Source organism: Schistocerca serialis, chromosome 6 (genome assembly GCF_023864345.2).
Source record: "Schistocerca serialis cubense isolate TAMUIC-IGC-003099 chromosome 6, iqSchSeri2.2, whole genome shotgun sequence".
NCBI classification, from domain to species: domain Eukaryota; kingdom Metazoa; phylum Arthropoda; class Insecta; order Orthoptera; family Acrididae; genus Schistocerca; species Schistocerca serialis.
In genome coordinates, this window is record NC_064643.1 from 426,449,931 (window position 1) to 426,522,019 (window position 72,089).

The 72,089-nt window shown below is 42.1% G+C and overlaps 1 protein-coding gene across 1 annotated transcript; it reads left to right on the forward strand.

The window, feature by feature from the left end:
- Positions 1–11,899: 11,899 nt before the first annotated feature.
- LOC126484902 (zinc finger X-linked protein ZXDB-like) lies at positions 11,900–52,331 on the forward strand. Its single transcript, XM_050108502.1, has 7 exons — positions 11,900–11,962; positions 28,189–28,362; positions 32,366–32,698; positions 35,785–36,525; positions 38,913–39,515; positions 43,496–43,882; positions 50,313–52,331. The coding sequence occupies exons 2-7, from the start codon at positions 28,189–28,191 to the stop codon at positions 50,721–50,723; spliced, it is 2,649 nt and encodes an 882-aa protein (XP_049964459.1). The 5' UTR covers positions 11,900–11,962; the 3' UTR covers positions 50,724–52,331.
- The last annotated feature ends 19,758 nt before the right edge of the window (positions 52,332–72,089 follow it).

Here is a 72,089-nt window from a genome sequence, read left to right on the forward strand (position 1 = left end):
GAAGTGTCTCATTTCCTAATCTAATTCCCACAGCATCACCCGACCTAAATCGACTACATTCCATTATCCTTGTTTTGCTTTTGTTGATGTTCATCTTATATGCAACCTTCAAGACACTGTCCATTCCGTTTAACTGCTCATCCAAGTTCTTTGCTGTCTCTGACAGAATTAAAATGTCATCGGCGAACCTCAAAGATTTTATTTCATCTCCATGGATTTTAATACATACTCCGAATTTTTCTTTTGTTTCCTTCACTGCTTGCTCAATATAGAGACTGGATAACGTCGGGGAGAGGCTACAACCCTGTCTCACTCCCTTCCCAACCACTGCTTCCCTTTGATGTCCCTCGAGTCTTATAACTGCCATCTGGTTTCTGTACAAATTGTAAATACCATTTCGCTCTCTGTATTTTACCCCTGCCACCTTCACAATTTGAAAGAGAGTATTCCAGTCAACATTGTCAAAAGCTTTCTCTGTCTAAAAATGCTAGAAAAGTAGGTTTGCCTTTCCTTAATCTTTTTTCTAAGATAAGTCGTAGGCTCCGTATTGCCTCACGTGTTCCTATATTTCTACGGAATCCAAACTGATCTTCCCTGAGGTCGGCCTCTACTAGTTTTTCCATTCGCCTGTAAAGAATTCGCGTTAGCATTTTGCAGCCGTGACTTACTAAACTGATAGTTCGGTAATTTTCACATCTGTCAACACCTGCTTTCTTTGGGATTCGAATTATTATATTCTTCTTGAAGTCTGAGGGTATTTCGCTTGTCTCATAAATCTTGCTTACCAGATGGTAGAGTTTTGCCAGGACTGGCTCTCCCAAGGCTGTCAGTAGTTCTAATGGAATGTTGTCTACTCCTGGGGCTTTGTTTCGACTCAGGTTTTTCAGTGCTCTGTCAGACTCTTCACGCAGTATCATATCTCCCGTTTCATCTTCATCTACATCCTCTTCCATTTCCATAATATTGTCCTCAAGTACATCGCCCTTGTATAGACCCTCTATTTACTCCTTCCACCTTTCTGCTTTCCCTTCTTTGCTTAGAACTGGGTTTCCATCTCAGCTCTTGATATTCGTACAAGTGGCTCTCTTTCTCCAAAGGTCTCTTTAATTATCCTGTAGGCAGTATCTATCTTACCCCTAGTGAGATAAGCCTCTACATCCTTACATTTGTCCTCTAGCCATCCCTGCTTAGCCATTTTGCACTTCCTGTCGATCGCATTTTTGAGACATTTGTATTCCTTTTTGCCCGCTTCATTTACTGCATTTTTATATTTCCTCCTTTCATCGATTAAATTCAATGTTTCTTCTGTTACCCATGGATTTCTACTAGCCCTCGTCTTTTTACCTACTTGATCCTCTGCTGCCTTCACTACTTCATCCCTCAAAGCTACCCATTCTTCTTCTACTGTATTTCTTTCCCCCGTTCTTGTCAATTGTTTCCTTATACTATCCCTGAAAATCTGTACAACCTCTGGTTTAGTCAGTTTATCCACGTCCCATCTCCTTAAATTCCCACTTTTTCGCTGTTTCTTCAGTTTTACTCTACAGTACATAACTAAAAGATTGTGGTCAGAGTCCACATATGCCCCTGGAAATGTCTTATAATTTAAAACCTGGTTCCTAAATCTCTGTCTTACCATTATATAATCTATCTGAAACCTGTCAGTATCCCCGGGCCACTTCCATGTATACAATCTTTTTTATGATTCTTGAACCAAGTGTTAGCTATGATTAAGTTGTGCTCTGTGCAAAATTCTACCAGGCAGCTTCTTCTTTCGTTTCTTACTCCCAATCCATAGTCACCTACTACGTTTCCTTCTCTCCCTTTTCCTACTGACGAATCCCAGTCACCCATGACTATTAAATTTTCGTCTCCCTTCACTATCTGAATAATTTCTTTTATTTCATCACACATTTCTTCAATTTCTTCGTCATCTGCAGAGCTAGTAGGCATATAAATTTGTACTACTGTGGTAGGCGTGGGCATCGTATCTATCTTGGCCACAATAATGCGTTCACTATGCTGTTTGTAGTAGCTTACCCGTATTCCTATTTTCCTATTTATTATTAAAGCTACTCCTCCATTACCCCTATTTGATTTTGCGTTTATAACCCTGTAGTCACCTGACCAGAAGTCTTGTTCCTCCTTCCACCGAACTTCACTGATTCCCACTATATCTAACCTTATCCTATCCATTTCCCTTTTTAAATTTTCTAACCTACATGCCCGATTGAGGGATCTGACATTCCACGCTCCGATCTGTAGAACGCCAGTTTTCCTTCTCCTGATGACGACATCCTCTTGAGTAGTCCCCGCCAGGATATCAGAATGTTTTACCCAAGATGACGCCATCATCATTTAACCATACAGTAAAGCTGCATCCCCTCGGGAAAAATTACGTCCTTAGTTTCCCCTTGCTTTCAGCCGTTTGCAGTACCAGCACAGCAAGGCCGTTTTGGTTAGTGTTACAAGTCCAGATCAGTCAATCATCCAGACTGTTGCCCCTGCAACTACTTAAAAGGCTGCTGCCCCCCTTCAGGAACCACACGTTTGTCTGGCCTCTCAACAGATACCCCTCCGTTGTGGTTGCACCTACTGTACGGCTATCTGTATCGCTGAGGCACGCAAGCCTCCCCACCAACGGCAAGGTCAATGGTTCATGGGGGGGTACTCATGTACCATCCCATTTCACTCACACCGTTATGGAAGGTGTTGTGACAGTAAGCGATTGATGAATGCTCTCTGGAAACGTTCACTCTCCTCGGTGCCTCCGCACACGTGTACCTCCGCCTTGATGATGTATGTAGAATCTGGACTCGTCCGAAACAGGATGTGGTGCTACCGCTGTATCCAGTGATATTGAGCGAAATACTGTCGGCATGCTTCTATATCTATTGTCGCGTCGATGGAGGAAATGCCGGTATAAGGTCCAAGCGACGCATGCAGTCATTTGGGGTGTCAAGCCTTTGGGGCTCCAAGGAAAGAGGGGGCCAGAAGCATCATAACTAATATATCTAACAGGACGTCTCACGATGGGTAGCTGCCGCTTCGGACACCAAAGTGACACGCGCGCTCTAGTTCCAAATCTGTATACAGTACGTATCTCAATCGGTAGAGAAAACTGACACGGATGTAAGTGCACGAGACGAGTGACCAGGGGGGGAGGGGGGGGGGGCGGTTAGGAGTACGCCAAATGAAAAGTTGCTTGCGTGGAAAAACGTTCTCGAATCGGTCCTGAAAGAAAGCCGTAACAGAGGTCACCCTGCTGACCATCCATACTGCTCCAGACGCCGTCACATCCTTCGAGTAAGTGTCTTGCTGCAAACAAGCCCATTGCGTCTAGGCATTTCACGCTGCTGTACGTTATTACATGGAAGTGTGAACAATGAGTATGGGACACTTCATATCCTGTGGCACTTTGAGTATAACCAGTCTAGGTATCTTTTTCACTTCATTATTTCATCCAACGCGCCCTAAATGTGGTTTGGGGGGGGGGGGAGGCTGTCAGCGGGCTAGTATTCATCTCTCCTGTCAAGCGAATTAAAAATACAGAACAATATTTGTGGGGCCGTTATGTTATTTTAAATTTAAAGGAAGGACGGAGAATTAAGAAACGAAAATATATACGTTTTAAAAGCACATTGCGAATTGTGAAATTATTCTAATAAACACTGATGCACTGTACTTCCACTTAAAATCTGATTGACGTGGAATAGGTGAGAAGCAGTGTCAGAAGGGAGTACATGCTCGGTATGGTAATGAGATTGGTAGGGAAACAATGAAGGCAATAGGTGGGAGGTGAAGTGAATAGTGGGAATATAGGGAGTGGGAAAGACAGGGAGTGAGGAGCAGTATGGTGTGTTGGGGAGGGTAGTTTTTGCAAGAGGAAAGGGATAGGGAAGAATGGAGAGGGAGAAGAAGATTGGTGGTGGGGGGGGGGGGGGGGCGGCTTGTGTGGAGTGGGATATGTGGGGAAGAGTGAAAGTTGGTAGAAGTGGTAAATATCAGGGCGGATCCCATTTTCTACGAGAGGTAGTTAGCTAAAGTTATTTTGAGGCAGGATATGGAGCGTGTATAGGTGTAGGGAAGGAGGGGCATGTTTCTTGAATGCACGGTAGGATAACATAGTTTGTGAGGGGAACCGTGGGGTTATCGGAATCTAGTTCACAGAGAGTGTAGGAGGTGTGGAGGTATTCGATGTGGGAGAGAGTAAGATGGTAGAGGATCTATGTGGACAAAGGTAAGCGGATGCGGAAAGCAAGACAGGGTGCATGGCGTTCTATAATTTGGAGGGGCTTGTAGAACTTTGGCGGGGTGGAGATCCATGAGAAATTTGCATAGTAGAGAATGGGTTGATCAGGGTTTTAAAAGTGTGAGAAATAGTGGAGGAGTGTAATCCCCAACTCAGGCCTGTTACTAGTTTTAGTTTCTTTGTTGTGGGCTTTCTGTTGGATGGTTAACGGGTGATGTTTCCTCGTTAGTTGCTGGTCGAGGATTATTGGACAGGATGGTTGCAAAAGGTAAGGTAGAAGTCCCGGAGGCGCCAGGTGCTTGTGCTTCGGCCTATACTTGTTGACCGAGTTATAAATGGTTTGATCTGGAGGGGCCATTGGTTACACCAAGAGCTAAACTGAGGAGGATCTGGAAGGATCGTTAGGATTTTTGGTGTCTAGGGTAGAGGGGAGGAAATCGTTGTAATAAGCATACTGCAAGGGGTGGACTGGTGGATATGTTTCTGCATATCAGCAGGGTAGAACAGATAAAGGAGAGGGGAGAGAGGACGGAACCATGGACCTACATATATCGACTCCGTATTCTCATAACTTTCTTGAGGCTCCTACCAGCGGGAGCACCAACATTTTGGATGACAAGCAGCAGTGTCTGTAGGTCATGATCTTTTAGCCGTATGATTTCCCATTTGTGCTGGTAGACGTTTCTCACCCTTATAGAAGACGTAACATTGTCTTCTCACAAATAACCAACAATCTAATGCGATTTGTGAATGATCAACCCGCTGCATAGACTTAAGTCATATACAAAATGTAAACGGCGTATCCGCTACATACTATGTGCGGTTGCGCTGAAATAGTATTCATTTGGTTATCCATGTATGCCAATTTGACGTTTGTTGCGTGCGACTTCACGATGTTGCAGTTTTAATTGCCAGCATTGTACTTAGACGTTTCTGAAAGACGAAGTGACAGCTGCGTTCGTGTCAGCTGTTGTCGAATAAAAAAAAGCAGCATGAATTAGTATCTGTAATGCAGTAAACGACGTAGTAATTATGGAAGGAAAAGAATCAGCTACACATTTGGATCGTTTTTAGCATTCAGCCGCAGAGAGATAAGTGATTTTCGCGTTCGATACACTATCATTATTGCACTGTTGGTATATCCGGTACAAAATTATGTTATGATAATTTCTTTTGAAGTTTCCTAGGTAGATTAAGTCAGGGTCATTTGCTAAGGTTTCTAGCAGTACTGTTATTGTACTACTCTCTAATTTCTTTCTTGACAGATGCACATATTTTTAAAGAGATCTCTACAGTAAGTCAGATTATTGTTTCTGGTTATTATTATTATTATTATTACACGTTGAAGACCTGTTCTTCTAGTACTTCTTCATTCGTTCACTAAATACTCTCTTTCTTTCTTCGGTTCACTTTGGCATTTGGGCATTAGATACTGTTTTCTCTGATATCACTTCCCACTTGTACACATTGTGTATATAGACGCCTTAGTCCATGACGTCCGCTGAATCTATCTGAGCTTTTTCCAGATCAGTTTTGACTTGTGTCATCCAGGGTGTAGTGGTCTTGAGTCTCTGGATGTACCTGAGGATTCTCTTGGTGAGTCTGGTCTTTGGAAATTAGCTTATGTGTCCACAAAACTATAGTCGTCTGTTTCTAATGTCCGCTGTGATGTCGAACAACTCTGTGGTGTCCCTGGCATGAAGCCTCTATCCACGGTCAGTGAATTTTGGCGCAATAACTTTCCTAATGATTTTTTTCCTGTGTGAGAATGTTCTTAAAGTCGACCTTTGTGTGTAACGTCTGTGTCTCACTAGCGTATTTTACCTCAGGTTTAATTACTGTGTTGTGGTGACGAATTTTGGTGCCTTTGCACAGACATTTCTTGTTATAAATACCCTGTGATTTGTGTAAGGCTCTCTTCATTTTCAGTAACCTAGTGTTCTGGGCAATTTCCTATTTTCCTGTCGGTTCAAGCACTTCACCTAGGTACTTAAGGTGTGTGACCCTGTTGATCTTGTCATACTTTGTCTTCAAATTTGGAATGTTTAATTTCGTGCAGAGAACTCAGTTTTCTGAAAGGAAATCTGTAGCCCTACTTTTTCTCCGCACTCTTTGAGTACTATCTGCCTGATTGCTGTAGTTTCGTTATCTGTGAGTAGTGCCAGATCGTATTCGAAGGCTATACAGCTGACCTCCAGCTTGTCTTTGGGTCGTCCAAGTTGCACTACTTTACAATGGCTTTGTATTTGCAGCTCTCTCTCCCATTCCTTGATGACGTTATGCAGCACTAGTCTGAAGAGGAATGGTGAGAGTCCGTCACCTTGGCGAACGCCCGTCTTGATCTCAAAGGGTTCGGAGATTTTCCCATTGAACTTCACCTTAGATGACGTGTCTGTCAGTGTCTGATCAGTGTCTTGCCTTCCAAACCTTGCTCATATAGAATGCTGAACAATGATTGGCGTTCGATGGCGTCATATGCCTTCTTGAAGTCAACGAAGGTGCATATAACTGGACTGTTCCTGAGGGCTTTGATTTTCAGGGTAGTCTTCAGATTGAAGATTTGTTCTGCACATGAGTGACCAGGGCGGAAGCCCGCCTGGTAGTCGCCGATCTTATGTTCCAGTTGACTCCGTGTTCTTTGGAGTAGGCACGCTGAGAGTACCCTTAGTGAGATGCCCCTGTAATTGTTCTCATCTGTGGGGTCACCCTTTTTGTGCGGGGGTGGATCAGTGCGCATTTCCAGTCGTCTGGCAACTTTTCTGAAGTCCATATGTCTGTGATGAACTGTGTGAGTTCTCTGTGTGAGTTTGGTCCGAGGTTTTTCAGTAGTTGGGCCACTATGATGTCTTCACCAGATGTCCTGTTTTTTTGAGGCTCAGGATGTGCCTGTGGACTTCCTCTTGCGTCTGGGGTAGTGAGTCTGTGTGTCTTCTGTAGGTTGTTCGTCTGAGAATCTCTCTGTGGGTTTTGGGCAATTGAGAAGTTCTGAGAAGTACTGTGCCAGCACTTTGCAGTTCTTATCCGTCAGTGCCAATTTTCCGTCACTATTTCTAAAGCAGAGGTTCGGCGATGTGTATCCTCGGAAGTGCCCTGCAAACGTCCTGTAGTAGTCCCTTAAGTTGTAGTTGCGGAAGTTGTCCTCTATAGAGTCTACCTGGTCCTTCAGGTATTTCCTCTTGGATTGTCTAATAATTTTTGCTGTTGTCTTTCGTGTATCGTTGAACACCTGGAAATTTTCTGGGGGCTTGTTAGTGTTGTATTTCTGGTATCCCAATTTCCTGGTGACGAGTGCATTCTCACAATCAGTGTCCCACCAAGGGTGCTTGGTATTCTTCTTCAGAGGAATGAGGGCTTGTTCTTTATCTGTGATTTTTTTCGGAGGTTTTGCCAGTCATTTCTACCTGGTGATCAAAAAGTCGGTATAAATTTTAAAACTTAATAAACCACGGAATAATGTAAATAGAGAGGTAAAAATTGACACACATGCTTGGAATGACATGGGGTTTTATTAGAACAGAAAAAAATCAAAGGTCACAAAATGTTCGACAGATGGCGCTGCTACGTGACGGGTAAGAGGTACGCCGATATGTTACAGAATCTCATCATCCCCAGCCTGGCTGATAAACACCTGCTGGAATGTACGATGTTTATGCAGCATATCGCGCCACCCCATATTGTTAGACGCGTGAAAGAGCTTTTGCGCGCGTCGTTTGGTGATGATCGTGTGCTCATCCGCCACTTTCGTCATGCTTGGCCTCCAAGGTCCCCAGACCTCAGTCAGTGCAATTATTCGCTTTGGGGTTACCTGAAGTCGCAAGTGTATCGTGATCGACCGACATCTCTAGGAATGGTTCAAAATTGGTTCAAATGGCTCTGAGCACTATGGTCCTCAGTCCCCTATAACTTAGAACTACTTAAACCTAACTAAGCTAACGATATCACGCACATCCATGCCCGAAGCAGGATTCCAAACTGCGACCGTAGCGGTCGCGCGGTTCCGGACTGTAGCACCTAGAACCGCTTGGCCACTTTGGTCGGCCTCTAGGGATGCTGAAAGACAATATACGACTCCAATGCGTCACCATAACTCCGGACATGCTTTACAGTGCTGTTCACAACATTATTCCTCGACTACAGCTATTGTTGAGGAATGATGGTGGACATATTGAATATTTCCTGTAAAGAACATCATCTTTGCTTTGTCTTACTATGTTATGCTAATTATTGCTATTCTGATCAGATAAGCGCCACCTGTCGGACATTTTTTGAACTTTTATATTGTTTTGGTTCTAATAAAACCCCACGTCATTCCAAGCATGTGTGTCTATTTGTACCTCACTATCTACGTTATTCCGTGTTTTATTCAGTTTAAAATTTATACAGACTTTTTGATCACCCGGTATGTTCTTTTTCTCAAGTCTCTTTCACTCCAGAGTCAGTGATATTTATTGTGTCATATTTCAGTAGGGGAGTTTTCTTACAAAAATTCTCTTGGGGGTGAACTTGAGTTAGATGCGTGTTACGTAATAGTCAGTATCAATGTTGGCTCCTCTGCGTACCGGGAGTATGTCATAGATCTCTTTCTGTACTGGCTACGAGATTGCCACGTGGTCAGTTTGGAACTCGCCTAACTGCTGGAGTGGTGAACGCCAGGTTTTCTGTTTTCTGGGGTATTTTCTGAGGGATGTCAACATGAGCTTGAGGTTGTGCTGCTGGCAAAGTTCTATGAGCCGTGTGCCATTTTTGTTGGTGAATTTATGTGCGGGATAATTTCCAATTGTTTTCCTGTGCATTTTTTCTCTGCCGATCTGTGCATGGAAATCGCCTACGTCGTCCTTGAGAACTTTGGATAATATTTTCCCAAGGGTTGACCAGAATTTATCTGCGGACTGTGTGTCTCTCTTGTTGTTCTGGTTATTAGGGAAGTGTGCATTGATCAGTGTGTATTTTTTGTTGGCGCATTGAACGCGCATGATCATCAGTCGGTTGTTTACTGGTGTGACTTCTCTGATGGATTCGAGTATGGTATTATGAACCACGAAGGCTATCCCCAATTTTTGTTATTACTATTATTATCACTGTTATTTTTATTATGGCCTTTTCCTGTAACTGTATCGATGTGGTAATATTTTGTGCACTTGTTCCCTGAAAGGCAATACTATAAGTATGGGATGAGTACTAAGAGGTAGAGAATTTGTATTTGTATGGCTTTCAATTAACAATCAATATTCGTTCTTAGATAATTTTTTTGACATAATCCATAAAATTATAATTTGGGACCTACGTATAATGTGACAGTATTATTTTATTTCATAGAGTTTTCTTGTCAGTATTGGTCTGGGTGCAGATCCAAGGTTGGATTGGACTATGAGTGCCACGCCCGAAATTCTTTTTTTAGTAAAAGCGTTTATGTTTTTACATGTATGACTTTTTCTAACTGCTCAGTTTATTTTCGGAGAATCTGCTAACAAGGAAACCAAGTTCTTGTGGTAGGACCATCAGCGTGGTTGGCTAATGCTGGATGGTCGTTGGTGAATCCGGACATGTTGCAGTACTTCTCCCCAACCCATCTCACACCTCTTCGATAGGATTTTAGTCTACGGCAAGGGCAGGACAGTGCATTCGCCAAATCTCCTCTCATTTCCGGGAGATTAACCTGTACCATTAGATGCGATTGTTATCCATACAAATGAAGTCAGGACTGAATGCACCTCCGAAAAGACGCAGTTTGAGAAGGAGTACATTGATACAATAACGGTGACCAGAGGGTGTCCCGTGTTCAAAGACTTGGAAGTCAGTACGCCCATGTAACATCACGAGTCCTTACACCTTAACACCTGGACAACTAAGACGGTCATGCTCGATAATGGAACAAGTATTCTCATACAGTGAGAAGTTGGAATACGGAACGTCCCGTGGAACATTGTAAGACATGATTGTTTTGGTGATCCAGATGTTAAGTAGTGGAGAGGCATAATGTTACGTGGGTGGTCGTACTGACATTCAGATCTCTGAATACGACCCACTCACAAGTCAACATTATTGTGACTTTGTACTCCTTCCCAAGTACGTCTTCTCAGGAGTCCATTTGCCCTTCACTTCATTTTTACGTCTTTTCATGGTCCCATTGGACCCTGACTGCGTTTCTATGGATGAAAATGCGCGTCCTCATCGAACAGTACAGGTGGAGGAGCTCTTGGAACCAGAAGACTTTTCGTGAATGGGCGGCCTGCCCGTTGCCCCAACTTAAGTCCCATCTAGCATGTGTGTGATGCTGTAGCACATGCACCACCGTTCGTCCAGCAGTTGTCAACCGTGCTATTGGAGGAGTGGAACGCCCTACCACAAGAAAGCCTTACCAATCTCGTGGCCAGCATGGCAGCACGTACAAAGCATGCACGGCAACCTTGATGATCACACATAATATTGAGAACCATGTTCTGCCTTCTGTAACGTCCAGTGGACCATCATGAATCGTGGTGTCTTTGAATGAGTGTCATTTTTATTCGTCTCATTGCGTATTTCTTTGGGTTATCTTCTGTAATGTACAGTAGAAGTTCTTTCTATGTATGATCCTAGTTTCATCGAGCTGTGTTACTTGGTAGTGACACGTGATGCGAACGTTAGTAGTATGAGTACATATTATGTTAACCGCACGTGCATATACGTTAAATATTTATTCAACAATACTCTCGTACTGGTATTCTGTAGCTCTACGTAAACTATAAAATGAAAATGAAGACATCTAAGTAACTGAATAATTGTTAAGATATCATGTTATGATTTTCGATTTACGGTTTAATCGTGGCAGTGACGTAGAAGAAGAGTGCTACTCGTGCATGTGTGTTCCCAGTTAAAAGAGTCAGTTTGAAAAAATTCAAAGAAAATAACCTAGAACAGCGTTGTTAATAATCAAACAGCACTAAGCTATTTCTTTAAAGTCATAATAATTTGTTTCATTCATTCACATGGCATTTGTCAATCATCACATAAAAACGTTCGAAGTAATGGCATTTCTGGCTCCAGTTGCACGTTAGAAACCGCGCAATTTGGCACCCTGGAGAAAGCTTGTTAACATTGTCAAAACAATAACGTATTCTAGCAACCTCTTAGTGAGTACGCTGTTCAGTACTCCGGGCTCGGGTACTGGGTGACTGCAGGGGGCCCAGAGCGAACGACAAACACTCTAACGTTCAAAAGCTGCTCTTTCAGAAGGCCGTGGCTGCTTACTATCAGAATTTTGTCCCTAATTTTCGTATGGGATCGGTTGAGGGGGCTGATGTTTTACAAGTGCCCTTTTTTTATTCTTAAAACACGAGTCGTAGTTGAATATGTTCCCTTGTCAGGGTTTTGTTAAGTTATTCCAGAGGTGGCATGTTTGACGTGTATTACGAGCAGTAGAACTTCGTTGATTGCATAACTACTAGGTCTCACCCTATGTGTCGAGCTTTTTCCTCGTAGAATGTCACTGCTGCGCTTCTGTGCGCCACCGGACGACCCCGCCGTCGGTGCCGCCAGGATTGGGCGTCGCAGCCGAAAGCCGCTCGTGTCGGACTCGGGCGCCTTCGTTCGAGGGGCGCGGGGTGGGGGAAGGCGCGCACGCTTCCGGAGGCAGCGGCTTTCTGCCGGCTAGTAGCCGCCGCGACCACCGCGACGACCTCGACACACAGCGCCCGCAGATGCCGTGGCGGCCCGCAGCACCTCCAGCCGGTAAGACAAACTACTGCCACCGGGCGTTCTTCGCTCGTACCAGTGCTCTCTGCCGTGGTTGCGGGTAACCTCGTGGATGAGGCCCCAACACCTGCTGTTCAGCTGCCGCCTTCTTTCAAACGTGCGTTTGCGGCTATGGAAATGGAGCTATGAAACAATGAAGTTCTATACGTTAACATCCTACAATTTCGTAACGTCACAGGTGCAAGAACTATTTTTTGAGAACACTGTTTGCAGAAGGATTTCGCGATCCTCGGACGCAACTACAAACAAGATTTTACTTATTAACTGATTTGTTGCATTCTGAACAGCTCGTTGGAAATTAGCTCTTTGTTAACTCGAAAACAAAATCAGTTCCTTCTAATGAACTTTTGTATCCACATCCATACTCCGCACATTTAGCAAACGGGATGTCTACCACCACGACCTCTTCCTCTATTTCCTGTTTCATTAGCACAAGGTGCATGGGAAACATGAATGTCAGCAAAAATTCCTATGAGTCATAATTTCTAGTGATCATTTAGAGAGACGTATCAGGGACGGAGTAATATGTTTCCTGAGTCTTCCTGAAACATTGTCTCTCATCATGTCAACAGTAAACCTCTCCGAGATGCACAACGCCTCTCTTGTAGCGGTGCAGCCTTGTGACATTTGTCCTTGGTACCCCTTCTACACGTAGTTTACTACAGAGGATGATTCCGTGATGATGTTACAAGGTTTATTGGATGCTAAGGCTAGATGCACCTATTTGAGGGAAGGGCCAAGGCCCTGAAGCGACCGATTCGGAAATTATAAGCGGGAATCATTTTGATACCTCTGACAAAGGACTTCTTCTACCACTACCGCTTTTCTTCAATATTTTTTAAGGGTGTAGTACGGATCCACACAAGAAAAAAATTGACTAGCGAACATGGCCTCTAAAATGCACACGTTAAGAACTCTGAGCACTTGCACACTGGATGTTTCACAGTTAACAATAGTGATCAAGTGCTCATAGTTCTTAAGATATGCACTTTAGAGCTCATATTTGTTGGAAACGTTTTTGTTGTTTTGATCTATACTACCACCTCAAAATACGGATACCAAACAACTTGCAGTAGAGGAGGTCCACTATCACACGTATCAGAAGGATTTTCACTTATAACTTTCGATTTGGTCGTTTCCGGACCACAGTTCCTTACCTCACATTTGTACATTTACCATCGATGAAAGTTTGCAACATCATCACAGAACAATCCTGTACATTTAAGATACTAGTTATCCTTTCCCTTAACATTCAGTCTGTCACCATATCTAACATGCTTTCACTCTACTACTCTGGTAACTTACCGTTGCTCCTAGCTAAATGTGCAGCAATTTTTCATCCTTCCTACCCTAGCTTTCCTCCTTACAACAATGTATGATGTTAGCTCCTTTGTGACTCCATTAGCGCAGCCCTTCATTAAGTAGTAAGTGTAGTGTTACTGCAAATTGCTTTCAAGATACTCCTGACATTCACAGTTGTGCTATGCTAAACATGAAGCAATGCCTTGGATTTCATTTACATTGAATCTATACTCAGCAGTAATAGCCGAAGAATGAAACAAAAAAATCGCTAAATTCATTAAAGAGCAACGTAGCTATTTATCAACTGGGACATGGCAAACGCTAAAAAGGCATATAGGTGCAACAGACAAATTGTCATTTTGTATGTTTGCGTGAGAGACTGTCCCTCGGCTATGAAACTGTAAATCAGTTATAGAGCAAGTAAAATTCATTTCTCCTATAACACTCGTCAGTGTTACTTTATGAGATGAAATGGAGCACAAATTAGCTGGAAGTGTACTTATAATTTGAATAGACAACTTTAATGATATAATTGTTACATGATCTCACCAGTGAGGTCATCTTAGAAAAATGTTAGTTAGGATTAATTGACATGAATATGTCAAATAGTCTTAGGCAATGGTTGCGAGATCTTCGTGACATTTATCAGTGTTTATATATCGAAAAGACTGAAATGGAAACTATATGTGGGCTAAACAAGAGTCATTATACTATCATAGAAAACAAGCTATTCATGTTTCGATACAGATCTGCTAATGTAATGTGAGATTCTTCATTCAGATTACAATAATGTGAAGTTTGGCTTGTTCTTTAATTGTTTGCAATACAGTCATAGGTTACTTTGTTTTCTGTTGGCGCTATTCGTACCTAGGGTGTGAAGCTAGTTACAAATACGTCTTGGTCACAGGTACTGTATAAGTATCTAACATCAATATGGAAAGCACGTGTCCGCTATCCGCTATTAGTTGTACAGTTAACTTGCATCTCTTCCAGCAGCACTGGTGAAAGATTGACCATTAAGAAAAACAGATGATGTTTCCTCCAAGATTTTCTGTTGATATGAAACTTACGAGTTTTGCATTAAATTTTAATCATTTAGCCATGATTCTAATTTATCTTAACTTGCTTTAAGCCAGTTTATGGAAAAGTTTCATTACACTTAGATCAAGCCCTCCTCTGAATTATACTTTCAAGATCTGTAAGGAATAGTTAGAAGAAGTATCTCGACTGTTTTACGGCGGTAGCAGTGTTGGTATATTAGATAGCACATTGCATTGCTCTACACGCTAATAACTTATCAGTGTGCCTTGTTTGAAAAATATTGTTTCTCTACTTCAATTATTGGTGAGTTAGTAAGTCTAGTGTGAGAAAGAAATTAACATTCTTGTGTGTTAAATGTAATGTAAATGTGGAATCCGTTTCATGCGATTTACCTACTTCTTCTCTACTACCTTTACTTTAGGTATTCATTTACCTTAATCATTTCCTGTTATTTCTTTGTGTCTACATTACTTTTCCACTATTTTCTCAATACCTGTATGGTTTTATTCACAAGATATTCTCTCATGTATTACAGTTACCGCCTGATCCACAAGTCGAAGAGAAACGTTTTAGTTTTGCCAATTTCATGGTAGAATATTTTTTTCTACATAATCTTTTAAAATTGATATGCATTGCCCGTTAATGTACATGGATCAGACAAGTATATTTACAGTATCCGCTTATTTCTTGAATAGTGTTCCATACTAGAAGTATATTTAATTGTTTATGCTGAATTAATATTGTAGGTTTATTCCATTCTACGTTTTTGGCAAAATGATATTACTTACGTGAATGGACTTCAACCTTGAAACAGTTATTAAAAAACTCTTTATGTGCATTACAATGTTAGAAATTATTACACGAATACTAACAAACTGCACTGTTATGATGGCAATCAGGATCAGATCAGCAGTACTTAAGTACTGTGCAAGACCGGTTTAAAGACACAAACCGCCGCTGTAACAGGAGCACCAGAAGCGCAACAACTGTAAGATTTCGCTACAGGACAATCCGCAATTACTGTAAGATTTGTATACAGTGCGTATCACAGTTAGTAGCGAAGACAGACACGGTTGAATGTGCATGGGGAAAAGGTGAGAGGACAAACGCAAATGATGAGTCCCATGTTGTCAGAAATCTTGTCCAATTGGCCCTGATAGAGTGTCAAATTGTAGCTTTTATTTAACTTTTACAGCAACTTTCAAATCAAGACTTAAAGTGATGAACATAATTTACATTCTAAACTCAAATTTATTTGATGAGGTTGCCTTCCATTAGGAATGTGGGTGCAATCAGCGACTGTGATGTTATTTAAATTATAGAGCTAAGTAATCAGTCGACCTATTTTTTTTTGCAGGTTTTATTTGGCAAATCCAGATTTCGGCTAGTGCCTAGCCATTATCAGTGCACTATTTTCTAGTCTCAATGCAAGTCAGTTCTCTGTTGTTCTGGCGTCAGTAACTGTGAAGTGTTCTTATTCTAGAGCATATGTTTGGATTCCTGTTTTGTATTTGTTGTAATCTCAAGTATTTATGGCAAATACTTTTACTAACGTCATAATATTCACTGATGTTATGTCCTTTCTTGTTTATTCTTGGAAAGGTTTCCTTATCATTACATTTTTTCCATTTACAAATACACTCAGTGAAAACAACTACTCAGAAAATTGCAAAGCCATTGTGAAATATATATATATATATATATATATATATATATATATATATATATATTCTAATGCTCTCTCTGTGACTGATGCCCGAACAACAGGTAACTGACATGTATTGAGAGTAGGAAATAGTGCATTGATAACGGCTAGGCACTAGCTGAAATCTGGATTTGCCAAATAAAACCTGCAAATAATAGACGACTGATTGCTGTGCTCTATAATTTATAAATAAAATTTATTTATTAACTATTGAGGTTTATAAACAAGTTTCAATCTCTTATTTCCAGAATATATTTACCTTTTCCCTTCATCAAACTTTGTTATTCACATTAGTGAAACTGACTAACATACACATTTCTCTCTAGTATTCACAGTGCTAAAGAGAAGTATGTTAATTATATAGAGTGTTCTTATTCTAGAGCAAATGTATTCTCCTAACATGATAGTCTATGCCATTATGCAACATCTTATGATTATTATTTTAGAAATGTCTTACATTATGCTCCAAAATGTGACTTTTTTCCATCTTCTGTTAGATGTATTCTTTTCATTTTATTACATTAAATATAAGTGCAACTGGTCAAGTCTCCATTTTTGCCTGACTTTACATTTACTATGAAAGCTATAAAAATCTATAATTCTATTTGCCACTAATGTAATTTATTACTTCTGTAAAACATCCACAAAATTCCTCAGATTTTGGTTTCTCATATATGTTACCAGTTAGTTCGTTTATTCCTGTTGAATACAAAGTTTTCTTCCCTTCATTAACGTTTATCTTCCTGTTGTCTTGCCAGCAAATTCTTTTCTGTCTCCTCATATTTCTGTACTTTCGTGTATATTTGTCTTCACTTAAAGCATATATATCTAAAGCATATATATATCTAAAGCATATATATAAAGCATATATATATCTAAAGCATATATATCTAAAGCATATGTTTGATTCCCTGTTTTGTATTTGTTCTGTTCTCAAGTGTTTAAGGTAAATACTTTTACTACTGGCATAATATTCACTGATGTTATTTCCTTTCTTGGTTATTTTTGGAAAGGTTTCCTTACCATTAAATTTTTTCCCTTTACACATATACTTAGTTAAAACAACTACTCAGAAAATTGTGAAGCCATTGTTATATATATATAATAATTCTGTCTCTTCTGATACACACATATTGATCATAATCAGTTTCCCTGTATCTGTCATAAAGTTGTTGCTGACAGAATTGATATCACTTGTCCCAATGCAAAAATCACCATATATATATATATATATATATATATATATATATATATATATATATATGTGTGTGTGTGTGTGTGTGTGTGTGTGTGTGTGTGTGTGTGTGTGTGTGTTGGTCACAGTTGGATATATTCTATTCAGTTATTCTTTGATTCTCACCCAAATAATTTAGATTTAGTACCTACAAACATTTCTGTATTAGTGACTAAAATAATGTATTCTTCCCTCTGTTAAAATAATGGTTTCCACAGCCATTATTTTGTGCATCTCATTTACAGTGTACTGACGATAGTCTTTTTTCTCAAGTAATAAGTGTTGTTGCATTTAACAATAAATTCAATATGTGAGTCTCTCAGTGAAATTTAACATTCCCTGGCAACATTCACATAACTGGAAAGCGTAATAAGACTGTCTTTGAACCAAGATCATCTGTCAATGGAAATTTATCCACTGGATGTGATTGCAGAAGTATCCTCGGTTGGCCAACAAGATCCTCTTTCCAGCTCGAGCAGTCGAAAACACTGTTAAATAAGTTTGTGATAAAAGGAGCTAACCGAGCTGAGTATATATCTGGAGAGACGATTGGAAGTGTAACTACCTAAATGAAAACTGGTTTGCCATCACCCGCATGGTGGACGTATATTGATATAGCCCAGGAAGAATTACTCTTCAAACCTGTATTTGCATCACCCAAAGAATTAATGAATTCCACGTAGTTTTGTCTGAAATCTAGGAACCAGGTCGCTCTGTAGACTCATACAGGTGCAAATACAAACCAGGGTCATAATGATATTGTCAAACGTTGGCGGAGATGAGCGTGTGGTGGTAGGTAGGTACTGATCTCGGAAACATGAAACTTTGGTTTTACAGTATATTTTTTCCAATAGCCAACCAGTTTATTTGTTTCATGTTCCTTGCACCTCACAGCTGAGTGAGGCTTCAAAGCAGTGAGTTATCATATCCATGGTTTTGACATGCTATCGTCTCCGTGGATGCCTGTGCGCTTTTCAAGCCTTGTGCACACGAATGTCTATTATCATACACAATGTAATGAAAACAGTTGGTGTCGATAATAGCTACTACATCAAGTAATTCATTTCACAACTGAGTCTGAATGTATCCCAGTTCTATGCCAACATCAGTGCCAATATAATCTACTTAATATGCTCCGAGTTATTTATTTTCCGTTCTTCACTTGTTTCTACACCAGTTCTACGTACTCAATTTGCAAGAAGTTCCTTATTCCATATTCCATCCTCCAGGGACTGCAGATTCAGTTAATAGCATACTCCTTTGTTTCGTTCTGGAAAAGAAAAACCTGTAGTGCGATTCGCACCGTTATATATGGCCGTGTATATACTACCCCTTAAACATAAGTCGTCGTTTGATGTCTCGAAAAATACTTGATCGATTTGCTTCAGACTTTTAAACTGCAGTGAACGTTCGGACGTAAGTAAGCGGAATATATATGTGATAATTAAACAGGTAACAGTTTACCAAAAGAACTCGAAAAGCTCTTGAGCTCATTTATTTTTATGCGATACTCAAATCAGCATTAATAAGCATCTTGACATATTTTGATAATGGCAATATACGGGACGTCCCACATAAAACAGGTACACTTCACGCTTTAGATACAACTAACTAAAAAGAATAGATAATAATAACCTTAAACAACAAGTAGTTGCCTGTTTACAAAAGATGTTCGAAGTATCGGTCAGTGAGACGTACAGGTTTTTATGTGAGACAACTGCGTAAATACATACGTATTATGTGAAGGGGAAACGTTTTACCAAAAATCTCAAACAATTCTTGACCGATTTTCTTCAAATTTTTATATGATAAGCTATACAAACACTTTAATCATGGCAGCAGGACATTCAAATACTTGGAAAAATTGTTTTTTCTATAAATACGATTTCTCATTATGCATATTGTTAAACAAAAGTTTTATACACGATAATGAGCTGTATTGTGTTCTTCGTGGCAGTCGGGTTTCACAGAAAACGGGAAAATTGTATTTATGGTTCAAATGGCTCTGAGCACTATGGGACTTAACTACTGAGGTCATCAGTCCCCTAGAACTTAGAACTACTTAAACCTAACTAACCTAAGGACTTCACACACATCCATGCCCGAGGCAGGATTCGTACCTGGGACCGTAGCGGTCACTCGGTTCCAGACTGTAGCGTCTAGAACCTCTCGGCCACCCCGGCTGGCTTGTATTCATGGTTTATCGATTTATAGTTAGAATACTATTATGGATTCCGAATTTGCTGCAAAGGTAGACAAATCTCAAGGTTAAGGAGAGGGGTGGAGATGGAGAGAGGGAGGGGAGAAATTGACGTAAGCAGGGGGAAGAAGGAGACGAACAGAGACAGGGGGCAGGAGCAGGAGGAGATGACTAGATAGGTGGAGGAGCCGACTGACAGAGAGAGGAGAGCAGGTTATGTATGGTGAGAGAGGAGGAGGAAGACATGGACAAAGAACAAAGAGAGGAAACGGGCTAGAACAGGGCGGATGAGAGGGGGGGGGGGGGGGGGGAGAAGGAGATTAACACTTACAACAAATTTCCATACATATCTGGCAATTTAGAAGCATTGCTGATTTCGAAAATTCAACATATTAACGAGTTCAACCACCGGCTTGCCAATAAGGATCAGAACGTATGTACTGCACTTCGCGATGACGTGATACAAATCAGTGCCCTGATGGATCGAAATATACTCTGCCAGGGCACGGAGTAAAAGATACCGGAGAAACCGTTGGAAGATAACAGCTGCAGACCAAATGAGTAAATATCCAGAGTTAAAAGTACTTGAAACTGGAACTTACATCCAGTAACTCACATACTGCCTGCTATAGTTTGTACTTTACTTTTCTAGTGACTGTAAGAGCTCTGCTACAGGGTGTGGGAAGACAGTAAAAGCTGTCAGCCAGCCAGAGAGAGAGAGATAGAGACGAAAGAGAGGGCGAGAGAGGGACAAAAGGGAGAGAGAGAGAGAGAGAGAGAGAGAGAGAGAGAGAGAGAGAGAGAGAGCACTTTTGGGAATAGCATGGTAGTTGAGTCATGGATGGGGAGTGGAAAGGAGGAGCGTATTGCCTAGTGCCCTGTAGGAGAAATTTTGTCTCTTAACGATTACACGGTAGTATTTCTTGGGTCCCTCGAACATGGAAACTCGACAGTCTAAAATTAATATTAATATTTCGGACTCTTATTTGTAAAATATTAATTCAACATTTCAGTTCTCTCAACTATGGGTGAGACGTTGTAATAGTCGCTTTGGTACATCGTTTTCCTACAGGTCATGTTACACAAAAGCGAAACATGCATTATATAAAGCTGAGTTTTAATTTAATTATTTAATGCAACGTTTATGAGATATTGTTGTTTGAGTTGTTACTGTATGAGATACAGTTATATCTTTGTATAAACGTATACTCCACATAGCGTTGTTTTGATGCGAAAGCTTTCCGAAGGTAATGGGCAAACTATTTCGCGACGCAAGAAGAGCAGTAATACCTGACAAAAACAAAAACTAGCAGAGCTAGTATCAAAAATATATTACTTTTGTCCAGCATCCACAGTGTCCCGCACACTCGTACATCTGAACCAACACCTTTACCACGCAAGCTACTTTACGGTGTACCGCAGACGGAACTTCAAGGTCCTCTACATGTTTCTCCATCCTCAGCCCCATTCGCGAATGGTATGTAGTAAGATTGAGTGTCGCTTAGGATGTATTACGTACATTAACTGTTGACGAAGTCTGTCATTAATGTTGTCAGCCGCGTGGAGTAGCCGCGAGGTCTGGGCGCATTGCCATGGTTAGCAAGGCTCCTCCATCGAATGTTCGAGTTCTCCCTCAGGCATGGGTGAGTTGTCCTTAAGGTAAGTTAGTTTACTAATTCGGCAAGTAAGGAAACGGACTGTGTTGCTTTATTTCATGTTGTGGAATCGCTCTCTTCACTACGACCGAATTCCTCACTGCCTCCACTCCCTACCCTTCTACATCTACATCTACATTTATACTCCGCAAGCCACCCAACGGTGTGTGGCGGAGGGCACTTTACGTGCCACTGTCATTACCTCCCTTTCCTGTTCCAGTCGCGTATGGTTCGCGGGAAGAACGACTGTCTGAAAGCCTCCGTGCGCGCTCGAATCTCTCTAATTTTACATTCGTGATCTCCTCGGGAGGTATAAACAGGGGGAAGCAATATATTCGATACCTCATCCAGAAACGCACCCTCTCGAAACCTGGCGAGCAAGCTACACCGCGATGCAGAGCGCCTCTCTTGCAGAGTCTGCCACTTGAGTTTGCTAAACATCTCCGTAACGCTATCACGGTTACCAAATAACCCTGTGACGAAACGCGCCGCTCTTGTTTGGATCTTCTCTATCTCCTCCGTCAACCCGATCTGGTACGGATCCCACACTGATGATCAATAGTCAGGTATAGGTCGAACGAGTGTTTTATAAGCCACCTCCTTTGTTGATGGACTACATTTTCTAAGGACACTCCCAATGAATCTCAACCTGGTACCCGCTTTACCAACAATTAATTTTATATGATCGTTCCACTTCAAATCGTTCCGCACGCATACTCCCAGATATTTTACAGAAGTAACTGCTACCAGTGTTTGTTCCGCTATCATATAATCATATAACAAAGGATCCTTCTTTCTATGTATTCGCAATATATTACATTTGTCTATGTTAAGGGTCAGTTGCCACTCCCTGCACCAAGTGCCTATCCGCTGCAGATCTTCCTGCATTTCGCTACAATTTTCTAATGCTGCAACTTCTCAGTATAATACAGCATCATCCGCGAAAAGCCGCATGGAACTTCCGACACTATCTACTAGGTCATTTATACGTATTGTGAAAAGCAATGGTCCCATAACACTCCCCTGTGGCACGCCAGAGGTTACTTTAACGTCTGTAGACGTCTCTCCATTGATAACAACATGCTGTGTTCGGTTTGCTAAAAACTCTTCAATCCAGCCACACAGCTGGTCTGATATTCCGGAGGCTCTTACTTTGTTTATCAGGCGACAGTGCGGAACTGTATCGAACGCCTTCCAGAAGTCAAGAAAAATAGCATCTACCTGGGAGCCTGTATCTAATATTTTCTGGGTCTCATGAACAAATAAAGCGAATTGGGTCTCACACGATCGCTGTTTCCGGAATCCATGTTGATTCCTACATAGTAGATTCTGGGTTTCCAAAAACGACATGATACTCGAGCAAAAAACATGTTCTAAAATTCTACAACAGATCGACGTCAGAGAGATAGGTCTATAGTTTTGCGCATCTGCTCGACGACCCTTCTTGAAGACTGGGACTACCTGTGCTCTTTTCCAATCATTTGGAACCTTCCGTTCCTCTAGAGACTTGCGGTACACGGCTGTTAGAAGGGGGGCAAGTTCTTTCGCGTACGCTGTGTAGAATCGAATTGGTATCCCGTCAGGTCCAGTGGACTTTCCTCTGTTGAGTGATTACAGTTGCTTTTCTATTCCTTGGACACTTATTTCGATGTCAGCCATTTTTTCGTTTGTGCGAGGATTTAGAGAAGGAACTGCGGTGCGGTCTTCCTCTGTGAAACAGCTTTGGAAAAAGGTGTTTAGTATTTCAGCTTTACGCGTGTCATCCTCTGTTTCAATGCCATCATCATCCCGGAGTGTCTGGATATGCTGTTTCGAGCCACTTACTGATTTAACGTAAGACCAGAACTTCCTAGGATTTTCTGTCAAGTCGGTACATAGAATTTTACTTTCGAATTCACTGAACGCTTCACGCATAGCCCTCCTTACGCTAACTTTGACAACGTTTAGCTTCTGTTTGTCTGAGAGGTTTTGGCTGCGTTTAAACTTAGAGTGAAGCTCTCTTTGCTTTCGCAGTAGTTTCCTAACTTTGCTGTTGTACCACGGTGGGTTTTTCCCGTCCCTCACAGTTTTACTCGGCACGTACCGGTCTAAAACGCATTTTACGATTGCCTTGAACTTTTTCCATAAACACTCAACATTGTCAGTGTCGGAACAGAAATTTTCGTTTTGATCTGTTAGGTAGTCTGAAATCTGCCTTCTATTACTCTTGCTAAACAGATAAACCTTCCTCCCTTTTTTTATATTCCTACTAACTTCCATATTCAGGGATGCTGCAACGGCCTTATGATCACTGATTCCCTGTTCTGTACATACAGAGTCGAAATGTTCGGGTCTGTTTGTTATCAGTAGGTCCTAGATGTTATCTCCAGGAGTCGGTTCTCTGTTTAATTCCTCGAGGTAATTTTCGGATAGTGCACTCAGTATAATGTCACTCGATGCTCTGTCCCTACCACCCGTCCTAAACATCTGAGTGTCCCAGTCTATATCTGGTAAATTGAAATCTCCACCTAAGACTATAACATGCTGAGAAAATTTATATGAAATGTATTCCAAATTTTCTCTCAGTTGTTCTGCCACTAATGCTGCTGAGTCGGGAGGTCGGTAAAAGGAGCCAATTATTAACCTAGCTCGGTTGTTGAGTGTAACCTCCACCCATAAAATTCACAGGAACTATCCACTTCTATTTCACTACAGGATAAACTACTACTAACAGCGACGAACACTCCACCACCGGTTGCATGCAATCTATCCTTTCTAAACACCGTCTATACCTTTGTAAAAATTTCGGCAGAATTTATCTCTGGCTTCAACCAGCTTTCTGTACCTATAACGATTTCGGCTTCGGTGCTTACTATCAGCGCTTGAAGTTCCGGTACTTTACCAACGCAGCTTCGACAGTTTACAATTACAATACCGATTACTGCTAGGTCCCCAAATGTCCTGACTTCGCCCTGCACCCGTTGAGGCTGTTGCCCTTTCTGTACTTGCCCAAGGCCATCTAACCTATAAAACCGCCCAGCCCACGCCACACAACCCCTGCTACCCGTGTAGCCGCTTGTTGCGTGTAGTGGACTCCTGACCTATCCAGCGGAACCCGAAACCCCACCACCCTATGGCGCAAGTCGAGGAATCTGCGGCCCACACGGTCGCAGAACCGTCTCAGCCTCTGATTCAGACCCTCCACTCGGCTCTGTACCAAAGGTCCGCAGTCAGTCCTGTCGACGATGCTGCAGATGGTGAGCTCTGCTTTCATCCTGCTAGCGAGACTGGCAGTCTTCACCAAATCAGATAGCCGCCGGAAGCCAGAGAGGATTTCCTCGGATCCATAGCGGCACACATCATTGGTGCCGACATGAGCGACCACCTGCAGATGGGTGCACCCTGTACCCGTCATGGCATCCAGAAGGACCCTTTCCACATCTGGAATGACTCCCCCCGGTATGCACACGGAGTGCACATTGGTTTTCTTCCCCTCTCTTGCTGCCATATCCCTAAGGGACCCCATTACGCACCTGACGTTGCAGCTCCCAACTACCAGTAAGCCCACCCTCGGCGACCGCCCGGATCTTGCAGACTGAGGGGCAACCTCTGGAACAGGACAAGCAGCCATGTCAGGCTGAAGATCAGTATCAGCCTGAGACAGAGCCTGAAACCGGTTCGTCAGACAAACTGGAGAGGCCTTCCGTTCAGCCCTCCGGAAATATCTTTCGCCCCCTGCCACACCTTGAGACGACCTCCCACTCTACCACATGTGAGGGATCAGCCTCAATGCGGGCAGTATCCTGGGCAACCACAGTCGTAGTCCGATCGGGGGTTGCGTGGGTACGGAACCCCACAGTGATGCCCATTGGCAACAGCCTCAAGCTGTGTGACCGAAGCCAAAACTGCCTGAAGCTGGGAGCACACCAATAGGACGAGTTACAGCCCTCAAATATATCTCCAGTCCTACTTCCGAATAAATACGCTGATCTGTTCTGAATTCAAACTTTTACAGACGTTAACTGGGTTATGTATACCGAGGCGCTCTGTTATTATACTTTGTCACACTCTTCAACATTAGAGGGTGTTTTTGTTATCATTCCCTCACTATTATTACAGTCGTGAACACTGGAGGTATATTTGGTTCACCATTACTTTTGTAATAAACAGTTCCTTCGTATGCCAGAAACGTACCATTAACCAGTCACACCGAAAAAATCTGAGAGACCACTCTTCTTCATAACGGAAATTATTTGAGATTATAATACGAAAACCATTGAATTACTCTTTTGGTTCTGTTTTATCGTCAACAACGTAAAATCATTATACCTTTTGGAAGGAGAAAGTTCTACAATCGTGCCTACGTCAATTTGTTGAAGTCGTTTTGCTTGTATTAATCCCATTATGAAATAGCGCAATAGATTGGCGCTGTACATACTAGCAGACATTAGATGTGACTCACAAAGGCTAACAACTAGTCTGTTCAAAAATTTGCCAGTGTAACCGACCCTCAGTTACAAAATTAATCCGAACTCAGCTTTAACTGTTCACATATCCCTGTTTTATTTAGCAGTTTCATCAGTACGTTACCTTTATGTTAGGTGCAAATCCGCTGATTTCATTATTTGTTTAGTTCCTTTCATTCTATAAGCTTTGAACTACCTCCCACATTCTCTTAAGTGTCTTGAAAATGTTTTGTTTTTGATTCTTTAGCTAATCATCATTACATATCCTTGCTGAGAATTGTAGATGTAATACTGCTTCATGTTTTTGCAGTTAGCTAGCTACAACTGCCCGTTAGTACAAAAAGTTTCGAGATTTGATTAATATAAGTAGAGAAAAGTTGAGATGGTTGTTTTAATGGCTTTTTCGTTCTATATAGTCTCTCCCTCACTCGAGTAGAACACGCAGTACGTTAACAGAACCACGTGAAACAGCTGGGAAAAGTCCTTCCTGGCACTGAGAAAAATTTGATAAATTTGTATTTTTGTTCGTCTCATTTTGTATGAACATATATTTTGTTGCTGCACTGGTTAACGGTTTCGAGCTGATTCGCCCATTCTCAAACCACACACCTAAAATTACAAATTAAATATCTTACATAAAATATTTACAGACAGTATGCATGACTGTTTTGCAGATGCTTCATGATTACAGACATACTTTGTTATTTACTGCAACTAGTTGCACAATATGATACCAATACGTATGAACTGCTTATCACACAAGGAAGTCAGACTGTGAGCAAACAAATACGCTCATTCATATGACAGCCTGTGTCTACTGTTTCACTTCAACGGCACAAGCTAGATGAGAAATATGATGTTTAGAAGTCACCAGACACCTTGGTAGCTGTCTCTCACATACATATGTGAATACGCATATGGGTGCCTGTTAGTTTGCTATGACGCTGCTGCACCCGCACGTGCTGCACTTTCATTGATAATGTTTATATGTCATAGGAAATTCCTGTTTTACATCAAAAGAAATGTTAGCATTTTTATATAAACGTCACCTAACATCTAAATTAAACACGTAAATTCAGGAGTGGACTATTGCCGCTCCGTCTCGTAATAAACCCTGTGTTGTCATTGCAAGGTAAAACATTGTCAACCTATCCCTTGGAATAATAATACAATGGTTATGACATGACACGCAGTAAGTCAATGCTAAACTATCAAATTTCTTTTTTTCTTATACATTATTCACATACTGTGCCAATAAATAAAATAAAATAAGGTGAATGACACAAAAAGTTTTGTCTTTTCTATTTACATTATGTACGTAACCTTCGGTAACCAATTCCAGTTATGCAACGAATAAACAATACACAACATTACATTGACCACCACCAGGCACAAACACAATCCATGGTTCGAAGGCCGCAGTCAAAGCCAAAGGCTTATTTGTACATTGATAGTACACGCGTAAAATCGTAGGCAAAAGTATTAGGTAAAATTGACATTAATACATCATATCATGCGGCTTGTATTACAGAACAAGCATTACAAATATCCTTCATAATATGAAATCTATGAAATGATGCATTAAACAAGTAAAGTCTTTCGAAGACATTAAAGAATGCTCGTTTTCAGTAATATATTTTTCCTTCTGGTGAACACCAGGTTCGACTCTGCCTTCTAACATTAAAGACCATAAATGAAAATCACTTGGGGACTAACCCATAACAACTGAATTCTGTTTCGTACATTCAAAACTTTTTGTAATTATTTTTCACATAATCTTAACGAAAGGAGTATCAATAAAATATGTACATGGGTCCTCAGCAGCTCTATATGCTAATCAATAACACTTTTATGTCGGAAATTTGTATTGATCATTATAATATCGATAGTAGAACAGTTTTTTACGGCTGATTTTATTATGTTGAGTACCAAGTTTCTGAATGGCTTATTTTGCTCTGAAGATTGTTTACGTGTGTTCTAATATGAATATTCGTGGTTAGTTTCTTGCAGAAATTTTTTGTCTCATTGGTACATCATTATATATATAGACACTGTTTTATACTTCAACTTCAATATTAAAGCATCGTTAGCATCATTTGTGATTTCTTTGTCAAATATTTTCTCTTGTTTTAACGCTCCTAAATTGTCATTTGGCGACAACGGCGCATAAATTACCAGGAAAACGTTGTCTTGTCAGTTTCCTACGTAGAAACTGCCACTGACATCCGGATGAAACCTATCTATTACTATGAGTTGTTGGCCAATTAACGTGAAAGTAGTCATGATTTCGGACTGTCTGTGTACTAAACTGGAACTTTTCAGCAAATGAAACTCAGCTGTGCTATAAGTGCGTTGGTAACTGTCAGCCTATTAGATGTTATCGCTGTGTGTATGGTGCTTAGAGTGGTGATTATACTGTTACAAGTTTGCGAAAAATTAATTGGTGCTCTGGATACGGACAGATTTTCGTACAGTGTTGTCTTGCAGGGACTACTGTGATGACCCAAACCCCTGCCTGTCTCTTGCAGTTCTTTGTAAGAAGTGTAAAGAGCTTGAATCTATCTATCACCGTATAACTGTCCATATATTGTCTCATGGAGAGCAAATGTACTTGTTTCAGATGTCCTATGGCAAGATGCTGTTGGTAAGCTGGGATAAACACGAGACCGTGGTACTGTCGCACCTGTTCCGCTACTTCTCTGGAGAGGCCTTCGTGGACGTGACGGTGTGGTGTCCTGGACGCCGCTTCAAGGCACATCGAGTCATACTGTCTGCCTGCAGTGCCTACCTAGAGGTGAGCCACCGTAACAAACTCGAAGAGGCTCCATTACGTGGACGTGTGTACAGACAGCCACAGACAGCCCTTAAAACATTCGTCTCCGTATTGGGGTGACACCTGGGGACTGTAAAACGTCATTTCGTATTTATACTTGTCAGCTCCTAATTGTTTCCAGAGAACATGAAGGCCATATTCCGTACTGTACAGTTGATGGCGTCGCCACAATATTTTATTCGGTAAAATCCAGAATTTAACAGGAAGCGGCAGTGATTCTGGGAGCGTCAAATTACCCAGGGAATTTACAAAATTCAGCTTTTGTTGAATAGGAAACTGTTCCCATGATTTGAACTTTAATAGCTTTTACACTCTGCTCATCACTGACAAATTGTTTGATACACGTAATCTACCGCTGAAATAACTCCTTAATGAACTAGCATATCTCGATCACACAAATCATCAACAGTTATTTCAGTTTCTTCAAGACCGAATTAAATGATTACTGGCTGTGGGGCACATAATATTTCTTCAAATAACTTTATCTGGTTATGTCCACATTTGTTTCATTTTGCCTTATTAGCTGCTTATAATTTTGTTTTATAAAATTGTCTGTTAGGACGTCACACTCATACAGTTGTACCATACACACAGGTTGCAATCAATCGTTCTCAAGTCCCCTACGACTGCTTGCCAGACAGAGAAAATTACGTAATTATGGTGCTCTGAGATACACAGTAGCTCGTCAGAGAACGGATCGATAGCATCATTTACTCTGTTGCTGTTCTTGAGATATGAAGATCTCCCCGTCCCCATCTGTAACATGTGTCGTGGAATCGCCAGCTACCATGAACGCAGAATTTCAAATTCGTGGAATTGCCTTTCTGCTGCTTCGCCACAATAACTCTACTAAATCACAGTATGCATCATTTTGAATAGGGGAAGTGCACATTGAGGACTAATACACCCTCCAAACGTGAGTGGAGTAGTTACAGTTACTGGTTACTAGAAATAATGTACTCACGAGTTACCACTAGCACCCATTTTGCAAATTTTAACTTCCACTAGAGTCAACACTGAATCGCACCATAATTACTCCTCTGTCTACTGATTCCCCCCCCCCCCCCCCCTCACGTTACCCCCGTCCCCCACTAATATCAAGGCTGACACGAGCTCACCATTAACTTCCTTTGAATTATGATAATGGCCACAATGGTCCGTCTGGGTGAAGTACTTTCGTAGTGGTACTAGAAGCAGCTTTCTTAATGGAAATGCTCTAGACAAACAAATAAATGACAGTGAGGAACCGACGTGTTGATGTGAGTTAACTATCACATAGACACTTCCAGACAAGAAAACTTGTCGCCCTTATACGGTAGCACTCGTCTCTGTCCTGGACAACCCTCATGTACTCGTCTCGTGGCTGCAGGCCACCTGATCCAAATGTCCCTTCTCTTCGCTGTCTTTCGCGCTTGCGTGGTGTCTCGAGAACGCTCATCTAGAAACACTGCTCTCTCGTGACGTGCCCATGGACTCAAGTCAAAGTATCGCCGCCAGGTTAGCCAAGCTATAGGGTGGTCGTAATTAAACTTTCACTGTTTGACCCAATATAGACAGAAAACTATTTGCCCTTTTGGAAATCAACAGGATAGGTCTGTGCGTTGCAGTACCTGCCGTTGGATGCCAATACTGGTACGGCGACTTAGGGCTGAAATGAGAGGATCAGTGTGCATTACAGTTGCAGACAGTGAAATTGGGTCTGGACAAGGTCAGCAGGGCTTTACTCGAAAAGCTGTTTTATCAAAACAACAGCAATATTTCACTTGATACTTCCGGCCATAAAGATCGTGGTTAATGTATAGAATTTCTCCTAACGTTTCGTCTCCGAGTGAAGGAGACATCTTCAGAGGTAGAGCAGAAACTGCAACTAGGACTCAAAGGAACGCCGAATTTATGGGTAGTGTAGAGGGCACCAAAGGAAATTACATGCGTCGGCTATGATATTACCTCTGGTAATGCCCACATTGTCGATTGAAAGTAAGAATGACGATTGATTACATTCAGTACTCGATGATGGCATTAACAGAAATAATCGCATAGCCGACGACATGTGATGGCTCGTTGTGCTCTCTACACTAGCCATATACTGGGCGCTTCCTCGAGTCCTGGTTACAGTTGCCGCTTGACTTCTGAAGATGTCTCCTACAGTCGGATAGGAAATGTTAGGAGAAAGTTATATTCATCGACCTAGGCTTATTAAGACGGAAGTTTCAAGCGAAGTTAGTACTGACCGTGAAAGCTCACGTTGCAAGAACAGCAATATTGCTACTGCTTTCCCGAGTTAAGGAATACTAAGGGGTCCTCTTTCCGCACAGGGGTTGAGGAACATGATGCGGCCCGCATCTCGTGGCCGTGCGGTAGCGTTCTCGCTTCCCACGCCCGGGTTCCCGGGTTCGATTCCCGGCGGGGTCAGGGATTTTCTCTGCCTCGTGATGGCTGGGTGTTGTGTGATGTCTTTAGGTTAGTCAGGTTTAAGAAGTTCTAAGTTCTAGGGGACTGATGACCTTAGATGTTAAGTCCCATAGTGCTCAGAGCCATTTGAACATGATGCGGAAGTTCGGGTTAACGGGCGATTTGAAAATTGTTCCTGGGATAGGCCGTAGGCGAGCTCCACCACATATTGATTTATATGTTACTGTTGCCATGGCTGACAATGAAGGACGTAAAGCGCGATTTTCAAGCAGTGAAAGAGCTGTGTCATGATACCTGAAAATTCCATGGTCCGCGTTGTTTCGTGCACCAGCATACTAATCTCCAGTGCTGTTCCAGGCTGTCGTGGATGCGCATGGTCGTCAGACTGAGAGGTGTTTGTAACCTGGAACGTAAATTTGGTACGCAATTAGTATATGTTACCCTCTTATGCGGAAATTAAAATGTTTCTCTTCGAATGGTTTACCTTTTATTTCCCTTAGAGATTGTTTCCTGAAATTTCGTTGTCCTAAAATCACTTGTTTCTCGTGAGGGCTCTCTCAAGTGCAGAAGGTTTAATTGTAACCACCGTGAACGCAAATACGAACTTATCAGATTTTCTATAAGGATAGAAGCAGAAGTATTGTATTAAAACTCGTGAAAACGCCGGGCCTTGAATGCAGGTCTCCCGTTTGCTTGGAGGCGGGCTAAGCGCTACACCACCGTTGCATTATGACTCAGATAGCTGCACGGACTTGCTTAGTCGAGTGCCCTCCATAACACTAACTTCAGTTCACACCTGCAGCCCATTTCCCCTTTTTTAAATTGTCAGCACTGCCGAGGCTCTCCGCTACTGGAATAGTACAACAGCACTGTACGTAATGGGGAAATCCTGTCCGTAGCTCAAGCGTAAGTGATATATTGACATGATAGAATTATATTTTTTTGGATACATCTGAATCTCGCTTTATCCTCGATAAGGATAGAAGCTGAAGTAATGAATCAAAATTTGTGCCAAGGCCAGGATATGAGTTTATAGGGAGAGCACTGGACAACGATATGTGTCTGAACTGGAGTGCCACTGTGGTGTAGTGGTTATCACAGCTGTCTAGTAAGCAGGGACATGGTTCAAATCTCTATATTGGCATAAAATTTAATTCATTATTTCTGCTTCTATCCTGAACGAAGATAAAGTTGAGAGTCGTATGTCTCCATGAAAATATAATTCCATTCTATCAAAGTATCAGACTTTGCTGCTTATTTACAGGAACAGCGTCTCACTGCAGATCAGTTGGCTGAGCGGAAGGCGGGTGTAGGTTCTAAATCACGTACAGTATTACGTAACAGGGTCCACAGAAAGGAGAGGCGGTGATTCGGGACACTCCTTGACCTTGTGGTCCAGCCGAAATATACAACGGTTCGACCCGTTTCGAATGATGCTGAGCGACTGCCGCGGCGAGACAAGAGGTAGCTCGGGGACGGTGCGTGGCTGTGAGATAAGGTGTACTGAGGTGAGGTGAGGTGAGGTGGGGTGAGGGCTGGCCTTGTGTTGCAGCGTGTGCTGCTGGAGCAGCCGAGCTGCGGCAGCGAGCCGGTGACGGTGGTGCTGCACGGCGTCGAGGCCGAGGACATGCGCCGGCTGCTGGAGCTCATGTACCGCGGCCGCACGCACGTGCCGACCGGCGAGCTGCCGCGCTTCCTCGACACGGCGGCGGCGCTGGGCGTGCGCCTCTTGCAGTCGGCCGCGCTGCGCGTCTGCGCTGCCGCCGCCGCCGACGACGCCGAGGCGACGCCAAAGCCACCGGCCGACGCCAGCCCCGCCGCCCTGCAGACACCCCCTATCGGCGAGGCTACGCAGTCCGCGCCTCACACCGACGACCTGCGCATGGTATGCTTTACTGGCCGCTGCCAGTCATTGTAAGTGCCATTGTTTACTCCCTCTCCTGCAGTGGAGTGCCAAATTATTAGATTGCTGCACAAGTTCGTAGCGTTTTTGTTTGGATGTTGGTATTCTGGTGGCTGTCTGTCCATTTGTCTGTAATTCAGTGTTGATATTCAAGTCTACATGTTGTCGTCATTTGGAGACACAGAGGAGCTGAGGACGTTGCGCTGGAAAATTGAGCGCCTAGTGGTAAAATAGGAACATTGCCGGAATATTCCTCTGTTTGATCTCAACAGAGGTATCACAGCAGCGGAAGCAGCCATAAACATTTCCGCCTTGTATATGGATAACGGCACTGGACAGGGCACGACTAGAAAACGGTTCCTCGTTTTAAGGAGGGTCGTTTTGACATTAATGACTCTCCACATTCAGATGGACTTTCAGGGTGTGATGAAGATCATTTAAACGCATTAATCTACAATGACACATGTCAGTGTATGAAGAACTGGTACATGTGATGAACTGTGATCATCCCACCGTTGTGCAATATTTGCATGAAATGGTGAAGATTCAAAAATCGTGTGCATGGTTACCGCGTGCAGTAAGACAAAAACACAAAAATCAGTAGGTGCCTACATGTGCATCTCTGCTTCGTCGGCATCAGTTGGCTCGGGAACAATACCCATCATCTACTGTATAGTGTGGTGTCTTTATGCTAACATGAGGAAAAGAAAGCAATGGTTGAGTCCACGCAAAGTAGCAACTACCCGCACACGACCTGCGTGGATTCGCAACAGATAATGTTATGCGTCTGGTGGGAGAGCTACGGTTTGGTGTACTACGAATTACTTGCCCAAGGTGTAAACATCAACGTTGAAATTTGCTTTCCGGACTGCTGCGGAATCCCAAGCGTCGGCAGACTTGTTAATAATGGAGGAGAGTATATCACGAATGACTAAAGTCTCTGTTATGTGTATCTACATCCACCTACATCTACATCCATACTCCGCAAGCCACCTGGCGGTGTGTGGCCGAGGGTACATTGAGTACCTCTATCTGTTCTCCCTTCTATTCCAGTCTCGTATTGTTCGTGAAAAGAAAGATTGTCGGTATGCCTCTGTGTGGGCTCCAATCTCTCTGGTTTTATCCTCATGGTCTGTTCGCGAGATATACGTGGGAGGGAGCAATATACTGTTTGACTCCTCGGTGAAGACATGTTCTCGAAACTTCAACAAAAGCCCGTACCGAGCTACTGAGCGTCTCTCCTGCAACGTCTTCCACTGGAGTTTACCTATCATCTCCGTAACGCTTTCGCGATTGCTAAATGATCCTGTAACGAAGCGCGCTGCTCTCCGTTGGATCTTCTCTATCTCCTCAATCAACCCTATCTGGTACGGATCCCACACTGGTGAGCAATATTCAAGCAGTGGGCGAACAAGTGTACTGTAACCTACTTCCTTTGTTTGCGGATTGCATTTCCTTACGACTCTTCCAATGAATCTCAGTCTGGCATCTGCTTTACCGAGTATCAACTTTATATGATCATTCCATTTTAAATCACTCCTAATTCCTACTCCCAGATAATTTATGGAATTAACTGCTTCAGTTGCTGACCTGCTATATTGTAGCTAAATGATAAAGGATCTTTCTTTCTGTGTAGTCGCAGAACATTACACTTGTCTACATTGAGATTCAATTGCCATTCCCTTCACCATGCGTCAATTCGTTGCAGATCCTCCTGCATTTCAGTACAAAATTTCCATTGTTACAACCACTCGATATACCACAGTATTATCAGCAAAAAGCCTCAGTGAACTTCCGATGTTATCCCCAAAGTCATTTATATATAAAGCGAATAGCAACGGTCCTACGACACTCCCCTGCGGCACACCCTAAATCACTCTTACTTCGGAAGACTTCTCTCTGTTGTGTTTATTGTTAAACTTCTGGAAAACGCTTCGAACTTATACACCAATCTAATGCTACAATCACTGTATGGACAAGATGTTTTTATTATGCAACTTTATTACCCGGTTTCTTCATGAAGTTAAATAATATCTGTTAGTAATGTTACATTTCTGTGAATTAACTATCTTAACAGAAAACAAAATATTTGAAATAACATTTTTTGTAAATGGGCAGAGTGTTCAGGTTTGGTATGTCCTTGAGCAGCGTAGTCTCTACCGTGTTCTGTTTCCAAAGCCTTAAGAGATTCAGCTTTCCTTACTGGGTAGAGGAATAACCACAACTTCGAAAGCAGACATTTTAATTACTCTGAACTGCTATCAAAACACATTAGGGTAAAAAGGAATTTTCTCGGCCTGGCACAGTCCAGCCATGTTCTTTACGATATGTGCAGTTATTTTTCAACATAGGCAGCTTCTCCAAAGCTTTCCCAGGTAAAAGATAATGTCCTCAGATCTAAGCTGAAATATAGCGTAAACTTTGTTACCTCTCTCAGTACTCTATTCGGTGACCTCATCATACGAATCAGGTTCTTGAGCAATTTCTGACTTTTATATTGCAGTGCCACAACGTACAGCGAGGTTATTTATTTTCTTGTTACGCTGTATCTTTTGCACCGATCTCGTTTTGTAACGACGTACTGTAACTCTTTAGGTGTTTTAATGCTTTAGGTCACATTTGAATTTAATGGGCTCTATGAAGCAAGATATCACAGCCTGTACAGTAACACATTCACGTTCATATGGACAAGATACAGTACATACAAAAACTTATAAACAATATTTTAATTTCTTTTCTGGAAGGATGAATAACATTGTCCCAGAAATAAATTAAGATAGTTACAGTCCCTAGACCCGACCAAGTTTTTCATGAGGTTTTCCTCGGTTGTGAGATAGGTACCGGATCTGGCAAGCCGTTCGCATTTATTCAGAGCTGGAAACCCTCTCTCTCCCAGCACCAGCACACCTGGTACTTTATCTGCTCGCTCTACTATTTCGAATGGGTAATTATAATTGTAAAATTAGAGCGAAACAAAATACAAAAACCTTTAAGATTCTTGTTACTACTGTTGTTGCTAAACTAGATTTACTAGTATTCTACTGATATTTTGTACTTTACGATCGCAGGAGACAAATTACCCGTCAGAGAAAGTCATCAACGAGACTGCCGAACTTCTGACAATGGGAAACACACCGACTTGCACGAGTGTCTCACCCGTTAGCCAGTCGCAAGACTCGTCCATCGACGGTCACCAGGCTGATGACGCAGCAGCCGACTGCCCGGGCGCCAGCGCCATGCCGCCCCCGGCGCCACCACCACTGCTGCCCGCACCGCTGCCACCGCCGCCGCCACCTCTGCCCGTATCCTCTCTGCCACCGACTGCTGACGGTCTGCGCCTTTCGCCACCAGTACTCCCCGCTCCCCTTCCACAACAGCCCTCCACGGTGGATTGGTCCCACGTGCCTCCGCCTCCGCAGGCGCATCTCCCGGGAGTGAGCTTCCCTCGCCTGCGGGGGCGTGCGGAGCCGACCTCTACAGAGCTGGGCCCAGCCGTTCAGAGGCGCGGCGACTCGGACACAGGCTGCGACTCCGGCTACTCGACACCGGCCAGCGTCGCCAAACACGACACGCCGGCTCCGATGGCCGCCGCCCACGCCGACACTTCTCTCCAGGGTCACGTAGCGCCCGGCAGCAAACCCCACGGCGCGGATTGCGGCTACAGCGCTAATACGTCCGCCTCCCAAGCAGACAAGTTTAATGGATTGTGGGTCAAGTCCGATGGCCAAGATGGCTCCATTCACCATTCGCCTCAGCCAAAAGTCCCTCCCTGGGAAACGCATCCGTATTCGTTGCCCTCGCAACATCAGGTTAGAGCTAATATTCAACTAAAGTTGCTTGTTGTACAATTTAGCGACCCGTGTACTGTCCTACAGTGAACCAGTTACCTTATTTCATAGTAAATAACCGCTAACTCACTAACAAACTTAATTTTGCCTATTTTATTTCATCATGTTCTCTCACCATCTATTGTCAACCTGCTCTTGCTTCACCATTTAACCTACAACGCTCCTCTTTTGCAACTATTTCTTACTTCCAGAATGAGATTTTCACTCTGCAGCAGAGTGTGCGCTGATATGAAACTTCCTGGCAGATTAAAACTGTGTGCCCGACCGAGACTCGAACTCGGGACCTTTGCCTTTCGCGGGCAAGTGCTCTACCAACTGAGCTACCGAAGCACGACTCACGTCCGGTACTCACAGCTTTACTTCTGCCAGTACCTCGTCTCCTACCTTCCAAACTTAACAGAAGCTCTCCTGCGAAACATGCAGAACTAGCACTCCTGAAAGAAAGGATATCGCGGAGACATGGCTTAGCCACAGCCTGGGGGATGTTTCCAGAGTGAGATTTTCACTCTGCAGCAGAGTGTGCGCTGATATGAAACTTCCTGGCAGATTAAAACTGTGTGCCCGACCGAGACTCGAACTCGGGACCTTGCCTTTCGCGGGCAAGTGCTCTACCAACTGAGCTACCGAAGCACGACTCACGTCCGGTACTCACAGCTTTACTTCTGCCAGTACCTCGTCTCCTACCTTCCAAACTTAACAGAAGCTCTCCTGCGAAACATGCAGAACTAGCACTCCTGAAAGAAAGGATATCGCGGAGACATGGCTTAGCCACAGCCTGGGGGATGTTTCCAGAATGAGATTTTCACTCTGCAGCAGAGTGTGCGCTGATATGAAACTTCCTGGCAGATTAAAACTGTGTGCCCGACCGAGACTCGAACTCGGGACTGGCAGAAGTAAAGCTGTGAGTACCGGACGTGAGTCGTGCTTCGGTAGCTCAGTTGGTAGAGCACTTGCCCGCGAAAGGCCAAGGTCCCGAGTTCGAGTCTCGGTCGGGCACACAGTTTTAATCTGCCAGGAAGTTTCATATCAGCGCACACTCTGCTGCAGAGTGAAAATCTCATTCTGGAAACATCCCCCAGGCTGTGGCTAAGCCATGTCTCCGCGATATCCTTTCTTTCAGGAGTGCTAGTTCTGCATGTTTCGCAGGAGAGCTTCTGTTAAGTTTGGAAGGTAGGAGACGAGGTACTGGCAGAAGTAAAGCTGTGAGTACCGGACGTGAGTCGTGCTTCGGTAGCTCAGTTGGTAGAGCACTTGCCCGCGAAAGGCAAAGGTCCCGAGTTCGAGTCTCGGTCGGGCACACAGTTTTAATCTGCCAGGAAGTTTTATTTCTTACTTACCTACATGTCACTAGCTGAAATAATGTAGTGAGTGAAATGTTTGTCAGAAACTCATTACTTGTACTATTTTACATGCTGTGGAAGACATATCTTTAGAAGATTGAGGAGTTGCGTGTTAGGAGTTGGGTTGTTCGCTCGATTATGGGCCGAAGTGGGACAATCTTTGCTGATCCTTGGCATCGTTTTGTGATATTTCGCTTTCAGACAACAGAATTCATTTTGAAGTAGCTGAATTCGATTATATAAAAGTAAAAAACCAAGACAAAATATCAAAAAATGTATGATCTCCATATTCTAAAAAATATTGTTACATGATATTCGCCAATGAAGTTCATGCAAAGAACCAGAATAATGTATTTTGGTTCGAACATCTACACAACAACTGCTTCTGTAAATCCAAGTTTGGAAAAGGAAGAGATTAGTATGACAGATATTTAAACGATCACCAACGACTAATTTAGCAAGCTGGGGATGAGTAAACATTAAACAGTGCAGCAGGACACAAATATTTCAACATACAGGATATACAGAATTGCACAGGAAGTTGTACCACGTTCCTTGATTTCTCATTAACACTGCTTCTTCAAAGTATGTAAGTTGGTTTTCGTGGGTTAGTTGTCTATCATCAGGCTTCTGCTGGCTGATGTAGCTCAGAATATTTGTAACGCTCCCCATGGATCAAACAGACATGTGACTATTTGTGGTGCCCCACATTAGTTGCGCTCAGTATCGACAAATAACCGTTTTTGATAAGAGATTCACACACTTGAAAAATATTCAGTGAGGGGTCGCATAAGTGTTTTACAACCAATATCGTTTGTAGACCCACTGCATTGTCCAAGTATGCTACCGATTAAAGGAAATCTGCTGTATGCCTTAACTACGACTGAGCTATGACGATTATTACCAGAGACCAACTGAGTCACTTCTGTATGTAGAGACTGAATACAATGTTTAGTAAATGGTTTCTCAGTACATAGTGGTGTAAACTGAAAACGTTTCGTTGTGCAGGTTAATCCCAAAGATGGGGGCACTCCACTCAAAGACCCCATCAGTGGGGGATTCTCATCGTCGGATGCTCCTGACCACGAGCAGATGCAGCGCGCCCGCTTCAGCCCCCCGGACGGCCGCCCCCGCTACGCCGGGCATGCACCACCCCCCGTCCCCGCCCCCGGGCCCACCATCACCGCTGGCAGGGCGCAGCCGCCCTGGAGTCCCACGTCGGCAGCGCTGGTGAAGCAGCTGGAGGAGGTGTCTCTGACGCAGCGGCCGGCCGTCCAGGCCAGCAGCCCGCCGCGCGTCTTCACCGAGCTGCTGCCGCCGGAGACAGGCTGCCAGCCCAGCGACGGCGCGGCGTTCGCCGTGTCCTCCACAGACGAGCGGCAGGACAGCCAGCGTCCTGAACTCAAACACGAGCGCAGCACGAAGCCTGCCTGCGGGGCAAGCGACGAACCACCACTTCAGACGCAGTCGCCGCTGCTGCCCCAAGATCAGCAGCGACAATTCTTTGAGGAAAACGCTCCAGATGATCCCCCAAGATCTAAATCAAAAGACGGGAAAGAAAATATTTGCGAGACATGCTGCAAGAAGTTCGCGACACGTTATTCGCTCAAGGTAAGTCGCAAATTCTATCTTACAAATACAAAACCATTTTCAATCTCTTTCAGTCAGTGTAGGATGAGGGAAAATACAGACAAAACCAAGTCTGATCTAATACTGGGTGATTAAAATAAAAGCGCAGATAGTCACAGAGATCCAAAATGGGCTGTATCATCATCGTATTGAGGCAAAATCTGTTAGATGTAATGTTTTCATGGGGAATCGATTTGAGCTTAAAAATAATTAGTTCCAATTTTGGCCACGAGGTGCAAATCTGGCGTTATGAATGCATCCAAGACGTAGAGAAATGTCTCCACGTGTAATAGATTAGCAACGGGACGTGGGCAGAATATGTGAAACATGTGATAATGGATTCATTTGCACAGTCTGTTCAGTGTGAGCACTAGAGACGTGGACGAGATGCTACATCCGCTAAACGATCTGGTCAATAGCTGCTCGCAGCAGTCCCTGTTGGCAACTTATTCCTGTATACTGATCACTAGAACGTTCTTCTAGATACCCACCGGCCCAAAAGTCGCATGGATTCAGATCAGCTGAACTTGCAGCCATGCATCTGATAAACCTCTTGAATAACATGTTCATGGAAGGTCGCATTAAGCAGATATTCCACTGAGCGAGCGACATAAGGTGTTGCCTCATCTTGCACGAAAACAGTGGTTTCCACACAGCTGCGCTCTCCCAAAGTAGGATTTACATGCTGTACATGGAGGTCTCTATAACGTGTACACGTGAGGGTACACCTGACACGTCCTCTGGGAGTATACTCTTCAAAGAAGAATGGATCGAGAATATAAAAAAACTTGTGCATCGACACCGAACAGCCACACAGGTCAACTGCATTTCCTCTTAGTGCACAACACGAGGTTTAACAGTACCCGACTTTCGGCAGTTTCGTGTGTTCAGTGAACTCTATAGTGCACAGTGTGCCTCGTCACTTCATAAAACATTGCTCGGCCAAATCTCATCAACTTTAATCCATGCCAGAAACAGAAGAGCAACTTCAGACGTTTTCTGCAGACAATGAGGTCTCAGTTGCTGCACCGTCTGTAATAGTACCAGTGTAAAATAAACCGCAAAACCTTCAGTACTGTTGACCATGTGATAAACAAGTATCGCGACACTGCACGAGCACTAGCACAACCCAGAGCACGCACAGGAACCTCGTGAGTGTCGTCCACTGGGACACAACGCTCTTCTCTTCCAGATGCCACACCAATCTCAGGCGTGTTTCAGAATTTAATTATCATCTTTTTAAACCATTTAATGACGTTGGGCCTGTTCACAGACCTTCCAGTCGGCGATAATCTCTCTCTGCGGTACTGTAATTTCTACCTTTCACCTAAAAAGAGTTTCACTGACAGGCATGGTCTCTTCTGTCAGTAGCCATACTGTTCACTCGTTACAGCACCGGATTTGCAACTGGTGGCCACAATTGGAAGAATTTTAAGTTTAAATCTGTTCCGCATTAACGCTTTAGCATATTCACGAAGTTTCGCTGCGATGCTCCAGTTACAGTCCGCAATGGTCCTCCGTGAGTAGGAGCACTTTAATCAGAAACACCCGGTATGTTCATCTATATCACGTTCCACGGTTATACAAAATGTATCGCAATTAACAGTGGAAACTGACCTTGGTAAAAGTAAAAGATAAGAGGAGGAAAAACATTCTAATAAACGCGGGTCCTCAGTCCTGTTCTTTGCAAGATATTTCTGATTCCTTGGATAAGAGACTTCACTGACTTCAGCATCAAATATTGTCCCATTTATTTCACATATATTTCAAATATTAGCTTTTCCATGAAGTGTCCATCTCATTGGCATCGAACTTCAAGCATGCTTACCTTTATAAGAAATACGTTGATACTCTAGCGCTTTATCTTTTGAGATGTACTCTATTATCATGTCTGTCAATTGGGGTATTCTATGCGTGGGCTCCCATTGCGTTGTTTTGCTGCAGTCGTCTGAGATGTGAAGGCACAATTGTTACAAATACCCCCATATTGTAAAGCTTGACCGAGCTATACAGTTCGCTGGTCCAGTTTGTTAATCCCATCAACGTGAGTGCAGTACGCTTCAGGATCAGATGACGCCAAACACAAAAATCTGGAGGATTGGGGTCAAGTGATGTTGGGGATCAATGTACGTGCCATGTTCGACGTATACTTCTGCTCTGTAATGGCACCACGTATGCCATCTTACTAGTGGAACAACCTTAAATAATCATTGAAGATCCCACCGCAAGAATTGAGCGTACACTCGACAATGAAGTTTCATTGGAGCAGTATGTGACTGAATGAGACGATGAGCTAAGAGTACTAAGCTCACATTAAAAGAGAAACGTTGCTGATGTAGTCCCATGAGCAGCTTGTAAGTTTCTTTCGTCCTGATCACACATTCGCAGTTATCTCGTAAACTGATCGTTTGGAAACTCATGCTAACAAGAACAGTTTCTCACCATTATCTTGTAGTTTGACGCTTTTCAGTTTTCAGTATTAACTATGATACACCCCGAATAGCACATATCTAATGAACGGACATGATCTGCGAACTAATGAAGAAATTTTTGACCGAGAAAGAAAGTAAAATGTCTGTATATGCAACGAAATTTTCTTTTGTATTGTTTCTGTTAAAAATGAGACGCACACGATTAAACGCATATCCTTGTCATACAATTTAAGTTCCTCACACTTGATTGAATCTGAGTGGAATCAGGATGAAATTATTAGCAGTGTTTTCCTTTGTAGCTGGTATAACAGTAATAAGAGCATATTCTTACGATTAATGTCTTGAAGGTGAACTCAAAATCTACATCTTCATTCAAACTACGAGTGGCATAGAGTAACTGTGATTTTTCTTTTCCTGTGAAGAGAGGAAATTAATAACTATTCATCCCATGTATCGTACATTAACCTGTTTAACTTGTGTGCTGGATATATGGTGGAGGCAACAGAATTCCCGGACAGCCTTGCTACAGCATCGGTTCTCTGCGTTTAATAAAGGGGAGCATTACGTTTTTTCGATGATTTGCGTTTAGCCGAATGCTTCCATTACACTTTCGTGTGATATGTACGGACTGACCTGTTTCGATTGCACTGGATGTCTACTCTAACATCTGCCTGATGATGGCTGCAAACAGTTTATGGCAAATTATGTACGGTACTTGTTACTGTAGCGTTTTTTGTGCTGTCTCCTTTACAGATATAACACATTTTCATAGAGTTTTCCATACTTGCCTCCTATTCAGCGTCCACATGACTGATTTTCGATATTAACCCCCTTTTACAATTTTCCGTCCTTTTACCCCTAAGTATTTAAACGGTATGAGAGACTGAAGATGTTTACCATTAGGTTTGCAATCGTATTCTGAGGGATTCATTTTCTTTGTCATGGCTTTAATAGTCCATTTACGTATTTAAAGAGGCCTGTCATTCAGCATAGCGAATAAAAATACTACAGAAGTCCTTCAATTTCCAAAATTCATCCGACGAAGATTCCTTCAGGTAAACATCACACTTCATCAAGGAATAACATTTTTTGATATCAGTATTCTCATTTTCAAGGGTGATATCCAATCAACTTTCAAGTTCTGAGGTGCTGTATCATATCGTAAGATACGCAGATTTGTAACAATATGAATATGTGTTGTGCCAGTGCTGCCCTACAGCCCTTAAGTATGTGAAGAAAGTAACTTAAGAACCTGCTTTGCAATTAATTGTTATTACGCAAAGTGCAATGCAGACAGGAAGATGGAACGTGAATATGCAGAATTTCCATTTTGACTCCACAGTACGAACGATTCCATACAGGCTGGTGATGATCTGCGCGTCCTAAAGATGATAATGAATAAGGACTAATTTCATTAGCAGTTCTCGGCGATTTTAAAATACCACTTTCTTCAAATGAAGTATATAATTTCTTTACTTGTTGCTGCGTGACTTTTTAGTACCCTGAACTGGAACTCTTGTCTGCCAACAGGTACACGAACGTACGCATACAGGAGAAAAGCCGCATTTGTGTACCCAGTGCGGGAAGCGTTTCAGCCAGCGTCGAAATTACCGCTACCACCTGTCCCTACACTCTGGCTCGAGAGAATTCGAGGCATCGTGTCCGGAGTGCGGCAAGGTGTTCAGTGACCGGGGCTACCTGAGCTCGCACATGAAGATCCACCGCGACCAGCGCGAGTACGCCTGCACCGAGTGCGGGAGACGATTCAACCAGCGCGTCGCCTACAATATGCACATGCGCACACACTCTGGCGAGCGGCCGCACCGCTGCAACGTCTGCGATAAGGCCTTCTCCCGCAAGGTGCTGCTCAGCCAGCACATGCGCACCCACACGGGAGAGAAGCCCTTCATCTGTCAGGTACTTGCTCTGCTACCTTCCTTTAATTCAGTAAGGTAGACTTCCTCTCTCTCTCTCTCTCTCTCTATCTATCTCTCTTTCGCTCTCTCTACCTATCTATCTATCTGTTTCTTTCTGTGTGTCTGTCTCTCTCTCTCTCTCATTCACACACACACACACACACACACACACACACACACACACACAGGCATAGACATACAAAACATTGATATTGTCACGTGTCTAATGTGTATAAAACGTAAACTATGTAAACCGGAAGATAAGAGACTGCATAGAAAAAGAAAATCAAGTTAATGTCATTCCTTCCAAAAGTGATATGAAATCTACCGTCCTGTGTACAAAATAGTTCTATGAGAGACGCTCTGTGCAAACTGACTAAGAGTGCGTTCAGTAGACAGAAATAGAAATAGACTAAAACGTTAGGATAAGGCACGAAGCAATGCAAGTGCTTGGGAAAGTAGAATTGGCCTACTATCTACGTGAGTTAATACAAGTCAACGGTACCATGACGCAAAGGAAGGAATAATAGTGACAAAATTCTACAGGTGAACTACAGCTTTATATGTGCTTACCAGCATATCATCTGACACATTCACGCAGAAACACGGCAAGAATCAGCGAGAGACTATGCTGGCAGTACTTTCACTGCACGAAAGGCGGACGGGTCTGAGCTCGAAACAGTTAAGTCCAAGACTGCGTCCTGGTTTTCATTCAGAAATATAACGAACGATCAAAAAGTTTCCAGTTCAAGACGTTGCTGCAGCTTATACGGAACATAGTGCGACTCCGATGCGGGTTAATAAGCACCGACACGAAGGCATGTGATTAGTGTTGTATTCGCGCCTTTCCGACGTGCGTGTGGTAAATGCAAACGTGAACTACAACGACGTTATTATCAAACGCGTACAAACACGACCATCGTTCGGTCATTGTATCCATGGTTGCCGACGGGCAAACAGCAGTAGACACGCATCGGAGAACGAAAAATGTGTATTGGGCAGCACTTCTGTCGCAAACCACCATTATGGAATGATGGGCCATGTTTTTCATTAATAGTGCACGTCACCATATCGCAAATGTCGGAATGCAGAAGTTACGGCAACTCATGTGAGAGACACTCGATCCCCCGCCCTATAGTCATGATCTCTCCCCAGGCGATTATCACGCCTTCGTAACCTTAAAAAAAAGTCTTGAAGTGTCGAAGATTCCTGTCGGGCGAGGATGTGCACCAAATTGTTGTTGATTCTTCACGCACCAGGATGCGGTATTTTAGCAAACGGATGTCTTCAAAGTGGTCTTTCGTTGGAATGCTTGCTGACGGCTATTTTGCCTGATTGGCTTACCGATTCTGGACTGAGCAGTCTTGGAGCGGAGTCTTTTGATCGCTGCTTACGCAGAGTGATGAATCCTTAACGTAACCGCTTTGGCTTAGCGCGGCCGGCTGGCGAGGCCGGCTACTGTGCCCGCGCCGCGGGTGACAGGAAGTCGGCAGTAAATATATTACGAGAATGAGATTTTCACTCTGCAGCGGAGTGTGCGCTGGTATGAAACTTCCTGGCAGATTAAAACTGTGTGTCCGACCGAGACTCGAACCCGGGACCTTTGCCTTTCGCGGGCAAGTGCTCTACCAACTGAGCTACCGAAGCACGACTCACGCCCGGTACTCACAGCTTTACTTAAATATATTACGGTTTGTCGCATATTTCTGACACTTAAAAAGTAAAAATAAATTACCTATATTAAGCAAGGAGCTGCTAAAACTGTCTCCCTTCGTTGTTCAAGTATGTCTGGCACGAATTTAGGAAATTGCTCATTACCCGCCACAGTTGTCTCTGTGGAATGGCAGCAATTTCTTGATGAATGTTTATTCTGAGTCTCCCCCCTCCCCCCATCAAGGGATAAAAATGGCAGGGAATTAAATCGGGGTAATGAGGAAGCTGTATCTTGTTAGTAGTAATTCTATCTTGGAACACACCATGAATTTCCTGTAATGAGAAGTTAGCTGTTTGTGCTCTCGCAGATTCCTAGTCGCGAAGGCACATTCTGTCTCAGGTAACTCGTAAAAAAAAGAATGTTGAAGAAAAAGAAGACGTCTCCAAATTCTTTACACAAATTGCTCACTGTCAAGTGTCCCTGGGTAAAATATGGAGCTCATTATTCTCTCACAGCTAATAGCTCATCATACACCTACATTTTTGTCCATACTCAGGTGTGTCGTGTATTATGTAAAGGTTTTCAGACCAGCAATGAAGGTTATTTTCTTAATAAACGTCTCCTCTTAGGTGGAACCATGATTCGTCCGAAAAGAAATTTAGATGAGGGTCAATTTCTCCTTAACGCACCCAATTCTACAGTGGAGTTGTTTTTTTTTTTTATATTTCAGTAACATTCTAGTTGTTTGAACAAACCTGTAGAAAATTTCTATTTGCTGCGAAAGTCGTCGAACTGATTTTCTTGGAGACCTTCCCAGAGCATGCTCGACCCTATCCTGAGTTTCCTTTCAAGAACACTTCTCGTTTCACGAAATTTATCTATCGATCAATGAATCGTACTCTGTTTACTAACTTGAACATCAGAAAATCAGTATAGTTTTAGAATAATTATATCTCGCAATTTCACTTCAAACACATTGAATTGCGTCGCCTAACAAGGATTTGCACAATATTTCTACGCAAACAAAGGCCTCGCACCGGAGGGGAAATATTCTCCCCGCCATTGTCGCTCCCTGTTGGATATCCTGTATCACAGCAGATCGCACTATGGTACATATAACCCTTATAAGATACGCAACGACAATCTCGTCGGCGACTCCATAGCCCTAACCCGTTTTAAGCTGGATCCAGTACCATAAAATCTATCATTAACAAGGCCAATGAGGTAGTGAATAAGAAGTAGCAGTTCCTATAAACGTCTACTGCGCCTTCTGTAACGTATAGCACCAGCAACATTTACACGCACCAGAAAACTTTAGGTTCTCCCTACAATGTTTCATGTTCTTCTAGACGCCTATGTGAGCAGAGTGGCATAATGACGTGCAGTTAACCAAAGGATTCCAGCAAAGTTGCATCTGTGATAAATCTTTTGAGATCTGTTCGCACAATCATTCCCACAAATAATGATAGGCTACTACCAAATTGTAGTCTATACAGGCAAGAGGGGAAGGCCGATGGTGTCCAAAACACAAGCGTCATGTATAAAGTTAAAAGGAAACATTATCGTAAGTGTAATAGGAAACCGGAACAGAATAGCAAAACTATCGCTATGTACCTATGACCGAACATGAACCAACAGCTTATCACATAACGATAAATGATAGTAGACACAGTGAAATCTGAATAAATAACAGCTATAGAGGCAAAGAATAAAAATTTATATCAGAGCTGATTGGGCCACACTCAAATGATCGAGAATTTTAAAAGTGATTCGAGAAAACTCCTAGGTCAAGATTGCAAATTTTCTTTACTCATTGCCGGTTTCGGCTCATTACCGAGCCATTTTTCAGATCTAAAAATTCAGAATACTGCATGTAGAAAGTGAACAATAAAAATAGATCCAATAGTTGAATTCCCATTATGCAGTACATAACAATCTAAAATGTTGTTCAGTTTGTGACATTCATTTCGCATCTTTGTATTTGTTAGAGCTATGTCGCCAAAGTAAAATTAAAATCTTGTAGGCATAACTGTGCAAAAATATGTGGTGAGTAATATGAAGTACCATACCTAAAGTAAAAATCTTAGTTGGTTACATAAAATAACATGAATCACTAATCAAATGATATTATAGGGCCCATTTTGCCACTCATGTATACAAACGATCGACAACAATGAGAGATGCATCGCCCAAGTGTGGATGAAAACAAGATATCATTTCTAACACTCATACCAGAAACAGTGGAGTGTCTGTGAGACAGCCGTCAGCCAGCTGGCCGAGGTGTGGTGGCCTCATGGCTACACGATAACTTCGCCGGATAGACAGCGCTACCATCGATTAATTTAATACTGCCGTGGCTCTAATAAGATGAAGAGTATAAATACAATTTAAGTTTTTTTATAAATTTATGTCACACAAATATGAAAAATTATATTCAGATCAGCACGTTTATAGTGAATAAACACTGTTATCTGAGCTTTAAGTAATAAAAAATAAGAAGTACTGAATGCGAGGAAATTACTACTGGAGACAGAAAGTTTTTTTAAATACAAGAAAATAAACAATATTACTAACCAGGATACGTAAATACTTTATATTGAATATTACGACGAAATAATATCGTAACCCGAGGTGTAGGTGATAAGTGCTACAAGCTCGATCAATGGCTATGACAGCCAACTAGTATATATGTGGCTAACCAACAATAGTAGAATGGAACTATTAAGTGTTACAGAAGAGAGAATATAATCTCGAAAGACAAGAATTTTATCAATGTGATCTTATGCTTAGCTATTTGTCACACAATATTAATTTCTGACATGTACAATATATGTCAAAAGACGATAAGCCAATGACTGTAGCGTAGTATTCCAGTTTATTGTGTAAAATTTTGGTGAGGTTGACCACATTCGGAAACAGAAATCTAAAATTCATAAAATACGTATACAACACAAATGTAGCTTATGGTCTAGGTGTTTCACAAATTCGATACTCTGTTAGTTACTTCTAGAATTTATGCCTCATACAAAAGCAGTGACTAGTTGAAAGTTACATATTGTTATAACCACAGATCCGGGTTTTACCTAGAAAATATTAAACGTGACACAAGAAAATGCAAAAATACATATATATGCTGAGTAATATGAAGTACCATACCTAAAGTAAACGTCGTAGTTGGTTATATGAAATAACGTTAATCACTAATCACAAATATGTTATAATGTTAGAACTAAAACATTAGACTTCAAGGGAGGTCTTTAAAGCAGAAACTGGCAATCAGTAAAGAAAATGTGCGATCTTGAAGAAGGATTTTTGTGTACACGTGTTATAAATCAACATGTCGCTAATCTGCACCCACGGACAACGATCGAGAATTATTTGAGTTATAAAATGGTTGTATCTCATCATAAATTGCATTAGTATCTTCTTTTTTAATTCTTGATTGTGGCTAGTTACGGACAACTGTATGCATTTTCGTACCGTCCCTATTGTAAGTCTGATGGACAAGCTGCACTATGGCCTACTCAACAACAGTAAATAGGCCATAACGACAGACAATTGAATTTTTACGTCTTAGGATTACTCTAATTAAAGTCTGGTGAAAACACCCTTAAAGTGCATTAAGTTTAAGGGGGTAGTCCTCTTTCAAAGCATGAAAAATAGATTATTTTCTTGATTTTTTTCTAGTAAAGTAGAAAGTAATGTTAAACCTGATGATACAGTTTTATCTGATATACTTTTATTGTTTACACCACTTTTTCGTTCTCGTCGGACGCTCCCTGCAACCACTGCACTACGTGTATGGATCCCTAGTAGCCGGAACATTGGTGATCTACGGAGTTTCATGAAGTTCCCTTATTCCACACTTGACAAAATAATTTAGTACAAGTAGTTTTAACGTATTTTCTATCAGCGTACATATGATAACTAAAAAACATTAAGCTCCAAGAAAATGGTGACGTTTTGGAAAAAGGTCATTTTGTTAGTCCAAGATATCGAGACAAAAACGTACATCGAAAATAGACTTTTGAAGATATCGGACAAAAGCTGCGTAGATGGCAGAAAATTGAAGAGCCTTAAGACAGAGAAATCAGTAGTAACTGAAGTGGTCATTTCGTCACAATTCCTTTCCATGCCTCCATCATTCCTCACCATTAATATATTATCATTCATTTCCCAAGAAACATGAATCGTTGTATCTATACTAGTGCTTGACAGAAGATTAGATAGAGAAAAAAAGATCCGATCATGTGACTCTAACGAAGTACTTATCAATTTCCAGACTGTCGCCGTAGCCCACTGCGTTAACGGGCTCATGAGATAGAACCACCATTTCTTGAAACCATTTCACAGGTGCATCGTATTACAACAGCTTTCACTACATCTCAATATGTTCTGCAAAACTGCGAAAGTTGAACAACGTCGCTGACCCGTGAGGATTCGCTAGCTTTTAAGCTTGTATTTCGTCGGATGCACTTATTGGAAATAGAAACGTGTGCTGCAGTCTTAAGGCTTAGGCCTGAAGCTGGTTATGATAATTCAACAAAAGTGTGGCTGGTTGTAGGTATGTCCCCCTTATTGGTATACGTTACAGAAAAAAGTCAGAAGCACTATGCTTTCAGCAGGCCTCGGTCACGGGAGGTTCTGGAGGACAAGGCCCCTGCACGGAACGTATGGGCGGGGAGGGGATAGCAGTGCCGTTTGGTCCGGTGTCGGACATGCCGTGACGCGATACACACGCTACGCGCCCTGTCCTCGAATGCTGTGTGTTTCGCAGGTGTGCGGCAAGCGGTTCTCGGACCGCAGCAACATGGCGCTGCACGCGAGGTCGCACTCGGGCCTGCGGCCGTACCTCTGCGCGCACTGCGGCTGCAGTTTCTCCAAGAAGGACCACCTGCGCGCGCACGTCGCCTGCCACGTGGGCGCCGTCGCCGCCGACGAAGGCCAGCTCGCCCTTTCCGACGAGTCGTCGCCACCGCCCGGAGCCGTCGGCCCGCCGCGCATCACCAGCGTTATCATCAGCACGGCGCCCTCCGTCGTCCCTGCCACCACCGTCACCTCCCTACCGCCACTCCCACCGCCACCCCTGCAGCCGCCACCACCGCCGCCGCCGCTGGCGCCACCACCGACTCTGTCGATCTCGCTACCACCACAAAACATCGGCGAATCACAGTTCGCCGTCACATAATCGTGCCCGAGCGACCGTACTTCTGTATGTGACGGCGGATGTCACCTATGCCTCGAGAGAAATTTCGTCGACAACTCTGTTCACTGTCCTATCATGCACACATTCACTAATGTGTAATACGGCGCTGGATCAATCGTTCACCTCGCAATGCTACGACTACGTTGGTAGCGAAAATCGACAAAACCGACTTGAAGACCAAAAACATGTTGAGCATTAATATATAAAATCAAGAATATTTGTGTACTCAGGAGCGTACTGAGCCAACAACTGGTGTCATGGTAATTTGCTAGAAAAGAAAGTTCACCATTGCCATCTTCTTCTCATGAGAACAACAGTAAAAGTATATTGTGAATGACTGTAAACTGTGTTAGTGCGGAGTGATTTGGAGATTTACAGGTACATATGGAAATATTAGGTAGCAAGGTGTTGAACTCTAAAGGAATAACATAGACTCCTCTTCGCATACCTCAATAAATAACTTTAACGTCTACGACAACCAACACCGTCCTATGACGTTAGAAAAAAATGACAGCTAATTAGGAGCTCCGATCAACCGCCCCTTGTCGCAGTACGTGACCAATTACCGTCTAGCACTGAAATGCGAGCAGTACATCCACTGATTAAGAGGTAAAACTTACGTGTCATTTAACGAAACGATAGGGACGGCGAAAATTAGATATGAAATCACAAACCCTCAGAGGAGTGAAACTCATAAAATAACTAGAAAGAGGGGGAAGAAAAACGAAAGGAATTATCAACACATGATGTATGGACACCAATCAGCACACACCGACTAAAGAACGCACTGCATTCAGCAGCAAGTATTGTAACCGAACAGTTCAGGACATATTCCTCACTTCATCACTACGTAATATTCTTTTTTATATATAAAACATTGCTATATTATCGTATGTTTCACATTCCTGTATTCGCGTATTTTCTTTTTCATCGATATTTGTAATGTCAATGAAACAGCGTAAACTTTTCGCAATTCCCAGTATCTTCATCTGGGTCTGAGAAACAATATCTATAAAATTGGCCACAGTGGAAATCGTACCATTCTTTGGTGGTGTTATAGCCACAGTAACAGTTCCTTGCTTATTTGAAAGTGTACGGTTATCAAGCAGAATTATTTGTCTCATTGCTTTGTCACACATTCTTGATACTCGATTTTGAGGATACTGTCGTGTATAAGTTTCACTTGGTATTACATGAACTACTTAAATTAATTCATAATGTTTTGGGACGAGTGTATATGCTGAAAGTCTCATTTAATTGGAAAATCGTCTTCACATAAAGAGCTTAAAACATATCAACTTCTGCGAAGTTCTTCTGATGATTGTTATATTACGTTATAAACAACAACTCTGATCACATGAAGACTGAGAAGGCATCAATAAACTCCACATCATATAAGAAAAAATTAAAATAAGTTATTTTTATACAATTCGCGAAATACGGATCGTGTAATGTACCTGCAACGAAAAACTGAACTGATTGTTGTGTCACTATTAGAATAGAAAACGATATATTATGTCCCATATGGTCGTTGTACATAGGCTTCGAAGAAAAAAATCAAATAAAATTGTACTGAGTTTCCTACCTTTACGTTTTTCAGTTCATCTGCTTTTAAAAAGTGCTATCTGGTGAATAAGACGAGATAAATAACAACAGCTTCTAACACTTAATTTAACAATGACATAAGCAAAAACTTCAGTGGTATTTGCTGGAACACCTTGCCTTTGTCCTTAAATGTTGCTACAAGTTTTATTTATTTTCTTGTGTAACAGCGGGGTAAAAGAAAACTCGGAAACTCTTCTTACTAAGGTACTGAAGTTCAATACAGGTAGGTAGTAATTTGTTAAATTGTTATACAAATAAACACAGCGAAAGGATTTAAAAAAGGAAGAGTCCGTGTTTAAAAGTAATTGTGACAACAAATGTTTGATATTTTAATGTAGATCAAAAGGCGCATCACACATACTGTATCTCGAGATCAGCAATCCTCCTCCACTCCCACGCAGACACACAAGTTCTTACGGGAACTGGTTTCCGCAGGGAATGTCATCTTACAAACTGATGCTGGCAGTGCAACACTCACTATATAGTCATACTTACTTCCTTGATCTGGAATCTGTGGGATCTTTCTAACGAGAGAATCTAGCAGGAGGGTACGTTGAGTCTTCGCATCAACAAGACTATAGTTAATAGCAGCCCTTTGCAAGTTGGTGTAGGAGGTATTGAGACCAAAAGAGTATTCCAAGGAACCCACAAACTCTACAACATACATTTCGTTTCTGTGGAGGTCCACAGCCTCTAAATATTTTACTAACGAAAACATAGCCCCTTGTAGGCTGTACATTAATGTTTTTTATTTCATTTGTGCGATTAGCTTGTTCTGACGTTGCGCCATTTTCAGGCACGTGCGTAACACCATTTGAGTTCTCAGGCTGCAGTACTCGTTGTTGCAGTTATTATTATATGACATGAGATGGTGTACAATTGTCATGTGGATTCTGTCCACAAGTATTTATGGATAATGTCGTGTGGCCACATATGTATAAGATGAATCTGATACTACAAACACGTATAAAGTGATGTACATAAGTTGACGTAAAGCGTGTGGTTAAAACCTACGCGAAGTGAAGGTTAGCTAATCACAAAACTTAAGTAAAGAACATTAATATACTCCTACAAAGTACCGTGTTTTCATTTCTACGATATAAGCACAACAATCATGCTACAATAGCACAGGATATGGGCTTCTCCTTAAAATTTATTGCCCCCCCCCCCCCGCCCCTTCGAAGTCGCTTTCTTAATATTACTTACTGTTCTTGCAACTCCATTTTCATCTTTGGAAGCAACGTCATAAGATTCCTCTAGTGCAACTCTGCAGTCGCTGGCAATCCGAGGGAGACTGTCGGAAATCCCGGGAGCTTGACGACGTACTCAGTATCAGCCGAGAGGCATTGTAAAAAAAACTTTGTTAACTAAGCTGCTGGGAACTACCATACTACAGCTGCCTACATCTATCTCTTGCATTAAACTACATCATTCTTGAGGCGGCTAATATACTGTAATACTTACATTTTATTGACGTTCAGGCCATCTGTTGCGCCCACATTACGAGTATTTCATGAAAATCGAATAAAAGCAAATAATATTAACTCCAAATATCTTCGAATATCCAATACATTTACATTGGCAATAAAGTCATACAGTTCGTTCTATAAGAAATACACTTAAAAATTTAGATCAAACACTACAGATATAGTGATTATATTTTAAAATTCTCCGAAAATAGCACGCAAGAGCGGCAGAGAATATCATTGTAATTATAAGTGGCAATTTTGGAGAATTTAACTTCAGTCATTTAGGAGAAAAGTGTAACTGAATGATAAAAATTCGGGATTCCGGAAAATCGCAGAAGAAGGTCTATGAACTTATTAGCTCAACACTATGCAATTTACAACACTATGGTTGCCTCCTTGGAAGCAACTTCTGGAGTTCTCTCTCCTTCGGTTACTCACAGCCTATCAATAACATTCAGATATAAAACCATATTCCTTCGAATAGGTAAAACTCCATCCCAACAGATCTCAGAAGACCCTGATGGTACTCACCGACCGCGGTGTCGTCCTCATCATGTAGGCTTCGCTAGATGCGGATATGGCTGGGCGTATGGTCAACACACCGCTCTCCAGCGGTTTGTCAGTTTTCGTAACCTGAGTCGCTGCTTCTCAGTCAAGTAGCTCCTCAGTTTGCCTCACAAGGGCCGAGTGCATCCCGATTGCCCAACTCAGCTCGGCAAACCGGACGGTCACCCATCCAAGTACCGGCCAAGCCCGACAGCGCTTAAGTTCTGTGATCTGACAGGAACCGGTGTCAGCACTGCGGCAAAGCCGTTGGCCCTTCCAATAGGTACACCTATTTTTTTTCAGAACATGAATCCTAGAAATTTCGTCATCACTGGAAGTTATTTGTGGATCCATTACACCTATCTTCACCATTGTCTGCCCGACGAGTATAGTTTTCGGTATTCACACCGCTATGCAGCTGTTAAACCATGGAGATACCTCCTAAGAGAATCTGTATTTGACAGATCCCAACAGACACAAGTGACACACACTCACCTGACCACGTTCGAAGTCCGTGAGTTCCGCGGAGCGCCCCATTCTGCTCTCTCGCGGTGCCTAATGATTACGGAGGTCGCGGATAAAGAGTACTTGCAGGAGGTGGCAGCACAATGCACCTAATATGAAAAACGTATGTTTTTCGGGGTGCCTGGATTCTTTTGATAATATAGTGTCTTGCGTGGGTAGCTCAGTTTGTAGAACACTTGCCCGCTAAAGACAGACATACCGAGTTCGAATCTCGATCCACCACAGGTTTTTAATCTGCGAGTAAATTTCATATCGGCGCAAACTCCACTGCAGTGTGGAAATTTCATTCTGGAAACATTCTCCAGAATGTTTTGAAGGAGAGAAAATAGTGTACAAAGTTTGTCCCCCATACCTTGTTTCCGAGTAAAGACAACAAAACATGGGCGCCAGCAGCGACTTGATTGAAAAGAAAAACGAGGACACTCCGTTTCTGGAAAAAATGATCACAGGTGACCAGTCATGGTGTTACTGATATCAACCTAGCAGAAACGACAAAGTGTAGAACTCCACTTGTAATGTCAGCGCATCGATGCATTAAATCAAGATTCATTCCAATGTGACGCAAGAGTTGAACAAAATCCCAAAAGACTTTGCTTGCAGCTTAACACGTTTGTATGAACACTCTGTGCGTTGTACTGAAGTGGCGAAAGTTTTAACACTTGAAGCATTAAAACTGCGCTATTCACTTTTCTTCTTTTTTCGTTAATTAAGTCTTTTGGACTGACAGGGTATAGTACCACTAAATGCATATTTCACCACCATGTCCCTGATTTAATTCAGATCCAACATCATCAGTGGTGTGAAACGCTAAAAGGGTGGCGCTTGTATTAGTTGAAATACAGTTTACTTAAGAGATAACCGGGAAAATGGTTTCACAGATCGAGAAATATAAAAGACGTTTTACTAACTCTAGGGAACTGCTCATAACGGTCAGAAACATTTGCTGTAATATTCGTAATAATGCATTGGTATCACATACTATGTTGAAACAAATGACATTTTTCGTACAAAACTCGTAGATTAAGCGAACAAGTTTAAATTAATAATAAGGGCACAAGGGTTGATAGTGAAAAATAAAACTTTGAAAGAAAGTGTAAATGAACTGAAAATTTCAGATTTCTATTATTTCATAGGTATTTTTTTACCATCAACACAGAGAACGTAATAGCAGCGTTGGCGGCAAATTTGACGAATATGGCAAGGCTAAATCGAGAGAAGAGAGAAATAAAATTTATTTGCTTTGAATTAAATTGTAGGTAAATTGTAACCAGGATAATTTCATAACTGGAATGTGCAAGTAGTGACAGTAGTAGTAGATTGGTACAAGGGGAGTTCTATCAAATAAGCGAGTCAATTGTTGCGTAGTCTTCTTTCTTCAGAAACAAGCAGGTAATATACCAGGCGAATTAAGAAGATCCTTGGAATACGACAGATAAAACGAAGAGTTTGCGAAGGTCCTCCAGAAATCTTAGTGTTCTGTATTGGTACAGAGGAAGATTGTAGAGTGATGCAGACTGGAAAACGTACTACAAACCGCCACTTGTTGCAGACACGCAAAACTAGCCAAATCTGTGTTGCACTGATTAGCTTGGAGCATGGTGACGACGTACAGACGGTGACTAACATCTCAACGGAAAGGATTCTGGGACGATGTTGTTGCACTAAACGCTGCCGCCAAGTGGAAGGCGGCAGACCCTCGGCACAGGACCTTGTCTAATTATAGAACTGCTCCTGCAGACACCTGCCGCCGGGATAACGATACCTTCGTGCAACACAGTGACATCTTCAAATTATTCATCCGTGGACCAACATGCTAGTGATTGCATTGCATAATTTAGATGTAGTAACTTTCCCCAATTATTACTCAGTCCTACATGTATCGATATATGATTTTTGTGCTTATATAATTTCACTGGATTAGCTGCCACCCCCAGTAAGCAAATACCGTCACATGAAGGAATTCCAAAATATTTATCATATATCAAGACAGCGACAAACCCTTTTAAAATTGTATGAAATGTCTTGAGGTACGTAATGATCAGCCAGAACATTACGACGATCGGCGTACTATCGATATAAACCCGTCCAGGCGACAGCAGCGACACATGGCGAAGAATGACTGGTAGCCGCACCCACGCACAGTGCACGTAATATCACTATGTGTGCTGTCCATATGTAGAATGGGGAATGCGGGCGATCTATCTGAGTCTGACAGATTCTGATGGCCCAGAAGCTCGCCGCGAGCGTTTCGGAAACCGTGCTGTGGCGAATGTCTTCAGCACGTGACAAAACCGAGGTGAAACCACGTCCAGACGCCAGGGGCTTGGACAGCCACCCGTCATTACAGATATCGAGCGTCGTAGGCTGAGCATACTGGTAAAATAGAGCAGTGCACCAAACACTCCTAATGAATGGCCTCCGCAGCGGACGACCAGTGCATGTCCCAATGTTAACGCCATCACATCGGCAACTAAGAGCGGAATGGGCACGTAACCATCTGCCCTGGACGTTGGTGCAGTGGCTGAACGTTGTATCTTTTTCATCATGCCTGTGGGAGGGAGCGAATCCGTCGTCTTCCAGGGTAACAGCTCCAGTAATGCTGGATTGAGACAAGCTGGTGGCGTCTCCATTATGGTCGGAGAACATTCACGTTGGCATCCATGGATCCATTGGAGTTCGTGCAAGACACCACGACGGCCAAGGAGTATCGCACAATATCCCTTTATGACGATCTCGTTTCCCTACAGCAGTGGCATTTTTCAACTAGACAATGCGCCATGTCACTAGGCCAGGAGTATAATGGAGTGGTTCGAGGTACACAGGGGCGAGCTCCAATTGACGTGCTGACCCCCCAGCTCGTAATATCTGAACCCTATCGAACACACGTGGGATGTCACTGAACATGAAAAATGAGCCCATCCGCCTCCCCCTACCGCCCCCTCCCTGATTTTACGGGAATTAAATGACTTGTGTCTTCAGGTGTGGTGTCAAACCCTCCAGCAATCTACCAACGCCTCATTGCTTCCATGCTAAGACGCGTCGCCGCTGTTATCCGCGTCGAAGGTGGACTCACCGGCTATTGGATAGGTGGTCATAATTTTCTGGCTGACCAGAGTATGTGCATCAACTGAAAGGTTTGCATTTTACAAGAAAAATAAACTATGAGAAGTACTTGTGATGAATATCTACTTTGTTGACTGGCGACAAAATCAAATGCAAAATGAATTTTTGAGAAACAGTCGTATTGGCTTTATGTGTCGATTTATTAAATGGGGTAAGAAGTAGCTCCACTACGTCACGTCAGAAACGAAATGTCAAACAAAGCTGTACCTGTATCAAACGAAGCAAGCTAGTAGTACAGAGCTAAGACACTGGACTCCTATTCAGTATGATGCTGATTCGTGGCTGCCGTTTTTCTATTAAGGCAAATTTATGGATAGATCTCTGAGAAGGTTGCGGACGATTACATCTTCCATTCTTCCCAAATTCGAACTGTGCTCCGTCTGTAATGACGGGACGTACAACAGACATCTTGCTTCCTTTGCACATGCCGTTAAATGTACTTTGCAGGATGCAGAGTAAATCAATAATTGACGAAAACTTTTTAACTGGCTGGATCAAAAAAGACGGTCGACAAGGCCTGGACTGCAAACAAAATGGCATCCTTCGGCGGCACAGTGCATCCATCCACAAAGAAGATTCTACACAACGGAAAACTGGCGGAACTGAAGGATTGTTTGATGGAACATCCAGCTAATTCGTCAGACACAGATAGCAACGTGTAACCTCATATTTCCGCATTTCGAGATTTTGTTGCTGCCAAAAAACGAGTAGTCTCAAATGAAGTGGTGCTGAAAATGGCAGGTGGATCAATTTTAGACAGTCAACAAATGCACTTCACTGATGAAGTAATTTGTCCTAAGAGGAGAATAGTAGGAAAACAAGCGATATTATGAACTAAGAATCACAGTCTCCCACTCATACTCACCAACACTTTTTCTTTTTTTGCTTGTTTTCTTTAAATTGCTGGTTTATTTCGCAGCACTGAACCAACGTCAGGTTGTTTGGAGATCCATTCTGAACTAGAGCTTGAATACACCAAGTAATTACTAAGTACTACTGCAGTTTTACACCTATCTATTTATTCAGCGTTATTAGAGAACTGCTCCTCTAGTATTGATTGCGGCAGGAGGCATTAAACCTGAAAAAAATATAACACGCTATGAGCTTGTTTAGTGAAATTTTCCATACCAATCTGAGAACCTGTACATCAGTCTACGTCATGTACCTGTTGTGCGGACTCCTCGCCAGCTAGACGGTGAAAGGAGCAGGTAGTAGAGTCGCAGGAGTGATCTAGCAAATGTGTGGCTTTCTCTCCACCTACTGGCCACCTGCACGCCACAGATATTTTCCCGCAACTAACAACCTGACACTCAGAACATTAAGAAGCTTACGTCGATGCTGCATATGTATGCAATATCATTTTAGAACGTTATAAGGAGGAATTTCACAATAAATGTGAATATTTAGTGATCCTGTGGAGGAAGTTCATGGAAAGAAATAACGAAACCGGACGATTGAACTTGTTATAGATGCTTCTAAAAGAGTAGTTTCTTGCATTAGTTGCTGTACTATGTCGTAGTCACACCAGTGTCACTTATAACTAGTAGAATGTGATTCAACTGCACCATACTTCAGATTCGTTATGGATGTAAATGTGAAATTAAGAAGAGTTTTAACGTGACACTATGGTCATAATTTATCTCTACACACGATATGGGGAAGATAAAACTGCATAAAGTATAGGAGGACATATAAAGTAAATTACTGGAGGGAAAGAGAGCATTGTTGTCCAAAATAAATTTGGTAATATCATACATCTGTCTAGAGGAACAAATTACTTGGAATGAAAGAGGGCGTGCTGAGAAGTAATGCCTCCGAATTATGTGAAAACTCTTAAAGTCTTTTAAAATACAATAAACATTAATATCATTCTACATAATTCTCCTCCATATCTACACATTTATTTTCAACATAGTCACCCTAGAGACGTACACATTTGTCCCAACGATACTCAGTTTGTTGATACTGTCACTGTAGAATGTTTGACGTTTATGACGGAGCCATTACCTCACCCCTGTTTGCAGCGCTTCGGCACTATCAAAGTGAAGTCCTGGAAGGTGTTATTGGAGGCAGACGACTACCGGATGGCACCAAGTCTGGATTATGTGGAAGGCGATCGCTGATAATTAACCCTAGGCTTCGGACTGTTGCTGATGGCGCGCAGCGCTCTTTGTGTGGTCTGGCACTGTCAAGGTGAAGGAGAGGGAGTTCCAGGTGTGGACGAAGTCTTAGAATTCGAAGCTTTGATGCAGCCTAGTGTTTCTGACGTATCGGTATATTTACGTCACCCACCACCCGAAGGAAATGTGGATAGTCAATAGAGTAGCGCAAACAAAAATCGTTCTTTGAAGTACATTCATACATTTACTAGGAAGTGAACTCCGTGAAACTGCTTTGTGCAGAACAACATACAGAAGAATGATGAAAATTAGGTGGGCTGATAAGATAAAGAATGAGGAAGTTCTCCCCAGAATCGTCGAGGGAAGAAGAAGGGACAGGATGACAAAATAGCTCTTAAGACATCAGGGAATAACTTATATGGTACTAAAGGGATCTGCAGGGGGTAAAACCTGTAGATTAAGACAGAGGATTGGATACATGCGGCAAATAATTGAGGACGTAGGTGCTACTCTCATATGAAATGGTAGCACAGGCGAGAAATTTGTGGCGGGCTGCATCAAACGAGTCAGGGAAAGAAAAGAGGCAAAATCTGGTAAATGAGAAGTCTTGGAAGATGAAGATAATCAAGGTTATAGGATGAAGCTCAGATCCACCGATAAGTTCTTGACTGTTCTAAGGATTTTTTTTTTGTGTGAGGACCCGTAATTCCTCCGCTTGTCATTAACAGTATAAGTGCGTATCGTTCATTTTCTCATTTATATTTGCATTGCACTGAAGACATCCGCACAGTCTAGGAAATGTCACTAGGTGCGTTTCGTGTCTTGTTAGGAAACGACCTTGTCCATTTACTCAAGGTTGTCGTTCTTTTCCCTCAAGCTAGAATTCCGCAGTGTTAAGTTATGTCGCACATTTGTTTTTCCGGTAGTATACACACAGCACTAAGGTAGGTTTACTGATGTGTAATTGGTTTCCTGGGTGGATTTACTGAATAGAATTGAATAGCGGTACAAGGACGCTATTTTGAGCTGTTCGCGCACATCACAGAGCATTCTCGTCTACATGTTTTGCAGCTCTCCATCAACTAACTTATTCATACAACTGTCACTGTTAATGAATAACTAACACTGCTAGATAAACATTCCAGAGTGTGAACCGAGGACCACTTAATGCATGGTTGAAGGTGAACAGTGAAGTGAGCTCTTCTGTTGCTAACACCAAGCATCGTGTCTGAGTGGTACATGTTTGTTTCCAAACAACACACATCGCAAACCGTCAACATTTGCAGATATTTTCAGTACAATACTGATAGAAAAATAAATAAGTGTAAAAAACCAAAAGTAATGTATTCTGAAAAAGTTCCGTAAACAAGCAATCAAGATTGGTGGAGTTCGCTTTCACCCTGTATAGTGCATTAAAATGAAATGGACAAACAATAGTAACTAACAAAAGGGTTTATAAAGAATTAGTTATTAAAGAAGCGTGTACAAACGTAAGTCAGAAGCAAGGCTAGAACCATGGGATGTAAAATATCAATCAAGGATTTTGTAATGGGGAATAGGTGTTCTACAAGAGAAGCGAAATTGTTTCACCCAAAGTCAATAAAGCTATCAGCCGTAGCCCGGTTGCAAGACAAAAGCAATATTCGCGATCGAGGCATCTAACTGGTGGCTCTGACTGGTAAACGGCTTGAGGAAAACTGGATGAATTCTGCTGGCACGAAATAATTTGGACCACTGGAATATGGCCAGAAAAGTAGGACAGCTGTTGGCGAGCAGCCCGTAAACACTAGAGTTCTGAAAAACTATGCAATAATTGTGAGAAATTACACATTTAACTGTTGTGCACGTATGTTTAATTGTTTCCTCGGAATGGAAGCCGGTTACGTTTCCTCATGCGATTCAGTCTCTCCTCTCTTGCTTTTGTCACTATTCACAGACGTAAAACACTGTATTGCTCATCAGGTACTCGTTAGTTAACCGTGCATTACAATAGCAGCCACGACCGATTACTCTCACTTTGCAATGGAATGAGCCAGTGTGAGCGAACGCAGAAATGTGAAATATCCGGCTTCCGACATAAGAGAGCGAACAGAAACGAGATGTGTCGAATTAGATGAAACTAATTATTTCGACAACCGTGTGCCTCAATATCTATGTCCCGTCTTACCTACATGGCTGCTATGTGGCTTCAAACGGATACATGAATGTTAGATACAACATGATCCTTATCGTTTTTGTTGTGGCATGTCTGTATTCGAGAAGGTACAAATTGTGTTGGTGTTTGAGCTACTTTAGACAATAAAGTGACTATAGTATTTCTGGATACAGTAACGATTCAGTTCCTACGTTTCTCCTCATTCATGGACTAGTCCCCATATTTATTTTCTGAGGATCCTCCTCTAACGTGACTGCACTATAAAGAATGTGTAACACAGTTTCTTTCAAACTACTTACAATGACATGAATAGAAAAATGTGAAACCGCAGTTTCGGCATCCGTAGGATTCACTACTTCACCCTCAAATGCAATGATGTTCGTCAGTTATTGATAGTAATACTCAAAGACAGAGGATGCTGATGAAATCCAAATCCGATCTTCCAAGCTACACGCTGGCATCGCTCGAAATTTGCGAGAGGTTGCAATGGGCATGCCAACACACACATTTGATTGGAGTTTAGTGAAGGGCCATTCCGTTGTTTAGCTGGCAAAGACCGAGCACACGGTATTTCAGGTGATAACCCTTCACGTATTTCTAACAACCACGCGGAGGGTCACTTCGTAAGAATCTACGTGGAGTGGCGTTATTTAACGAATGCTTAGGCACCTACAACTGTAAGCGTGAAAGTCTGTAGAGAAGTATGACTCTATGATTGGTAACGGCTTTATGCCCATACAACAGGTACTAATTTAACGCTGCAAGAACACAACATTCGAATACCAAGACTCGTCTCTCGAGAAATATCATCAACGACAACCTTTTGTGCTCGATATACATACCTGATTGCCATAGTGATAGACGACATACGAAAACATGTCCTTGTCTCGAAAGTAAAATGTTTTATTAATGTCATATGTAGCATTATTCACTTCGTTTTATATCTATTTATGAACGACTAATTTAAAATTTTTGATGTAGAAAGAAGTAGGTTTGCATGCAAAATTGATAAAGACTAAAATAAGCTCCAAGAATGTTCTCGTCTTACACTCCCTTACAAAGTGGGGTCGCCTTTTTCAGATGAGGTCGAAACGGTATTTAGGGTTCGCTTACAGCTACGTTATCCTATCTCCATGTCTCTGTAAAGTATACATTTCCTGATCATATTAAACTATACAATTTATCATTCGGCGGTCAATTCAAGTACATGCTTGCCAAACCCTGTCACTACTTAAAACAAATGCTATTATTTCATAACACTGGATACATCTCCACTAATACAAACCGTTGAATGTTAATGACCAGCCAGATGTACAGTATTTGACATTTAATAGTATTTTCTGTAAATACAGACAAAAAGAAAAGAATTCGTAGCTGTAATTCTGGAGCTGAGCTACGAGCTCATTTCATCTGTTTCACTTTCGTGTTAGTACAACCATTTGTTTCAGTTTCGTATTAGTATAATGCATGACCACCTCTGACGCCTAAACATTATGACGTAGCTACCATTTACACAAGAAAAGACCTAGGGAGAAAGCATCACCAACAAGTGTATGACAAATAATTGCAGCTGAAAGCAAATTGAGGAAAAAGTTTCTAAGCAAAGAAATGCTAAGTTGGAAACTTCGATGCAAGTAGAGAAAGGTAGCCTTTTTTCTCTACTGTGCGACATACATTTTTTTACACTACAGAGCTACCGTGTATTTCAATTGATTTCACGTAAAATGCGTTTTATGGATCATAAAGCATTTATTATTCAAGTGTAACAGTCTGTGACATGTCATCGTCATCATCATCATCATCATCATAATCAATATGACACAATTTATTTCTTCATCCCTCTACTTGGCTGATAGAATATTTTCCGTCCATCAGATATTAGATACATAAATAAAATACAATAATAAAGATTTAATAGCGCTAGGACCTCGTTGGTAAAGTGAAGCACACAGGCTCGTATAGGGGAAGGAGATCAGTCGAGGCTACGTAGTTTCGAACCAGTTCGGCATTCACCTCAACTGATTTAGGTAAACCATGGAAAAATTAAACACTATTTCATTCGAATGAATCAAGAGGTTTAACCGCAGCTCCACCTTGTTTTCATTGAGACTCTTGATGCCCACCAAATTCAACAGTGTGCTAGATCTTTCTGAAGCTCTGTACAGGGTGTTCCAGAAATGTTATGCCAAACTTCGAAGGGCTGTATAGGGTGTCTTCCACCAGACCACACCTTATGCAGCGAACTTGACTTTGTAAGCTGACGGACAACCAGTGAAACGTCTCACAATGTTGTCTGTTATCAAGTGATCCCGGCTGGCGGCCACGTTAGCCAGTGGTGATGTTGGTTCTAACTGCTACGTAGAGAGTCATGGTCTCCTCTGAATGCGATGCGCTGTTACCTTGGTGGATGACAATTTAGGACTCGTGTCTCAATTTACAGTTTATTTTTCTGCTTTTTCCAAAAAATGGAGATTTTAGAGGATTAAAGGAGAAGAATAAACTGCTGGGGCTAAACCGTGTCGGATACCGCCGTCCACTGAGACGAAAGAGCATCGCTTCCAAAGGAAACAAGATTTCCTCCGCAGCAGCTCCATTTTTTCCACTGGTCATCATGGCCATCAGTCGTCTTCACTGAATAACAAACATCATTGCGAGACGTTCCGCCTGCCGTCCGTCAGAGAACGAAATTACGTTTGCTGCCGAAACACGTGCCTAATAGCATGCGCCGCTGCTTGTAAATTCGACGCTCTGGAGCGTCGTTGGATGACATTTCCGGACTCGGGTTTGTATACTCGATTTGTTCCTTTCATGACACCCTCTCCTACCACTCGAAGTGGTCGCAACATTTCTTGGACACGCTGTATATACGTTGATGCAGCTTTGACCAAACGCTGACTAAATGGCAATTTATCAGAAAAAGTCACACCGTGTCATATTTTCAAGTCCTAGTAAGTATGGTGTTCACTGCAGCTTCGCTGTCAGTCAGAGATGAGTGATACACGCTATGAATCGTCTGATAGGTGTTCAGGGGTCTACAGTTTACGATATGCAGTTTTTCCAATTCTGAAGTTACTTGTGACCACAGATGTTACGTTCCCAGCACACTACTACTTGTGATATCTTACAGTTACTCACAAATTACGTTTCTTCTGACGGAAGTCATCTTTTGTCGACGAGTTGCGCTTCGACTGTGGACATCTCCGGTGGCGCAAAGACAAACATCACCATTTTGACACATGCAGCCCGGTATGGAACCTCTTGTTCGATTATATTGCTCTTATTGATGTAATATAAATATGCGTCTTCGTGGAAGCTACAATATCGCTCAAAAGTATTTTGTGGTTGAAGTAGTAGGTTGGTAGGCGTATTTATCTAAACGCAGAATCAAAACAAACCGTTTCTTCAGATCGAAGACTGCGTGATCTCGCCGCGGTTACACGTATTGACTGCTTGTTGCAAGTAAGAATGCACTTTAAGCCTAAACATTGTATCCAGGAGGTCCATAAGTATTTCGTAGAATGAGAAACTGCAACAAACCTAACTGCATAAAACCAATAATCTAATTCTAATATTTTTATTTGTTTTCAGTAGTGACTGAAACTGATGAATATGCAGTAGATTTTAGGTAAGCTGTCGTAACAACAGTGAGTCATGTCCAAAATCATTCCTTCGTTGCCAAGGTGTTTGGAGTCTCACAACAACTTGGGTGTGTCTCTACCCGGTTCCCGAAAAAAAAAAAAGAAATGGTGATGAAGGAGAGGATCGCACGAAGTAGTCGGCCCGGGAAAACCACCCAAAAAAGAAGATACGGTCATCCTAAGGCAATCAAAGGCTGATCCCAAGAAAACATCCCTTGCAGTACATGGTGACCTGCACACGAAACAGGAGGTGAAGGTCCATGTTTTGACAGTTAAACATTGCTTACCGGCTATAGATCTGAATGGCAGCCGACCTTCGCGAAAACCCATAAGTGCGAAGAATTGCAATGCTGAGAAGTACGCCTCATGAGCCATTGAAGACTGGTAATTCTACGGAGCCATGAAAGCAAGTTTAATCTCTTCTCCTCAGACTGGATAAAGCACGTTCGACAAAAAAAGAGAGGAATGATAGAAAGTCAGGTTACCTTCCATTCGGAAGGCGGTTGCACTCAGCGACTGTTATATTGACTTGTAAATGATAGATTGCAGCAATTAGTCGTCATTTTTAAATTTTATTATGCAGATCTAGATTTCGGTTAGAAGCAGCCATTCTCAATTTACTATTATTTTCGCTCAAATCATGTAAGTCTCTGTTGATCAGGCTTCACCCACAGTTTATTGAGCGAAAATGATAGTGCATTGAGAATGTCTAGCTTCTAGCCGAAATCTAGATCTACATAATAACATTTAAAAAGGACGACTGATTGCTGCAATCTGCAATTTACATGATAGAAAGTACCAAGTACACACCACGAAGCACGGAGGAGGAAGTACCATGGTGTGGGGCTGTTTCTCACGAAGTCGACATTGATAGGTTAATGGATAGTCTCAAGTTGGGTGAAATATTAACAGACCTTATGATACGTCACAGAAGATGAAATATGCCTTGTAACTGGCAGTTGCGGCATGACAAAGATCCGAAGCATTCTTCTGGCCATGTGAAGACAGTTCTGGAGTAACACAAAGTAAATTGTTTGAATGCCCAAGCCAAAGTCCAGATTTAATCCCCATAGAAAACCCTAGGGACGAGCTGAATAGACATGTTCGCCATCAAAACTCCATCAACAAGGCTTTCCACAAAGAATTGTGTGATTGCTTGGGTAGGTTTGGCCAGACTCGTGGAGTCTACGCAATATAGGTGTGCTGCAGTAATACAAGCATCATAGGTTAAGATTTCATTATTGTTTTTCTTCTGTATGGTTTCAACAAAATACTTTTGAGCCTGTGAAATTTGTTCATTTGTATTTTATTATTAATGCTTAGATTAGAGTTGTGTAATATGAACAAGAAAATAGAGTAGATATTACAAAAAAAAATCATTCTTAAGGCCTTTCACTTATATTTTCTAATAAGGAAATTATTCTCCGTATTTATTATCTCTACAAAATACTTTTGAACGATACTGTACGTTCTGAGCAATAAACTTGTTGCTAACGGTAGATAACGTTTTGGCATTATCTCGACGCTGAAATTTGAACGTGGTGCACTCTTATGTACTCTTCACGCTCCATTTGATGGTATTAGTTTCAGAAGCGTAAGTTGCTAAGTGGCTTTAAGGTGCTTCTGAATTCATCTTATGTCATTGTGTTGTAACATTGGGCGCCATTGTAATTCGGGGTTTTCCTACTTCAAAAGTATTTCACAAAAGCTCTTATAAACCGATAACAAGGGAATGAGAGTAGAGGGAAGAAAGTATGGTGTGAGTTAAGGCTCTCACGTACGTTGAGCTGTGTCCCTCAGAGGCACCTGCTCAGTTGAACCGGAACATGTCTGCTAATAAAACTGTGCGTGCAGCCTCCACTTTACGTTGACCACAAAAGAAAAGGACATCAAATATTTCTTCCTGTGAACGAATATATACCACAACTTTCGTGTTATTTGTGTGAGGTTATTGCTGAACAAACGACATACCCGTCAGACAGTGCTGTACCGGGTAGTCTTACCGATTGTTGACTCACTCCCCCATTGAATCACGTGAATTTATCTATAGATATCGCACAATACATAACTTAAAGAATTTAATTTGTTAAACATGGGTGGCCCTAGCATACGTGTAACATGATTGCTGTAACTCATAAGATCATAAAATGGGGGGTCATCTTAGACCCTGAGGTTTTGTCAGCTGACTTAACCCGTACTGAGGTAACGTTTCGTCAGAACCGTTACAGTGAAAGACAGAACAGATGTTCTTTGGGCTCTCGTCCAGCAGTGCACGGGGTGAGAATAACCCTATCGAGGTAGCACCAAAGTCTACGGTCTTTTTGCCTTGCACAGGGAGCCTTTCCAACAGGACTGGTCGTATTTTGCAGAAATATAATATGAAATATATTTTCAGATCACCATTTAAAGTTACCGTCCTTTTAGGTTCTGTATCTGATAATCTTGGTTTGCTTAAGGTGGAAGCCTGTTGAATTTCTTACAACTATTGCATGTCGTATGTTGGTCAGACTATCAGGACTATGGAAGACCGGAGGGCTGACCATAAGCGTCACACCCGCTCACAGAAGCTTAGTAGATCTGCAGAAGCAGAACATCGTCTTGCCACCGGTCACCCTATGGAATGTAACAACGTAGATAGTATTCACGTACAACTATTGGGAGTCTGAAATGAAGTAAGCAGTTGACATTAAATAAGCAAATAACCTAACAAACACGGATGTTTGTGCTTAGGCTTTACGTAGTATCCTGCTCTCTCCCTTGTCAAAAGTAACAGAACGATAGAGTTAATACTAAATCAACCTTTGGTCTTTTCACTATATATACGAGGCAATTAATTTGGTGCAGGTCCGTGCTGTTAAACGCTAAAGCGCTGGACTGTCACCAATTTCACTTCACTTAAATGATTTTTATCTTTTTTATTTTTCCTGGTTTTGTGATTACGTGAATACTGGATTCCTGCAGGTGACACGGCGCCGCTTACTGTTATCCGTTATTGTCTGCTCGTTGTGCATCCCTTTCACTCTGGCAAAATGCCTAAGCTTCAACACAATACATTGGACTTCTGACAATTAAAACACGACCCAGACGGTGACACACTACCAGTGTTTATCCCGCATGCAGTATACTGTTCCGAACTTTGTAGCTGCATTCTTCCTGCCCTCGATTGTGCCTGTCTTTCTCTTAACGACCTAACTCTGGCTGTCTCACCCGCTCAGCTAGCCTCTCCTCAACCTGGTTTCAATAAATCGGCCAAGCATATTTAGATATATCTCCAAAAGAAAAATGTAATATGTAAATGTGGTAAGTGGATGTGGCAATCACCAACATTAACTGTAATCATGACTTATTAACTTCTGCAAACCTTTTTACCTCCGAGCAGCGACAGCAAGCTAGGACCTCAGTTGTTCGTTGGATGTATTCCAACCTCTGTCTTCCTCTACAGGTCTTGCCCTCCACAGCTCCGTGTAGTACCTTAGGATTTATTCCCTGATGGCTACCATCCTCGCCCTTCTTGTTTTCAGTGTTTCCCATATGCTCCTTTCCTCGTCGATTCTGCGGAGGCCATCCTCATTCCTTACTTTATCAGTCCACTTTATTTCAGACATTCTTCTATAGCACCAAATCTCCTGTTCCGGTTTTGACACTGCCTCGTCTTACTACCATACAATGCTTTGCTTCAATTGCACATTCTCGGAAATTCCCTCCTCAGGTTAACAGTTATGTTTAATACTAGCAGACCTCTTTTGGCCAGGAATGCCTTTTTCGCCAGTGCTAAACTGCTTTTTATGTTCTCCTTACTCCGTCCGTCATAGGTCATTTTGCTGCCTAGGTAGAAGAATTCCTTAACTTCGTCTACTTAGTGATTCCTAAATGTAACGTTAAGTTTATACTTGTTCTCATTTCTGCTACTTCTCATTACTTTCGTCTTGCTTCGATTTACATTCCACACGGCCTGCAAATATTCTTCGCTTTCACTAGGGATGGTAACGTCATCAGCGTATCTTATCAATTATGTCCTTACACCTTGAATTTTAATCCCATTCTTGAACCTTCCTTTTGTCACTCTCATTGTTGTTACATGTGTAGATTGAACAGTAGGGGAGAAAGACTACATCCATGTCATACACCCTTTTCCAGTCAAGCGTTTCTTTCTCGGTCTTCCAGTCTTATTGTTCCCTCTTGGTCCTTGTATATATGGCGTATTAGCCGCCTTTCCCTGTAGCTTACCCGTATTATTCTCGGAAATCTGTACATCTTACACCACTTGACAACGTCGAACGCTTTTCCCTTGTCGACGAATCCCATGAAGTGTGTCGATTTTTCCTCACTTTCATTATCAACCGCAACGTCGGAATTGCCTCTCTGGTACCTTTACCTTTCCTAACGCCATACTGATCGCAATGCAGCAGCTCCTCAACTTTATTTTCCATTCTTCTGTATATTATTCATGGCAACAGTTTCGATGCATGAGCTGTTCAGCTGATTGTGCTATAATGCTCGCACTTGCCGGCTTTTGTTGTCTTGGAAACTGTATGGACAATGTTTTTCAAAAAGTCTGATGGCATGTAGTCAGTATTATACGTTCTACACACCAAAATGAATAATCGTTTTGTTGCCACTTTCCCCAATGATTTTAGAAACTCCCATTGAATATTATCAATTCCATCTGCTTTATTTGACCTTCAGTCTTCCGAAGCTCTTTCAAATACTGACTCTTTCAAATACTGATTGTAATACTGGATCCCCTATTTCTTCCCTGTGGAATCTGTTTCTTCTTCTATCAAGTCATCATCAGACAAGTCTCCCCTTTCTTAGAGGCCTTTAATGTAATTTTTCCACCTATCCGCTCACTCCTCTGCATTTAACAGTGGAATTCCCTTTCAGATCTTAATGTTACAACGGGCCTAAGTCCACCGAAGGTTGTTTTAACTTTTCTGTTTGCTGAATCCGTCCTTCCGACAATAATTTCTTTTCCGGTCTCTTCACATTTTTCATGCAATCATTTTGCCTTTGTTCTCCTACACTTCCTAATTATTTTGTTCCTAAGTGACTTGTATTTCTGTAGTCTTGAATTTCCCTGAACATTTTTGTACTTCATCTTTCATCGATCAGCTGAAATATTTCAAATGTTATCCATGGTTTCTATGCAGTTGCCTTTCTTTTTCCTACGGTTTTCTTTATGACTTCTGTGACTGCCCTGTTTAAAGATATCGTTTCCTCTCCAACTGAAGTACCTACTGAGCTATTCATTATCGCAGTATCAGAGAATTTCAAACGAATCTCTTCATTCCTTAGTACTTCTACATCCCACCTCTTTGCTCACTGATTTTTCCTGACTAGTCTTTTAAATTTCAGCGGACACTTCATCATTACGAAATTGTGATCTGAGTCCATATCTGCTCTTGGGTACGCCTTACAATCCAATTTCTGATTTCGGAATCTCTGCCTGAGCATGACGTTGTGTAACTTAAACCTTCCCGTATCTCCTGGCAGTGCCCAAGTATACCTCTTTCTCTTGTGATTCTTGAACAGAATTTTCGCTGCTGCTATCTTATATTTATTAGCCTTTCTCCTGTCTCGCGTCAACTACGAAAACCACATTCTCCTATAACCCTTTCCTCTATTCCCCCCTAAAACGTACTTCTTACACCAATGAATATTAGATTTTCGTCTGCCTTTACGTACTGTATTACCTGTTCAGTATCTTCATACACCTTCTCTACCGCTTAATTCGCTGCTGCCGACGTCGGCATCAATAAATGAACGATTGTTGTCGGTGGTGGTCTGCTGTCGATTCTATCATTGAATTGTTCATAGTAACTCAGTCTCTCCCGTATCTTCCTATTGATGACGTTATACCATTTTCTGCAGCTTTTGTTATTACCCTATACTAATCTCACCAGGAATCCCTGTCTTCCTTCCATTTCAATTCAATGACGCCCATTATATCTAGACTGAGCCTTACCATTTCCCTATTCAACCCTCCTAGCTTCCCTTCCACGTCCAAATTTCTGATATTTCACTCCCAGACTCGTAGAATGTTTTAGTTTCGTTGATTATTCTAATCTTTTTTTGTATCCACCTCCCTCTTGGCAGTCGGCACCCGGAGATCCGAATAGTTTGGAAGTTCTTGCCAATGGAGGGATCCTTCATGACACTTTTACATT

Excerpts from the sequence above, each read along its gene's own strand:
- LOC126484902 (XM_050108502.1), top strand. The coding sequence starts at position 28,189 with ATGTCCTATGGCAAGATGCTGTTGGTAAGCTGGGATAAACACGAGACC. Across the intron at positions 36,526-38,912 it reads CGTTGCCCTCGCAACATCAG|GTTAATCCCAAAGATGGGGG; the intron begins GTTAGAGCTAAT and ends TTCGTTGTGCAG. Across the intron at positions 39,516-43,495 it reads CGACACGTTATTCGCTCAAG|GTACACGAACGTACGCATAC; the intron begins GTAAGTCGCAAA and ends GTCTGCCAACAG.